This window comes from Pongo pygmaeus, chromosome 5 (genome assembly GCF_028885625.2).
Source record: "Pongo pygmaeus isolate AG05252 chromosome 5, NHGRI_mPonPyg2-v2.0_pri, whole genome shotgun sequence".
In the NCBI taxonomy this organism is placed as follows: Eukaryota; Metazoa; Chordata; class Mammalia; order Primates; family Hominidae; genus Pongo; species Pongo pygmaeus.
The window spans coordinates 41,560,712-41,632,620 of record NC_072378.2 but is presented as its reverse complement, the minus strand read 5'-3'; the positions used below and the strand labels follow the sequence as shown (position 1 = coordinate 41,632,620).

General features: G+C 43.5%; 2 protein-coding genes across 2 annotated transcripts; one reads left to right on the top strand and one right to left on the bottom strand.

Moving 5' to 3' along the window:
- Positions 1-37,185: 37,185 nt before the first annotated feature.
- On the bottom strand, positions 37,186-48,348 carry TREML4 (triggering receptor expressed on myeloid cells like 4). The gene is given in 6 exon segments (XM_054492580.1): positions 37,186-37,283; positions 42,625-42,681; positions 44,223-44,273; positions 44,748-45,092; positions 47,868-47,964; positions 48,334-48,348. Coding segments are annotated over 6 exon segments (663 nt in total).
- An 11,787-nt stretch (positions 48,349-60,135) lies between these two features.
- On the top strand, positions 60,136-71,640 carry TREML2 (triggering receptor expressed on myeloid cells like 2). The gene is made up of 5 exons (XM_054493242.2): positions 60,136-60,349; positions 62,881-63,201; positions 66,475-66,883; positions 68,395-68,501; positions 68,796-71,640. Exons 1-5 carry the CDS (start codon positions 60,295-60,297, stop codon positions 68,873-68,875), a joined length of 972 nt encoding a protein of 323 aa, XP_054349217.1. The 5' UTR covers positions 60,136-60,294; the 3' UTR covers positions 68,876-71,640.
- Positions 71,641-71,909: the final 269 nt, after the last annotated feature.

Genomic DNA, 71,909 nt, shown 5'->3' with positions numbered 1-71,909 from the left:
CTCCATCACATAAGGACTTCCCCATTCCCCCAAACGCTGCTCTGTCAAAACCTGCCCAGGTAATGGTAATGACCCTAGAGAGATGATTTCTGTACCCCAATTTTGAGCCCATTAGAAGATGTGTGGTGGGCATTTGTTTCATCCTGATGCTCTGGTGAGAATCTTCGCAGATGCACTAGATCCAGAAGCTGTTAATCTCAGTGCATTTATTTTCCTACCTAAAAGAACCAAGCAGTTCAGAGGCATTGACTGTACAGGATGCAGTGTTTATATGCTGAGCTTGCTGGTCTGGAACCCGCACTTTAGCAATCCCAGCGTTGCTCCTGTTTATGAAGTTGACAAAGTGACCAGGGCAAGGGGGTATTATCATTAAATACACTCTAGGATAGGCAGAACACACGAGAGCCTTGTTTCTCAGAGGTCTTTAGGCCACCTGCATCAGATTCTCCTGGAGCATAAAGCAAATGCTTTATGAGTCCGAGGCCCCTGCGGACCTACTGTATACTAGTATACAGCTCCCTCTTAGTGGATCTCAAGCTTGTTTCCAAGAAGTCATTACACTCCTTACCAAAGCCCATGACACATTCATAGAGATTCATCCAGACATAACCCACTGCATGGTCCAGTGCATGCTTGTGTGCTTAACTTATTATAGATCAAGTGTTATTTAAGTCCAACATATTAAACGTGCCTGAAATATTGTATGCACTAAATCGGAAGACAAATGGCCATGCTGGATACTCTCCCATTTGCACTTACAGGCCACGCCACGCTCCATCCTCCCCATCCTGCCTGGGAACCTGACCAATGTGGCTAAAGCAGCAGGCTCCCTGGCTGCCAGTTTCTGGCTGGTTGAGCCAATGGGAAGCATGAGAGGAGAGCCGAGGGTAGGGAGACAGTCAGATCAGGGTTTCTGTCCTCAGGGCTCCTTCCCTGGGAGGTGGTGGCAGGAGTGGCTGCATTCCCCTCTGAAGGCTCCTTCAAGCCCCTCACCAAACAGCTCCCATCTCCAAGTCCAGCCACCTGTTCCATCCTCTCCTCTGTAGGCCCAGCAGTGGGAATGACCCACCACTATTGCCAGCCTCAGCATACTGAAGCACCCCTTACTGGATTCCCTAAATTCTATGCACGTGTTTATTAAATGCTCCTCAATTACCCAGTTTCAATGAGCCACCGGTGTCTTGCTGTTATCTTGACTGATACAATTGTGTTGTGTGGTTAATGACACAGGTCTTGGAGGAAAACCATGTATGGGTTCGAATCCCAGCTCTGCATCCTTGCAGGGTGTCTGATCCTGGGTGACTCAGTTAACCTTCTGGGCCTCAATATTCCTCCTTGCCTTAATGGGCATGATAGTGCCTAACCATGCCAGTGATGATTTTGGATGCTAACAACAGAATCCAACTCTGGCTATCTAAAACAGCAAGGGAATTCTAGGGGGATATCAGTAACTCAGAGTTGATGAGAGGCTGGGGGATCGGGTTTAGAAAATGGGCAGAAGCCAAGAGAGAACGGACAGCAGAGGCCACATGAGAGAGTCTGGACATGTTGCCATCAATGCCACTGCCCTGGATACTGGAGGCCACCATGTTATTCCTAGACTCTGAATCCTTAAATTGCCTCTGAGTAAGTCATCTGCAACTGGCCCTGCATTTGTGCCTCATCTGCAGATCTGGGGTCCTGGGCAGAATCCTGCATGTGGCCAGGCTTAGGTCAAGTCACGTGCCTGCGGCATAGCTGCCGGGAAAAGGGTGGGAGGAATAGCTGCCTCCATCCTCAATAGAAGGGGAAGCAGAGCTCTGCATCTGGGTGAAACTCACACATTGGGGCCTGTCCCCCCAAAAGAAAAAGGTGTTTGGTGCTGGAGAGTCAAAAGATGAAACACCTCCATTATACCATCTCCCAATGTTGACAGGATCCAAGGAGATGCCTGAGTAAAGCACCTGGCACACAGTAGGACTTCAATCCATGGTGGTGGTTACTGCTATTACTGTTATAACTGTGGTCTCCATGCCTGTGCCTGGACAGGGTAGCTCAGGGAAGCCCATATCTGGTACTCAGGCAAAGCCCCTGAGCCACCGAGACATGCTGCAGGGCCCATCTTACCTATATGCAGCTCTTGCAGACATGGTCAACTCAGACTCCTTGCTTCAGAACCACCTAAGCTGTTGCTAAAATACAGATTCCTGGGTCCCTTCCCAGATCTGCCAAGTCAGAATGTCTGGGGGTGGAGCCTGGGTGTGTTTGTGTGCCACACTTCCTGAGTGAAGCCACGTGCCTGTCCTTGGGAACCATGGTGCAGGGTGATATTAAAGAACCTCAGCAGAAAGGCTTGAACCCAGCCTTGGGGGATGAACAATATTTGTTTGCGCAGCACCATTTCACAGGGAGACTGGGGTGCAGGCTTGTGGGTTGTAGGGGTCAGTGGTCAGTGATGAGGAGGTTGGTGGCCTTAAGGGGTGAGTGATGCAGTGGGGACCTCAGGTGGGTGGGTCTAGACTCACCATTGTGCAGAAAGGGAAGCAACTGAGTGTTCCCATCAGGACTGTGACATCATGATGGCAGGAAGGGAGCTGTCACAAGGGTGGCCAGCCTGCCTCTCTTCTTCTGCATCTTCCTGAGCTGTTCCCCCAGTCACATTTCCCCCAAGATTTCTCAATTGTAAAGTAACCGCCCAGCCTCATGGGGAGATGGTGACCGTGTATGTGTGGCAACATCCTGCAGCAACTACAAGAGGCCCTGGGCCAGCCGGCAGACAGCACATCTGGGTGGCAGATAGAGTGGAGGGGGCAGGGCTCTGGGGGTGGCACTGGCTGCTGCTGCTGCTGCTCCTGCTGCTGCAGGTAAGGAGAGTGGGTAAGCAGGCTGGGGAAGAGGGGACCAGGGAGAGGGATGTAGACAGCCCAGCAGAAGTGCCCACTAATGGGAGTTTCCTCTCATATCTTTGGGATGGACTGGAATGGGATCCGGTAATGTGGTACAAATGGGAAAGGGAAAGGAAGGCAATGCATGCAGACTGTGCTTGTCCAACCTGACCCAGGAGGGACTGGGCGATGAAACAGAAGCTGGAGGTTCCTCTACTGCATCTTGAAGTTGAGAGAATTAGGTGGATTCAGCAAAGCAATCCCCCAGAACTGTGCTGATATCCTGGGAGACGTAAAGAAAAGCGAGACAAAGTCTCCCCTTAAAAAAAGCATTCACTCACTGTGCAGAGGAGGCATTAGTAGAGCAAAAGGCAAATAACAGCAAAAAGACAGGCAGTAACATGAAAACAAAACTTCTGTGGAAGTCAGTCTAGCAGGGCACAGAAGGGAATGTGGAGAAGAGGACAAGAGTTCTGGAATCAGACAGGGCTGGGGCAAATCCCATCTCAGCCACATTCTATGAATGTGACCTTGAGTAAGGTTTCTAACCTCTATTAGGCTCAGTTCCCTCATTGTAAATGGAACTGACTCACAGGTATCAGAGGGTTGTCTTAAGAATTAAACAGTGGATGTATGGAAAGCCCTTGGCTCAGTATTTAGGGCCTAATAAGTGCTTAATAAATGTTATGATGGGAGATGATGATGATGGAACCAGGTGTAGGGTGATCCGTGATATTGAGGGTGAAGAGGAGATAGAGACTAGTGCCAGCTGCAACTGTTCAGGTTGACTCCCCTCTGGGACCAAATGGGAATATCCATCCCATGTGGGAGAAGAGAGAGAAGAATGGGAAGAGCATCTGTCTTGGGGACACCAGGAGCTAATACAAAGAACTGGGTGAGGCCAAGTGCTATGGCTCGCACCTATAATCCCCACACTTTGGGAGGCTGAGGTGAGAGGATGGATTGAGCCCAGGAGTTCGAGACCAGTCTTGGAAACATAGTGAGATCCCTGTCTCTATAAAGAACAAAAAGTTAGCTGGGCATGGTGGCACACACCTGTAGTCTCAGCTACTTGGTGGGGGCTGAGATGGGAGGATCACTTGAACCCAGAAGGTCAAGACTGCAGTGATTGCACCACTGCACTCCAGCCTGTGCGACAGCAAGACTCTGTCTCAAAAAACAAAGACAAAAACAAAAGAACTGTGTACCAGAAAGCAAAAGGCATGCCTGGGCCACCATATGTGGAATAGAAAATCGGTGGTAAATCTGGTGAAGTTCTTTTGTACCTTTTTATGATGGACATTTTCCAGTCTACGAAATGTAGAAAGAGTAGTCACCGTCAACTCATCACCTAGATTCAAACTTCAACCATGATGGATATTTGCCTTATTTGCTCTATATGGGTAGGAATCTTGCTAAGATATATATATATGATATATATATCATATATATCATATGTAATATGATATATATGTGCAAACAGACACATATATGATTGCAGAACCATTTAAAAATAATCACAGAAATACTTAATCACTCCTACATGCTTGACAGAAGAGCTAGGAATACTCTTCGTCTGTGGTGCTGTGTCTGTGTTGTGGTCTGAGGCTGGGGATGCAGAGGTGAGAGAAGAAATCATGTTTGCTCAGCGAAGTGCTTGACTCGTCATTCCCAGGTTTCAAGCTGTAGGTGACATGGAGGAGCAAATGTGCCCGCTAGAAGGACAGAATCTGACCATGGCCTGTTCTTACAACATCATGAAATATGCCTCCAGCCTGAAGGTCTGGCAGTGGGGTTGGAGCCAGGGTCCCCCGGATACTCTGGTGCTCATGGAGACTAGAAACAAAGACCTAAACTGGGCTCAGGCTGGGAAGTACCTGCTGGAGGATTATCCCACAGAAGCTATAATCAGGGTCATGGTGATAGGGCTCTGGAGGCAGGACTTGAGGTGTATTAGTACAGGACCCATCTGTCTCCTCAGGTCCCCTTTGTCCTGCACCATCGGATTTGGCTGGTATTGGTGCAAAGGTGAGCAGCTGGAGGACCCAGGTCATGGAAGGGTCTCCTTAGGCACAGCCAATGAGCTGGACCCCATCTGCCCATTCATGAGGGGCTGTTTGGAGGACAGCACAGAGCAATGAGAAAAGTTCCAGGCCTGAAACCAGGGGACCTGGGTCTTCCATTCTCTTGCTTTGTGACTTTTTTGAGAAAGTCAATAGCTTCTCTCTGGACCTCCATTTTCTCACCTGTAAGACAAGGATGTTGGACTAGGTGATATAAAAAATTATCTTACGCTGTGGCAGAGGGCCGCTAGAGAAACTGGTTAATTGAACATGGGCTATGAGCCAAGCATGTACCTTTTTAATCTCTTTACTCTGAAATAAGTGCTGCTGTCTTCACTGCAGAAGAGAAGACTCAAAGAGGTTAAGTTATTCACTATGTCATTCTGCAGATAAGTGGTACAGCTGGGACTTACAGGGACCCATCTGATTTCATCATACCTGGTGAATCAATGAAATGGGCCCCGTTTGGCCAATGAAAAGATGTTCCTCTTCTCAGGGATTTCAATAGCAGTAGATGAGGCACAGTTATTAGCGAGGAAAATGAAGGACATTTTGGTGACCTTTGGTTGCTTCTCATTGGTGGAAACACTGCCAATTCCCCCTCCTCCTTTGTTAGCAAGCCTTCCTGCCTACATGGGGAAGTGGAACTGGGATGGTGGAGCTCAGTGCTTTTGCCTCAAGTTTTTCTATAAAACTCTTTTCAAGCTAGTGAATTTGAGAGGCTTCCATTAGCACAGGACATTGCTCTTCTGCTATTTGAATATATGCTAATCTGAATATGTGAATATCAGGACAGGCTGGGGCTGAAGTCAGACTTCATAGCATCTGCAAATGAACAGTTGATCAAACAAAGGGACAGAGCCATGGGCAGGATGGTTGGAATCTATTGAACCCATGTAATAGAATAAAATAATTTCCCAGTTCTTGAGAAACATCCAAGGATACCCGGTCACTGACAGGCTGATTACAAATCAATGATGCAATTGGTCAAGCAGGTCCATCACCCACTGCTCCTGACTCAGGAGCATTTTATTAATTTGGTCTTGTTGTCTCTTTGTTACATAAATACTAAAACTTCCGTCCTTTGCAAAGGTAAGGGCAGCCATCACAGGGCAATAGAAGATTCTGGATTCTTGGTCCCTCTCTGCCTTGATCATACTTAGTGACCTTGGGGAAGTGCCTCACCCTTTTCTAGGCCTCAGTAAACCCCTGGCAGTGGGGCTTCCCCTCTGTGACATTCAGTGGCTCCAACCTTTTGGGTTTGTGGATCTTTATTGAGTTCAGGGAAATAAAGGCCTATATTTCACATGTAGCAAAGTTGGTCCAGTTCAGGCGCCAGTGGATGGCTTGGTCCTTCTGGTCTGAATCCTCATTGGAGTTCTGGCCAGTTCTTTAACTTAAGCCTTAAAAAAGACAAGAGAAATGGTTGAGAAAGACTGAGCTCATACTATTAAATGAGAACTGTATCAAGTTTAATAAGGATACACTTAAACATAATTATCTTCATTGAACCACAAATAACAAGCAGTGCCGTTTTGATAGCAGCTTCGTATTCCTTCTCTCCAGGAACTGGAGAAAACTTGAGGCTAATCTAGCCAGAGAAGCAGCATCCCATACAGATTGTTCTTGTCTAAGGGAATTTCTGATGTTGCAGGGGGACCATAAAGGATGCCAAGTGAAACGTCCTTACCTGTCTCCTGTATGTGCTCCCTGACCCAATCATTTCCCCTGCTTGAATTTGCAGGGAAAAGAGCATGACATTTGGCATCAGAAGGCTGGATGTGGAATCCCATCCTCCCCCACCACTGCACACTGGGCGCTTTCGGATAAGTCAGTTCCTCTCCCAGGCTGGAACTCAATCCTTGCATTCATGTTACAAAGGAAAATCTATGCCCTGAAAGATGGCAAGGTCAACTGTAAACAAACAAAAATGCAAACATGCTGTGTTTCTGTTTTAGCTTTAGCTTTTGTCTAATTTTTTTCACAAAAGATCTTCACGTAACAAAACTGAGTTGACAGACTCCTTATTTCATGGCCCACAGTCATCAAAGGAAACACTTTACTACTCATTTGGTTTCATGTGTTTTTTTAATGTGTATTTTTATGTATAGAGATGGAGTCTTGCTATGTTACCCAGGCTGGTCTTGAACTGGGCTCAAGTGATCCTCCCTCCTTGGCCTCCCAAAGTGCTAAGATTATAGCCATGAACTACCACTCCTAGCTTAATGTGTGTGTTTTTTTTAATCTTTACTACCTTCATCCTGAGCTGCACTCCCTACCCTTCCCTCATAGGCATCTTCTTAATAATTATATTTCGTGTCTTCCATGTTTATTTGCATGCATGTAGATTCTTGAAAATATATAGAATTGATTTTATGTGCTTTTGTTTTTTACACATTTCACTCTGTTGTGGAAAAAAATCTGCAATTAAACTGAAACTTCTGCATTATCTATTGCACTCTCTTCTTTATGTTATCTGGTAATCATTTTGTGACAGGAGTCTAACTTTCACAAATGCAGGTTATTGATGGACAAGCAAACTCTGCCCTGTCTTCCTTCCCCTGCTGAGAGGGAAAAGCAAACCCTAAACTGATATGCTTCCACATATAATTCATTTCAACATTCCTTTACTTCATATACATTTGTGCCTTTTGACTTCCATTTTTAAACTGGTATAACATCTTCTCAAATAAACTATGTATTGAGTATGAGTTAAATAAAATTTTTAACATGTGTTTATTTTTGTCTCTCATGGTTTAAGCTTTATTTTTTTGAAAGTTATAACTCTAGTTATATGTTTTCAGATAGCATTGTGCTTCTGAGACTATCCCTTGTTGCTATACGTAAACTTAAATCTTCAATTTTTTGGCTGCTAGGTAGGATTTCATATAATGTGGGGCAGTATTGGATTTCATTTTTCTGTTCCCCCTAGTGATGGGAACCTAAGTTGCTTCAACTCTACTACCACAAAACAACACAAGCATACAAACAGAAAAACAAGCAAACAAAACACCTCAAAATAAACACTTCCATTCATGCTCTTGAAGGAGCCTTATAAGAATTTTTTAGAGTACATGTTAAGGTGGCATTAAGCCAAATAGAAAATAGGAACAAAATAGAGGGTTTAGGAACATACCCACACATGGACAGTCACTTGACTACCACTAAAGGGCCTCTGCAATTTAGTGTGGAAAAGATGTTGTTTCTATCAAAGGGTAACGATCAGTTGGATACCAACCCAGAAAAAAAAATAGATTTTTAACTCTTTCACACTGCATATGAAGTTAATTGAAAATGCATCATAGACCTAAATATAAAAGGTGAAAACAATATAGTTTCTGGAAGAAAATGTAGAAAAAATGGCCTTGGAGAAGTCAAATATTTTCTAAACAGGACATAAAAAATAGTATGCATAACAGAGCATAAGTCAGGGATGGAACATTGAGCATGGGATATCCACATATTTATGCCACATAGAGGCTCCAGATTGTTCTCCAGAATGTTGGGTCATGTCGCATTCCCCCCAGCAGGGCTCAAGGATCCCCCTTTCCTCCACTCTCACCAACTCCTAGTGTCATCCACCTTCCACGTGCTCACCATTCGGATGAGTTCAAAGTGACAGTTCCATGTTTTAAATTTGTATTTCTCTAACTAACAGGCTCAAACATCTATCTATGAGTTTCTTGGGCATATGGTTTTTTACTGCAATGCATAACCTATTTCTAACCATTTTCTATTAGACTTCCTTCCTACCACTTGTTGATTTTTAATCAGCCCTTGGTTAGTTTAGATGTTGAAATTATTTGTATAAATTCACAGGATAGAAATGCAATTTTATTACATGCATGAATTACAAAGTGTCCAAGTAAGGGTTTTTAGGGTATTCATCACCTGAATGATGTACATTATACCATTAAGCAATTTATCATCATCCATCCCACCCCCATACCCTCACTCTTCTGAGTCTCTATTGTCTATTATTCTACTCTCTATGTTCATGTGTACACATATTTTAGCTTCAGCTTATGAGTGAAAGTATGCACTATTTGTCTTTCTGTGTCTGACTTATTCCACTTAAGCTAATGGCTTCCAGTTCCATCCTTGTTGCTGCAAAAGACATGATTTCATTATTTTTATGGCTGAATGGTATTCCGTTGTGTATATATATCATATTTTATTTATCCAGCCATCTGTTGTTGGACACTTTGGTTGATTCCATATCTTTGCTATTGTGAAGTGTGCAGATAAACACACAAGTGCAGGTATCCTTCTGATATATTGATTTATTTTTCTTTTGTTAGGTATACAGTTGGGATTGCTGGATCGAATGATAGTTCTATTTTTAATTCTTTGAGAAGTTTATTTTTTCTTAGTAGCTGTTCTAACTTACATTCCCACCTACAGTGTATAAGAGTTCCATTTTCTCTGCATACTTGCCAACATCTGTTCTTTTTTGACTTTTTAACAATGGCCATTCTGATTGGTATAAAATGTCTGTTGATGTCCTTTGCCCACGTTTTAATGAGATTATTTGGGTTTCATGGGTTTTTTTTTGTTGTTGTTGAATTGCTTGAGTTCCTTGTATATTCTGGAATTAGTCCCTTGTTGGGGGTACAGTTTGCAAATATTTTCTCTCATTCTAAAGTGTTGTTCACCTTTGTGTTTTTTTTTTTGCTGTGCAGAAACTTTTAAGTCTCATTTGTCTATTTTTGTTTTTGTTGTCTCTGTTTTTGAGGTCTTAGTCATAAATTCTTTGCCTAAACTAATGTCCAGAAGAGTTTTCCCTAGGTTTTCTTCTGTTATTTTTATAATGTTAGGTCTTACTTTTAAGTTTTTAATCCATCTTGAGTTATTTTTGTATGTGGTGAAAGATGGGGGGCCAGTTTCATTCTTTTGCATAAGGACATTCAATTTTCCCAGCACCATTTATTTAGAAGGGTGTCCTTTCCCCAATGTATGTTCATGTCAACTTTGTCAAAAATGAATTAGCCACAGATATGTGGCTTTATTTCCAAGTTCTCTATTCTGTTCCACTGATCTACATGTCTATTTTTATACCAGTGCCAAACTGTTTTGGTTACTATCGTTGTATTAGTGTTGTAATATAATTGGAAGTCAGGTAACACCATGCCTCCAGCTTTGTTCTTTTTGCATAGAATTGTTTTGGCTATTTGAGTTCTTTTTGGTTTCCATGTGAATTTTAGGATTATGTTTTTCTAATTCTGTGAAAAATAATATTGATATTTTGATAAGGATTGCACTGAATCTGTAGATTGCTTTGGGCAGTATGATCATTTTATTTATTGATTGATTGATTGATTTATTTATTTAGAGATGGAGTCTCACTCTGTCACCCAAATTGGAGTGCAGTGGTGCGATCTCGGCTCACTGCAACCTCTGCCTCCCAGGTTCAAGCAATTCCCCTGTCTCAGCCTCCCAAGTAGCTGGGATTACAGGCACACGCCACCATGCCTGGCTAATTTTTGTATTTTTAGTAGAGACAGGGTTTCACCATATCGGTCAGGCTGGTCTCAAACTCATGACCTCAGGTGATCCACCCACCTCGGCCTCCAAAAATACTGGGATTAAAGGCATGAGCCACCACACCCAGCCTATTTATTTTTATTTTTAATAGTAATCCTATTAACTGAAGTATGGTCATGTAATGATATTAATTTTTTTGATCCATGAGCATGAAATGTTTTTCCATTTGTTTTTTTCATCTATAATTTCTTTCATCAGTGTTTTGTAGATCTTTCACCTCCTTGGTTAAATATATTCCTACGTATTTAAATTTGTTTGAAACTATTGTATATGGGATTGCCTTCTTTATTTTATTCTCAGCTATATCATTATTGGTGTATAGAAACACTACTGATTTTTGTACATTTATTTTGCATCCTGCAACTTTACTGAACTCATTTATCAAATCTGAGAGTTTTGTGGTGAAGTCTTTAGGTTTTTCCAGATATAAGATCATGTGATCAGCTAAGAGTAGTAATTTGACTCCCTCCTTTCATTTGACTCCCTCCTTTCCAGTTTGGATGTCTTTTATTTCTTTATCTTACCCAATTGCTCTGGTCAGGACTTCCAGTACTACGTTGAATAGGATTGGTGAAAGTAGGCATCCTTGTCTTGTTCCAGGTCTTAGAGGAAATTCTTTCAACTTTTCCCCATTCAGTCTGTTGGCTGTGAGTTTGTCATATATGGCTCTTGTTATTTTGAGGTATGTTCCTTTGATGCCTAGTTTGTTGAGGATTTTTAATTATGAAGGGATGCTGAATTTTTTAATGCTTTTTCTGTGTCTATTGAGATGATAATACATTTTTTGTCCTTAATTCTGTTTATGTGCTATATCACATTTATTGCTTTGCATTGTGGAACCATCCTTGCATTCCTAGTATAAAACACATTTAATCGTCGTGTACTATTTTTTGATGTACTGTTGGTTTTTGTTTGCTAGTGTTTTGTTGAGAAATTTTGTGTCTATGTTTATCAGGAATGTTAGTATGTAGACTTCTTTTCTTTGTTGTGTCCTTGTCTGATTTTGGTATTGGGGTTCTATTGGCCTCATAGAATGAGTTATGAAGAATTCTCTCCTCATTGATTTTTTTGGAAGATGTCTTTTTGAGGAGGATTAGTAGAATTTAGCTATGAATCTATCTGGTTCTGAGCTTTTCTCTTTTTTTCTTTTATTCTTTTTTTTTTTTTCTGAGATGGAGTTTCGCTCTTTTTGCCCAGGCTGGAGTGCAATGGCAAGATCTCTGTTAGGTAGAAACCTAACAGGTTTCACTTGTTTCTAAAATTTTTTAAATTTCTAACTTAATTTCTTCATTGGTCCAATGATTTTTTTCAGGAGTATGTTGTTTAATTTCCATGTATTTGTATAGTTTCCAAAGTTTATCTTGGTATTGATTTCTAGTTTTATTCCACTGTGATCCTAGAAGATACTTTATATAATTTCTATTTTAAAAAACTTATTCCACTGTGATATGGAATAAATTTTGATGATCATAGAAGATACTTGATATGATTTCTATTTTTAAAAATTTGTTGAGATTTATTTTGTAGCCTACTATATGGTCTATCTTGGAGAAGTTTCCAAGGGCTGCTGAAAGAATGTATATTCTGCAGTTGTTGGGTAGAATGTTCTCTAGATGTCTGTTGATTTGTTCTAATGTCCAATTATGTCCAATGTTTCTTTGTTGATTTTAGATCATTTTGTAGATAATCTGTCTAATACTGTGAGTGGGGTGTTGAAGGCCTTCATTATTATTGTATTGCTGTCTATCTCTTTAGGTCTAATATTATTTGTTTTATGAATTTAGGTGCTCCAGTGTTGGGCACATATATATTCAGAATTGTTTTATCCTTTTGCTGAATCAATCCTTTTATCAGTATATAATAACCTTATTTGTCTTTTTATGTTGTTTTTCATTTAAAGTCTGTTTTATATTACGTAAGTATAGCTACTCCTGATCACTTTTGGTTTCCATTTGCATGGAATATCTTTTTCCACACTTTGCTTTCAGTCTGTATGTGTCTTTATAGGTAATGTGAGTTTCTTGTAAGCAGCATATAGTCGAATCATGTTTAAAAAAATTAATTCAGCCAATCTATATCATTTAAGTGGAGCATGTAATGCATTTACATTTAAAGTTAATATTGATATGTGGGGTTTTGTTTCTGTCATATTGCTAATTATTTTCTAGTTGTTCTATCAAGTCTTTTTTTCTTTTTCTCTCATTGTTTGTCTTTGTGGTTTGGTGAAATTCTGTAGTAGTGTCATTTGATTCTTTCTCTACCTTCTTTGTGTAATTGCTTTACTAGTGAGTTTTATACTTTCATGTGTTTTTGTGATGGTTAATATCAGCTTTTCACTTCCAAGTTTAGGACTCCTTTCAGTATTTCATGTAGGACTGGTCTAGTGGTGATGAAGTCCCTCAGCATTTGCTTGGTGGGAAAGACTTTATTTCCCCTTCATTTACAAAGATTAATCTAGCTGGATGTAGAATTCTTGGCTACCAGTTTTTTTAAAATTTCTATCAACACTTTGAATATGTCATCCCATTTTCTTTTGGCCAGGAAGGTTTCTGCTGAGAAGTCCACTGTTAGACTGATGGGGGTTCTTCTATAAGTGATTAGACATCTTTTCTCTTACTGATTTTAGATTTTTTTCTTTCACTTTGACTTCAGACAGTTTGATTTTAATATGCTGTGGCAAACTTTTTACATTGTATTTGCCTGGGGATTGTTAAGCCTCCTCTAAATAGATGTCTAAATCTTTTGCTAGACTTGAAAAGTTTTCATCTATTATTTCATTAGATAGTTTTATTAAGCTTTTGGATCTCTCTTCATCCCTGGGAATACTGATAATTTGTAAGTTTGGTCACCTTATGTAGTCCCAAATGTCTCAAAGGCTTTATTCATTTTGTTTCTTTATTTGTGTCTGACTGGATTATTTCAAAATACCTGCCTTCAAGTTCAGAAATTCTTTCTTCTGCCTGGCATAGTCTATTATTGAAGATTTTGAGTGTATTTTATATTCCCTTCAATGAATTTTTTAGTTTTAGACTTTCTGGTTTTTTTTAAGGTAGATATTTATGCTTTGGTAAATTTCTCATTCATATCCTGAATTAATTTTCTGAGTGCTTTGCATTTATTTTGATTTCTTTTGCATCTCTTGCATCTTGAGTTTTCTTTAAATCAATATTTTGTTTTGTGTTTTAAAATTAAATAAAATTTCAGTAGTTTTGGGGGAACAGGTGATTTTTGGTTACATGGATAAGTTCTTTAGTGGTAATTTCTGAGATTTTGGTGCACCTGTCATCAGAGCAGTGTATACTGTATCCAGTGTATAGTCTTACCCTTCACACCCTTTCATCCTTCCCCCTGAGCCCCCAAAGTCCATTATATCATCCTTATGCCTTTGTGTCCTAATAGCTTAGCTCCCACTTATAAGTGAGAATATACAATATTTGGTTTTTCATTCCTGAGTTACTTCACTTAGAATAACGGTCTCCAAATTCCTCCAGGTGAGTCTGCAAATGACATTATTTCATTTCTTTTTATGGCTGAATAGTATTCCATTGTGTATATATACCACATTTTCTTTATCCATTTGTTGGTTGACAGGCAATTAGGCTGGTTCCATATTTTTGCAATTGCAAATTGTGCTGCTATAAACCTGCAGTGTATGTAACATTGGTATATTTTGAGGTTTTGTTTCAAGACTTAGAACTCCTTTTGGCAGTTCTTGTAGTGCTACTTAGTAGTGGCAAATTCTCTCAGCATTTGTTTGTCTGAAAAAGGCTTTATCTCTCCTTCATTTATGAAGCTAGTTTTGCTGAATACAAAATTTTTCACTGATAATTATTTTGTTTCAGGAGGCTAAAGATTGAACCCCAACCTCTTCTGGCTTGCAAGGTTTCTGCTGAGAAATCTGCTATTAATCTGATGGGTTTTTCTTTATAGGTTACCTGATGCTTTTGTCTTACAGCTCTTAAGATTCTTCCTTCATCTTGACTTTAGATAATCCGATGACTATGTGGCTAGTTGATGATCTTTTGGAGATGAATTTCCCAGGTGTCTTTTGAGCTTCTTGTATTTGGATGTCTAGATCTCTAGCAAGGCCAGGGAAATTTTCTTCAATTATTGCCTTAAGTAAGTTTTCCCAACTTTTAGATTTCTCTTCTTCCTCAGGAACACAAATTATTCTTAGGTTTGACTATTTAACTTAATCCCAAATTTATTGGAGGATTTGTTCATTTTTTTAAAAATTCATTTTTCTATGTCTTTATCTGGATTAATTCAAAAGCCTTGTCTTCAAGCTCTGAAGTTCTTTCTTCTACTTGTTCTAGTCTATTGTTGAAATTTTCCATTGCATTTTGTATTTCTCTAAGTGTGTATGTCATTTCCAGAAGTTGTGATTGTTTTTACTTTATGATAACTATTTCTCTGGAGAATTTTTCATCCATATCCTATATTTTAAAAAAAGATTATTTAAGTTGTTTTTCACCTTTCTGTGGTATCTCCCTTAGGAGCTTAATAATCAACCTTCTGAATTCTTCATCTGGCAATTCAGAGATTTCTTCTTGATTTGGATCCATTGCTGGGTAGCTGGTGTGGTCTTTTGAGATGTTATAGAACCCTGTTTTGTCATATTACTAGAATTGTTTTTCTGGTTCCTTCTCATTTGGGTAGACTATTTCAAAGGAAAGATCTGGGACTCAAGGCCTGCTGTTCAGCTGTTCAGATTCTCTTGTTTCACAGGGTGATCCCTTGGTGTGGTGCTCTCTCCCTTCCCCTAAGGATGAGGCTTCCTTAGAACCAGACTGCAGTGATTGTTATTGCTCTTCTGGTTGTAGCCATCCAGTGGGACTACCAGACTCTGGGTTGGTGCTGGAGAATGTCTGCAAAGAGTCCTGTGATGTGACCCATCTTCAGGTCTCCCAACACCTGCTCTGGTGGAGGTGAAACGGGAGTGAAGTATACTCTGTGAGAGCCTTTGGTTGTAGATATGTTTAGTGTGCTGGCTTTGCCAAATGCTGGTTATGCTAGCAGTGAAGTTATCATGTGGTGTATTAGCCCATTTTCATACTGCTGATAAAGATATACCTGAGACTGGGAAGAAAAAGAGGTTTAATGGATTCACAGTTCCATGTGGCTGAGGAGGGGTCACAATCATGGCAGAAGGAAGGGAGGAGCAAGTCATGTCTTACATGGATTGTGGCAGGCAAAGAGAGAGAACTTGGGCAGGGAAACTCCCCCTTATAAAACCATCAGATCTCATGAGAGTTATTCACTATCATGAGAACAGCATGGGAAAGACCTGCCACCATAATTCAATTACCTGCCACTGAGTCCCTCCCATGACACATGGGAGTTATGAGAGCTACAATTCAAGATGAGATTTGTGTGGGGACACCGCAAAACCATATCACGTGGACACACTCAGGACCTTTGGCTAGCCAGGATATTGCAAGCAGTGGAATTGCTGTTGTCTTCTCTTTCTTGGGGTCAGGGTTGTTCTGTCATGAGTTGCTGTGATGGCTTGTGTTGGTTGGCCTCCAAACAAGAGGTAGGGGGATCCAAGTATGTCCTGAGTTGGATGAGATAAGTATTTTGGTTTCTCAGGTGTTGGGTGGGGCCATAAAGCTCCCAAGAGTTTTTTTTTGTCAGCTACCAGAGCACATAGAGAAATACCATCAGGTGGTGGCAGAGTTAAGTGGGTCTGGGTTCAGACTCTCCTTGGACAGAGCTTGCCATAGCCACTGTGAAGGATGGTGGGGTGATTCTCAGGCCAATGGGGTTATGTTCCAGAGGGGATTTTGGCTATTTCTGCCGTGTCTTATAGTTCATCAGGCAAGTAGGGGATAGCTGGTAGCGAGAGGCCTCATCCAGCTCCCATGCAGTTGGCGAGGCCAGTCTTGCCCCCTCAGTGCCCCATTCAGACCTTGCCCCAAGCCATGAGCTTCCCCACTGAGAAAGCAAGCATGGCTTTCAGGCTTCAACCCTCCCCATCTGCCCACACTGTTGGCAGCAGCTCCTGTGCTCATATCTGCAGCAGTTCCCATTCATCCCCTGGATTCTGCTCAAGAAAATTTGTGCCCAGTTGAAATTACTACTAATTTCAATTGGGAGCTTCTTTCACCCTGTGACCCCTCCCTAATTCTGCTGTATGCCTTCCCTGAGGGCGTGTGTGAGATATAGTCAGGGGTGGCTTCCCTGGGCTTGAGCTGGAGACTGGGAGTGTCTGCAAGGAAGGCACTTTCTGCTGCTTCTTCTAGTTTTATATGTCATGCAACTTCCTAAATCCATTTTAGCTCCAGGTAAGGTTAAATCCTTCTCCCATGATATGGATTTTCAGATTCCCTGGTGAAATGTGTGTTTGGAGGCAGGTTTCTCCCCCCTCACACTTTGGGAACTCACAGTTTATTTGCCTGTCTCATGGAATTTGCAGTGGCATGCCACTTCTTTCAAAGAATCTGTGGATTCTTTTGGTTTTCCTGATATGTTTCTACAGTGGTTCTTGGAGCAAAAGATCATGGTGTGAGTCTCCACACACTATTTTGTTCATCCAAGTGGGAGCTGCACATTAGCCCTGTCTCCTATCCATCATCTTGTCTCTGAATCAAAATCAATATTTTGAATTCTTTATCTGAGATTTGAAGGATTTCTTTTTGGTTAGGATTTATTGCTGGAGAATTATTGTGTTCCTTTCAGGGTGTCATATTACCTTGCTTTTTAATGTTTCCTGTTTCTGTTCCTGGAACCAGGCCAGGTCCGGCTGCTTTTTCTCAAGGCGCAATAATGAGAAGCAGGCAAACTAGGAAAGAAAGGAATTTATTGCTGTAACTGGATACAGGGAGAAGGCCAGAGATAATTCCACTAGACCAACTCAACATTTTACAATTTTCTTAGTGCTTACATAGGTTGGGTTATGTGCCTATGTGTAGTATAGCATTCACCTGTCTATTGGTAACTAATTTTGTTTCAACTAGAAGGTCAGAGGCAAAAAAAAAAAAAAAAAAAAAAAAAGGCTTGTTAAGTCCGATTAAGCTTTGAGAGCCCCAGGACCTTCAAGGCCTGTCTACTGCAGTATTGGAGTGATTATTTCTATCTTATCTCCTTTATAGCTTGGTCCAGAGATTTTCCTTAGACTCTCCAATGAATCTATTCAAACGGCTGCCCCTGTTACCTTGGGTCATCTCAGATTTTGTCAACCCAAATTGGGCCCTGGCACTAGGAATGTAAGACTGCCTCTACTATTTGGCTTGCTCCAGGTTAAGGAGAAGCCCAGATAAGGTCCTACTGACCATATGTTTCATTCCTAGCTTTGATATCTGGGCACTGATTTCCTTAGGTTTAACTATTTGCTTAATGTTAAGGCAGTGCTGTGGAAATCTGTCTGTGTAACTGGAGTGCTATGCAGGTCTGTCTGTGTGATTGTCAGGGAGAATTGGCCTGCCACATTTCTTCACATTAATTTCTGCACATCTGGTGTAATAGTCATTTCTTCTGTGTTTGAATTTACTCTCATGAGGGTAGGGGGAGGCTTTTTTCTTGAAGATGTGACTATAATCTTGTTTTGGTAGTACCCTTAAGCTTTGCTTCTGGATGTGTGCAGTGGTGAAGACTCTGTACGAGTTATTTGGCTATAAATAGTGTTAGTAGTATCTGTGGTTTCCTTGGTGTGTTTGGATGTAGTTATTGGTGGAGACTGTGGTGAAGTTGTGCTGGGGACTGAAATGCCAGACGGGCCTTTAGGTTTCAGTAGTAGCAGTGGTGGGCTAAGCATGTCTATTCTTGTGATCTAGGGCTGCGTACGCTGGCACTTGTATTGATGGGCCCAGGCAGGCTGATTCTTGGGCATCTGGGGTGGCTTTCTCTAAGGTCAGTTGCAGTAGTGGTGTACTTGGCAGGTGAGTGGGCTCTCAACTCCTGGACAGCCAAAGTGGCATGGGTGATGGCAATAGCAGTAGTGGTGAGTTCTTCTTCTGGGTCCTGAGTGCCGTGTTTTTGTGTTGGCAGTGGTTGCAATGGGCTGTGTGGATCGGCCTTCAGGTCAGTAGGTGGAGCTTGAAGGTAGAAGCCAGCTGAGGTGGGAGTGGTAGGATGTTTTTGCCTGACTTCTGTCCTGCATAGGGAGAAGTGTGTGGGTGTCCCAGGTGGTGGATTGGGTTGTGAAACCCCTCGGAGCCTAGATTGCACTCTGTCTTGGGGTGGGAGGTAGGATGAAGCTGGGCACAACTGGTCCAGGAAAGCCTATACTCAGACCCTCCAATGGTGAGTGCATGCACCAGCTACTACAGGGGGATGGAGCAGTACTCAGGCCCCTGGCAAAATGCTTGAGTGAGGGGCAACCATTGTTGCACTGAGGTCCTGCTACAGGGAGTGTGGGGGTGCTCCCAGTAGCCACAGATTTGGCAACTGGTTGAGGATTTGCATTCCTCTTATGCCCCAGTCCTGGTGGGGCTCCCTCCCATATCCTGGCTGTCATAGTAAACCCAGTGTTCAGTCAGGCCAGGCAGTTTGCACCTGGCCTGTAACTTAGCCCTGGGCTATAGGAGCCCCTGCCCAGCTCAATCAAGTCACTGAGGCACATCTCATTCTGCTCAGGTTTTGGGGAGGAGGTGTACCCTGTTCCAGCATTGAAGCTGAAGTACACACTATGCTTACTTCTTAGTCCTGGTTGTGGGAACCTATTCCTCACTCAAGCCCTAGTTCTGAAAGTTGCAGCCTGAGTTTCCCTAATGCCTAAGACTGCCATCACTGGTTCCTAGGACCACACACAATTATTTAAGAGCAAGGATCAGGAATGGCAGTTTCTTAGGTCTCAGGAAGAGTGTGAAACCCAGGGCATGCTACCTCCATGGGGAAGTTTCTTCTCACAGTCTCCCAGCTGCTCCGTAAGTTAGATTCAGGGATTGGAGAGTCAAGTTGCACTCCCAGGTCCTGGATTGTGTGATTCCCCAGTGGGAAAGTGGATCACAGGAAGACTCTCACTCACTCTCTCTCATATGGGAGGGTCTCTTCTGGTTCCCAGCTGGTCCCAACTACACAAGCTTCCTGTTTTCTTTCTATTTCCTTGATTTTGGACTTTTCTTTTGCTTTTCTGTTGAACTCTCAAGTTCCCTCTTGGATAATGTATTCAAAGTGTGATTGTCTACACACTATTTGGTTCTTCTAAGTGGATGAGGTGTGGTTAAAATGCTTCCAGGCAGCCATCCTGGAAAAAAACCTAGATATTATTTTATGTTAGAAATTGCAAATATCTTGTCTCAGTCTGTCATTTGTCACTTGTCAAGCTCATATGAGACACGGCTGCGCCAAAGCCAAGTCCTGACTGATTTGACTGCTAATAATAATGCAATTAGCCACTTTTTTTTTTTTCAAGGAGTCTTGCTCTGTCGCCAGGCTGGAGTGCAGTGGTGCAATGTCAGCAATGAGCCATTTTACTTTCAGTCAATTTATTATATACACAGACAACAAGGTAAAGATTAGGCAAAGGTGCCAGCTCCTCATGGCTCTTGTCCCACACCCCAAAACAAAAGGGGCCAGACAACTGCAATATGAGTTGTGGGACATTCCACTGCTGAGGAATCCACTCTAGAGGCAGATAAGTGGTTTCATAACCTGCAGTCCTATTCTGAGGTATGGGACAGAGCCTCTGGCCTCATCAGAACTCAGGAGAGCATGAGGAACTGTCTTTCAGGGGAGACAGAGAAGTTACTGGGCCATGGTTCCCACAAGCCTCCATCCTTTTATGTTCTAGAAGGGACGCAGGCATTCTGCCATGCTTCAAATTAGCCGTAGTTCATGTGTCTGCCAGTGTGACCTATGCGGCATATGCAAGGTTGTCAAGGCAGTATCATGGAGCTGTTCCCCTATGTTGCTTTTGTCCACAAAATATTTTGTTAGAAAAATACTTGTTTTACTGGGAATAGAAACTGTCCATACCCACATTCAGTCTTGACACTGAGAACTGAAATCACACCTTGCTGTCTACATCAACATGACTTTGCTATTCCTCTGTCTTTTTGAATACTACTTTACCGGGAGTTTTCTTGTCTGGGAAAATGGTTTGCTTGTTCATTATAGGAAATTCCTGAAAGATTCATCAACTCTTTCATGGAAAGCGTTAAGAGGTAGTTGGCAACATAAGATTCTTTGAATCCCCCACTTCAAAATCCTCATCTTATTTTTTCTACCAATCCAGGACTGTTTGATCATGATCCTTACTTAATCATAGCCCAGCCCCTGCTTTGAAAGACCTACCTTAAATCAAACTTCTCAATAAGTCCTAATTTTGCCTTAAAACACTCCCAAAATTTTGTCAAGGTGGCTATTTACATTTAAATTAACAAAAATCAAATGATAAATAGAAACTCAGTCCTTCACTCTCATTTGTCTCAGGTCAGATGCTCAATTACCACGCATGGTTAGTGGCTACCCAAGTTGGACAGGGAGAGAGAACACTCCACCATCGTAGGAAATGCTGCTTTATAGACTTTTGCCTCAATATAAATAGTCAACTAAAAAGCATTCAGCTGCTTGTTATAAATTTAGCTTCTTATTAATACAGATTAAACATTTTATAGTACAATGTGCTTTTACACTTAAGTAGCTTGGATCATAGTTTCCATTTAATTAAAGCAGATTTTCCTCTTAAAGGGAAAAAATCGCATTAAATTTTTTTTATTTCAAAAGAAAGAGTTTTTATTCTTTCTCATTCCTCAACCTGTTTGTCCTTTCCTCTCTGAGTTTCTTTCTGAAGTGTTTATAAAAAAATACTGAGGTGGGCTTCATTTCCAGAAATTCTGATCCTATTGGTGTGTGTATGAGAACACACACATCAGTATTTTTTTTTTTTAAACTAACCAAACAAGGCAAAAACCAATACCGCATTTAGCCCTAACATGTGGCTCCTGCTGAGAGCTGTTAGGTGAACAATGTCTTCCAGCTCTGGGTTTCTAGCATGCCTACTGAATTGACAAGGAAGCTAAAGCCAGAGAGGGTTCCTGACTCACCCAAAGTCACAGTCAGTTAGTCAGGTAGACACTAGATCCAGGGCCCTTCACTCAGAGTGCTTTCCCACTACTCATCAGGCCCCTGGGGTTGGATGAGCTCCATTGGAATTTGGGGGAGATGCCATTTCCCTCTCCTTAATACTCAGGTTGCAAGAAAACAAGGAAGGTGAACTAAGGAGAATGACAGCCTGGCTGAGAGCCTCCCCTATTCTCCATCACCACCTCCTTCTTCCCCTGGACATTTCTACCCAGACTAATGTGACTCAAGTCTGCTCCTGCCCCGCCCTCCCCTTTCCCTCACTCCCACATCCTCTCAGCACATGGACTGGGGAACAAAGAGCTTGGTGTCCAAACCTGGGGCTCAGAGGCTGGGAAATCATAGTTGATGACATTTGTCACATTTTTATTGTTGACTGTGGGCCAGGAGTGGAGACATCAGCAATTGACTTGGGTGGAGGCTGGGTCACGGTTCTTGGGCTGGTATACAGTGGGCTCAGGGCCTTAGTGGTGGTAGGAAGAACTGTGGGAATCTGAGGCATGTTCTGGGTAGGATTAACATTGGAGGCAGGGGTACCTAAGAGACCTGTGAAAAGAACATTGGATGAATGGATGGATGGATAAGTGGGTGATTTAATGGATAAACTATTTGGAAGTGAGTAGATGGGTAGGTGGATAAATAGATGGATGAGTGGAGGAAAGGATAGGATGTAGGAAGAATAAGTAGATGAAAAGATGGATGAGTGGGTGAATGGGTAGGTGTTATAGGGTAAATGGAGCTAAGGAAGGAAATGGACATGGCCAAGGAGCAGGGTTTTCTTTGGCTATAACCTAAGAATAGTGTGTGATCAGCCTAGGTTAGAGTCAGGAAGAAGGAAAGGAGGAAAGGAGGGAGGGAGGAAAGGCAGAAAGAAGGAAGAAAAAAGAAATATTCAGGCTATTCACTTTATTGGAACTGCGCTTGCCTGCTATTCTTCACCAATCCATATGCCCCCAACTTCAAGAATAAATCCTTGATTATTTTACCTTAGATCATTCATTTTACCTTGCATTCACCTATGCCTGTGGCATATTGCCTTATAAGTTATCTTTTATTAAAGTATTCTATATGTACCTTGTTTTCCTCAGGCTTAGAATTCCCCTGGTGCTAGGAATTTAAACCTTCTCCCTCCTTTCTGTCTTTCATTATTCTTCCATCCACCATATTTCTCTAATGCCACCTACCACCTTGCGTCATAACCCTTCATCACATGCTGTTTCTCTGGCCCAACTGTGGGCTCCTCCAGCTCAGGTTGGGATCTCAAGGCTTTTGAGTCCCCATCCAGGGCCTAGCCTAGCCCTGTGCCCTCTAGAGAATGGGCAGTGAGCCAAAGCTTGGGCAGTGAAGAAAGAGAAGCTTATTGGGGTCCTCCAGATGCCGATTTGACCAAGTGGCTGGGCACACTCAGCAGCAGGGAAAAAGCACCACTGTTTCTGACCATCACAGAAAAAGGCAGGAGAGCTTGGCAACTCTAATTTCAGGAGGAATGCTCAGGGGCCTTAGGATTAGTGGTGACCCCTAGCTTCTCATTTTGAAGCTTAATGACTCTCAACTGATAAGGGCAGGTCCAGGGAGAGGACACTGGTCCCCTGAGCCCCTGGCTACTACACCTCCCAGCCTCACCCCCTAAGTCTCATGTCAGCCTCATTGTTTAGCTGTCTCCTGTGTCACATTTATCCCCCCTACCCCATTACTCAGTGATCTTTCTTGACTACAGCCCTTTGAGAGGACACTGGCAGTTAGAGTCAAGGGTAGGGATGTCTGGAATGGACCATTAAGCCCTTTGTGCTCAAGCATGGGAAAGCTTTAAACTCATTCCAAATAAATGGAGGAGTCCTGTTAGTAGCAGCAAAAATGTTAAGGGTGATACCTACGATGTGGAAGGAAGAACCAAAAGCCAGCAGGCCTGCATTCTGGGGCTGGCTCTGCCCTTCAGCAGCAGGTGACCTTAGGCCAGGGGCTTTTCTTCTCCATGTCCCCAGTTTTCAGCGATGAGAAGGTGGAAGGAGAAGATTTCTAGGATCCTCTCCAGCTCTAACACCTTGTGATTCAGGAAGTCTGAGACCCACGAATAAGAAGGGACGGAACTCACCTTGAGATACCACCAGGGAGATGATTCTGACAATAGAGATCTCAGGGGATTTAGAGATTCCACACCTATAGGATCCCAAGGCCTCTACTCTGAGCTCGGTCATGGTGACGGTGAAGACGCCATAGAAGCGATCGTCTTGGATGAAGTATCGAGGCTCCCAGGCCGCTGTCCTGGGACTGTCCCCTACTATGACACATGTATTGGCTGATATTTTCCCGCACCAGCTTTCCACCTGTAAATGTTGGGAGGGCTGGTACTGGCGTTTTACAGAGGTTGCCTCGCCCTCCAGGCTGGGAAGCAACTCTGTCCACTGTGCTCACAATGGCCTCCCTGCCCATGCTCATACCCTCCCTAGTCCATCCTCGACAAGTGGTCACTACATACTTAAAAATAAGCTGTGACACACCTCTCTTAGCTCTCCAGTAGCTTCCTCTTGTACTTAGAATCACCCAAACTTCATCTCATAGGCTTCAGGGCTGCTTGACTCCCCAGCCTCATCAATCACTGTCCTGCACTCAATGTGGAGTTACTAAATAAGCCTTTTTCTCTTTGCTTTTTTTTTTTTTTTTTTGAGACAGGGTCTCACTCTGCTGCCCAGGTTGGAGTGCAATGGCGCGATCTTGGCTCACTGCAACCTCTGCCTCCCAGGTTCAAGCAATCCTCCTGCCTCAGCCTCCCAAGTATCTGGGATTACAAGTACACGCTACCACACTCGGCTAATTTTTGTATTTTTAGTAGAGACAGGGTTTCAACCATGTTGGCCAGGCTGGTCTCAAACTTCAGACCTCAGGTGATCCACCCACCTCAGCCTCCCAAAATGCTGGGATTACAGGCGTGAGCCACTGCACCTAGCCAAATAAGTCTTTCTTATACAAGCCAAGCTCCTTCTGACCTCAGGACCTTTGCACATGCAGCCCTTGCCACAAAGTACCCTCAAAGCACCCAGATTTCAACAGAGCTGGAGAATGGTCACCATTCAGGGGTCTGCTTGGTGTCATCTGCTCAGGGAGGCGTTTTCTGATCCTCAGTAATTCCACAGCTCCCGCATTACTGAGTTAACTTTCCTGTTTACCGGTGTTTTTTTCTCACAAAAATTTGTTATTTGCAATTATAGAGCAAGACTGTGCCTGTTTTTGCTCACTACTGTCTCCTTAGAGCCTAGAATAGTGCCTGCCACATAATAGGGGATCAGTGAATTATGTTGAAGCAATGAGTTAATAAAACACAGCACAGACAGTGCCAAGTTTGAGCCTTATCTCAGCCACCTGCTAGCTCTGGGACCCCGGACAAGCTCAGAGTCACACTGAAAAAATGATTAATATTTATTTCACAAATAGATTCACTGTAGTCCTCTTTAAATAATAACCTACCTTAGTTTATTCTAGCTGGGGTTTAGTTTTAAAAATATTCTAGTTACATAAGACCCATAGATCAAGCCTGTCCAAATGTACATGTAAACAAACTCCCAATGGAGTATGAACCACAGGATTCTACAATTATTCACTTTCCACCTGCAATATCTTTCTCTCTATACAGAGGAGTAAGATGTGGTCCAAGCCTTCATAATCCACAGTCTGGTAGAGAGCAGAACTGGGGTGTGCAGGGTGGCTCAGGGGACAGAGAGAGGGAGAAAGCTGCCGTGGGCTCCCTCCACCCCTCTGCCTGCCCTAAGCTCAGCTGACTCTTCTGATAATTTCGCCCCAGAGCCTCCCACAAAACCACACATAAAAAGACTCTTCCCCATAGTACAGAATAGAAAGCACACATTTTGGAGTCAAAATAAACACGGGTCAAAACCTTGTTTCTACCACTTAACGGTGTGATCAGGGCACCTAAAATCTCTGTTTCTGTATCAGTCAAGTGAGAATAGCAGCACATCCCTCACAGGTTGCTGTGAGAATTCTGCCCCAGGTCAGAGATTTGCACACAGTGCATGCTCAATGCATGCTTCCTTTTCCCACATGCTGGGGGCTCCCAGTTCCTCCAATGGAACGCAGAGCTGTGACAGTCAAGGGCCCAGAACCCAGGACATCTGTCTGGTTGCCAGCAGCCACTAGAGCTGAGGCTCTGCATGAGGCAGCACCCTCTCTGAGCATCACTCTGTTCTTTGCAAACTAAGCAGAATGATCCAACTCCATTGCATGGTGGATGAGCCCAGAATTTCTTAGCACAGGAGAGACCCCTTTTTGCTGTGGCAGAGGGAGGAACCTCTCTACCCCTGGGAGATGCAGAGTTGGGTGACTTTGGGATGGGTCTCCAGGGCGCTGTGTTCATGTGTGCCTACACCTCCCACCCCTTTCACAGGCAGTAGGGAGTGAGTTTTGCCAAGCCCCACCATGCCCAGTGGTCTCTGGTAAAGAGCTATGAAGTCAGCCCCAACCTCCTCCTCACCAAACTCACAAAAAACTAAACAAGACAATTGGGCCAGAAAAGCAAGAAGGGTGGTGTCTGATAAAGATCTAGAGCTCCTGCTTGTGTACCCACTCCCTCCTCCGCAAGGCAGCCCCTTCTCCCCTCACCTGAGATTCGGCCCTGTGGCCACAGCAGCAGCAGCAGGAACGCAGCGGCCATGGCTCCATCCAGCTGGGCAGTCACAGGCCCAGCAAGGGGCCAGGGCACCTGGGGTATTCAAGGTCAGGGCCCACCCCACACAGGACGTGCCACCTGGGCCTGCCAGGGAAGGACCCAGGGTTCTAAAAGTGAAGCTACCCAATTAGGGAAGTTAGGTAGTATGGGACCCACTATCCCCAACTGACTGCAGGGGTTCATTAAGCCTATCGCAAGGGCGGCACTGGCAGCTGTTTCTGCCCCTTTCCTTGGAACTTCAGGCAGGTGTGGCTGCTCTACCCAGTCTGGACCCCCAGCCCAGGGAGGGCTCACAGTCAGAGGGCTCCCCATCGTCCCCAACCTGCCCCAGAAACTGATCCCTAGGATCCAGGAAGGTGAGGCTTCTGGAACCTCAGGTATAGACTTTCCTGGAATCTTCTGGGCTCAGAGTCCCAGGGGTGCAGGCTCTCAGAATGAGGTGGGAATCGGTGGGAATCTTGAACTCTAGTTTCTTTCTTTCTTTCTTTTTATTATTATACTGTAAGTTCTAGGGTACATGTGCACAACGTGCAGGTTTGTTATATATGTATACATGTGCCATGTTGGTGTGCTGCACCCGCTAACTCATCATTTACATTAGTTATATCTCCTAATGCCATCCCTCCCCCCTCCTCCCCACCCCATCACAGGCCCCGGTGTGTGATGTTTCCCACCCTGTGTCCAAGTGTTTTCATTGTTCAATTCCCACCTGTGAGTAAGAACATGCGGTGTTTGGTTTTCTGTCCTTGCAATAGTTTGCTCAGAATAATGGTTTCCAGCTTCATCCATGTCCCTACAGAGGACATGAACTCATCCTTTTTAATGGTTGCATAGTATTCCATAGTGTATATGTGCCACATTTTCTTAATCCAGTTTATCATTGATGGACATTTGGGTTGGTTCCCAGTCTTTGCTATTGTGAATAGTGCCGCAGTAAACATACTTGTGCATGTGTCTTTATAGCAGCATGATTTACAATCCTTTGGGTATATGCTCAGTAATGGGATGGCTGGGTCAAACTGTATTTCTAGTTCTAGATCCTTGAGGAATCACCACACTGTCTTCCACAATGGTTGAACTAGTTTACAGTCCCACCAACAGTGTAAAAGCATTCCTATTTCTCCACATCCTCTCCAGCACCTACTGTTTCCTGACTTTTTAATGATCGCCATTCTAACTGGTGTGAGATGGTATCTCATTGTGGTTTTGATTTGCATTTCTCTGGTGGCCAGTGATGATGAGCATTTTTTCATGTGTCCGTTGGCTGCATAAATGTCTTCTTTTGAGAAATGTCTGTTCATATCCTTTGCCTACTTTTTGATGGGGTTGTTCGATTTTTTCTTGTAAATTTGTTTAAGTTCTTGTAGATTCTGGATATTAGCCCTTTGTCAAATGGATAGATTGTAAACATTTTCTCCCATTCTGTAGGTTGCCTGTTCACTCTGATGGTAGTTTCTTTTGCTGTGCAGAAGCTCTTTAGTTTAATTAGATCCCATTTGTCAATTTTGGCTTTTGTTGCCATTGCTTTTGGTGTTTTAGTCATGAAGTCCTTGCCCATGCCTATGTCCTGAATGGTATTGTCTAGGTTTTCTTCTAGGGTTTTTATGGTTTTAGGTCTAACATGTAAGTCTTTAATCCATCTTGAATTAATTTTTGTATGAGGTGTAAGAAAGGGATCCAGTTTCAGCTTTCTACATATGGCTAGCCAGTTTTCCCAGCACCATTTATTAAATAGGGAATCATTTCCCCATTTCTTGTTTTTGTCAGGTTTGTCAAAGATCAAGTGGTTGTAGATGTGTGGTATTATTTCAGAACAGAGGGCTCTATTCTGTTCCATTGGTCTGTATCTCTGTTTTGGTACTGGTACCATGCTGTTTTCGTTACCGTAGCCTTATAGTATAGTTTGAAGTCAGGTAGCATGATGCCTCCAGCTTTGTTCTTTTTGGCTTAGGATTGTCTTGGCAATGCGGGCTCTTTTTTGGTTCCATATGAACTTTAAAGTAGTTTTTTCCAATTCTGTGAAGAAACTCATTGGTAGCTTGATGGGGATGGTATTGAATCTATAAATTACCTTGGGCAGTATGACCATTTTCACAGTATTGATCCTTCCTATCCATGAGCATGGAATGTTCTTCCATTTGTTTGTGTCTTCTTTTATTTCGTTGAGCAGTGGTTTGTAGTTCTCCTTGAAGAGGTCCTTCACATCCCTTGTGAGTTGGATTCCTAGGTATTTTATTCTCTTTGAAGCAATTGTGAATGGGAGTTCACTCATGATTTGGCTCTCTGTTTGTCTGTTATTGGTGTGTAGGAATGCTTGTGATTTTTGCACATTGATTTTGTATCCTGACACTTTGCTGAAGTTGCTTATCAGCTTAAGGTGATTTTGGGCTGAGACGATGGGGTTTTCTAAATATACACTCATGTCATCTGCAAACAGAGACAATTTGACTTCCTCTTTTCCTAATTGAATACCCTTTATTTCCTTCTCCTGCCTGATTGCCCTGGCCAGAACTTCCAACACTATCTTGAATAGGAGTGGTGAGAGAGGGCATCCCTCTCTTGTGCCAGTTTTCAAAGGGAATGCTTCCAGTTTTTGCCCATTCAGTATGATATTGGCTGTGGGTTTGTCATAAATAGCTCTTATTATTTTGAGATATGTCCGATCAATACCTAGTTTATTGAGAGTTTTTAGCATGAAGGGCTGTTGAATTTTGTCAAAGGCCTTTTCTGCATCTATTGAGATAATCATGTGGTTTTTGTCTTTGGTTCTGTTTATATGATGGATCATGTTTATTGATTTGTGTATGTTGAATCAGCCTTGCATCCCAGGGATGAAGCCAACTTGATCATGGTGGATAAGCTTTTTGATGTGCTGCTGGATTCGGTTTGCCAGTATTTTATTGAGGATTTTTGCATCGATGTTCATCAGGGATATTGGTCTAAAATTTTCTTTTTCCTTTGTGTCTCTGCCAGGCTTTGGTATCAGGATGATATTGGCCTCATAAAATGAATTAGGGAGGATTCCCTCTTTTTACATTGATTGGAATAGTTTCAGAAGGAATGGTACCAGCTCCTCTTTGTAACTCTGGTAGAATTCGGCTGTGTATCTATCTGGTCCTGGACTTATTTTGGTTGGTAGGCTATTAATTATTGCCTCAATTTCAGAATCTGTTATTGGTCTATTCAGGGATTCAACTTCTTCCTGGTTTAGTCTTGGGGGGGGTGTATGTGTCCGGGAATTTATCAATTTCTTCTAGATTTTCTGGTTTATTTGCCTAGAGGTGTTTATAGTGTTCTCTGATGGTAGTTTGTATTTCTGTGGGATCGGTGGTGATATCCCTTTTATCATTTTTATTGTGTCTATTTGATTCTTCTGTCTTTTCTTCTTTATTAGTCTTGCTAGCAGTCTATCAATTTTGTTGATCTTTTCAAAAAACAGCTCCTGGATTCATTGATTTTTTGAAGGGTTTTTTGTGTCTCTATCTCCTTCAGTTCTCCTCTGATCTTAGTTATTTCTTGCCTTCTGCTAGCTTTTAAATGTGTTTGCTCTTGTTTCTCTAGTTCTTTTAATTGTGATGTTAGGGTGTCAATTTTAGATCTTCCCTGCTTTCTCTTGTGGGCATTTAGTGCTATAAATTTCCCTCTACGCACTGCTTTGAATGTGTCCCAGAGATTCTGGTATGTTGTGTCTTTGTTCTCATTGGTTTCAAAGAACATCTTTATTTCTGCCTTCATTTCATTATGTACCCAGTAGTCATTCAGGAGCAGGTTGTTCAGTTTCCATGTAGTTGAGCAGTTTTGAGTGAGTTTCTTAATCCTGAGTTCTAGTTTGATTGCACTGTGGTCTGAGAGACAGTTTGTTATAATTTCTGTTCTTTTACATTTGCTGAGGTGTGCTTAACGTCCAACTATGTGGTCAATTTTGGAATAAGTGCGATGTGGTGCTGAGAAGAATGTATATTCTGTTGATTTGGGGTGGAGTTGAACTCTAGTTTCTTACATACACACATTCGTACAGAAATTCTTATAAACTCTAATTCTTTCATTTATTGCAGATGGATTCTTTCTGTTCCTGCCTCTCTTTCTCTCCCAGGCTTCTGTCTGCTCAGAACAGTCACTTGTGTTCACTCTTGTAAATAACCTCTTACAGGCTTACTTGAAATCTTTTTGGTTTCCCATAAAGTTTGGGTTGTGGGAAGGGTTCCTGTACTCTCACACATGGGCGTGAGTGCACATACACTCACACTCACACACATAGTCTTGCTTTCTCTCTCTCTCTTTCTCATTCACACACACACACATGCTTATGCACACAGTCTCACTCACCCTCCAGCTACCTCTCCTTTTCCCTATCCATGTGTCTCCTCTATCCCTCTCCCTGCCTCTCCTTCTGTTGTCTCCACTCATCACCATCTCCCTCTAGACTCCTAGTCCCTCGTGCAGGCTTCCTAAAGCCACCACAGTGCTTTCCCTCACCCACCTCATCTCAAGAGCCCCTTCCTCCCCTGCCTCCAGCCTCCGTCAGCATGCAGGCAAGCCCCCTCAACTTCCCCCTGCTCAACCCTGTCTCGCCTGTGCTGCTTCCAGCTCCAGTGGAAATGACCCAGCACTTGGCCCAAGACTACATCCTTCACTTACCCCAAGGCCTAGAATCAGAAGCGTTGATTTCTGATGTCCAGTACCTGTGTCATCTGCTCCTTCAGTGTGTGGGGACCCAGCTGGACCCCCGTGGTTATGTGTGCTCCCCCTACTCACCAGTGCCATGTTTCTACTCCTTAGATAGGACTGTCAAAAAGTAAACTGAGGCACAATAAAATTTTAAACTGATTATTTGAGCAAACAACAATTCATGAATCAGGCAGCTCCAAACAGAAGAGGTTGAGGAGCTCCACTGGGGGAATGCAAGGGGAAGACTCCTACAGGACAAGTAAAGTGAAGAAAATATTTAATTGGTTACAGTTATATAGTTTCCTTATTTGGCCTATCCTGTTGGAAAGACCCTAGTTATCTACGCAAGTTTGTTGGCTTCTTCTGACTGGTTGAGCTTAAGTTCTGTTCTTTAATATACACATTTACAAGAAATAGCTCAAGTTAAGTTTCACTGATGTTTGCAAATCAAGCAAAGTTGAGGTCACTTATGAGGCCTAACTGGTTTTGTCTGCTCAGGGACTCTTCAGGCCTGGTCTCCATTTTCATTAATTTTAACAGGACTCAGAGCAAAAAGTCCTCAAGCTTGCATGGCCACAATCTTAAACTGACCTTGAACCCCCAAGCTCCAAGCAAAGAAGTCTATCTCGGCTCACCCTAAGCTTTTATAGTCTCTCAACTCATTCACTCACTCAATCATTCATTCATTTGTTCATTCTCACAACCTCATTGCTATGCATGGGGCTAGGTAGGCACTGGGGGCATAGGAATGAGACACGATTGTCACTTGAGACCTCTCAGCTCACGGATGTGTTTTGTTTTCCTTATTCACCCTTCCTTTTTCAATGTTTCCCCCCCAGTCCTTAGAACTTCCTGAGCTCCCTGAGTTCAGAGGCCATCTCCCCTCCGCAACACACACAGTTTGTTCCTTCATCCCTTCCCCCATTAGAACAGTAAGTTGCTTCGGGGGCTTCGTGTGCTTGCAATCCATGATTCTATGAAACCAATACAGTGTGCCCAGCACTGTGCCGGGGATCGTTAAAACTGTGACCCTTGGGATCACTGTGCTGATAAGGCTAGAAGGAATCAAACACTCATTCCTTCTATGAGTGTTTGTATATATACAAACACTTATATATATATATATATATATAAAAGGAAGTATGTACTGGATTCAACCTTTTTTAAGAGAAATTTGGAAGCATTGGTCAAAGTCATTAAAAATATGTATATATTAGACTTTTATGTCCAAAATGACTTAATACAACAGTGTATTTTGTCTTTACATTTATTTTTCCCATTAGAAAATTAAGGTCTAATTTACATATAGTACTATTCACCCTTTTAAATGAACAGTTCTGAGAGTTCCGGAGACTTGTATCCAATGCCATAATCAAGAGAGAAGGGTACCATCATCCTCAAAATCTTTCTTGGATCAGTAACTTCATGTCTTTGACCAAATTTGAGGAGCTTAGACATTTCTTTGAATAATTTTTTAGTCCCACACTTTTTCTCCTTTGCTTCTGGGACACCGATGATGCAAAAGTTAGCTCTTGTGGTAATGTACCACAGATAGCTGAGGTTTTGTTCATTTATTTTGAGTCTGTTTTCTCTCTGTTCAGTCTGAGTAAATTTATTGATCTGTCTTCTAGTTCACTAATTATATCCTCTCATTTCTACTACCCTATGATGTCCATCTAGTGGGCTTTTAATTTTGGTTATTGTAGTTTTTAGTTCCCAAATATCCTTTTGTTATTCTGCTACTGATTTCTAGTTTATTCCAAAAAACTCTTTTGAGTTTGTTCTTTTCTTGTTCGTTTTCTTTATGACTTACTTTGGACACAGATTAGTTTTAAAATTTTAATTTTGGAAAATCTCTCAGCCTTTTTTCTCTATGATTTCTGTCTCACTTATATTGGTTGCTTATGCCTGTCCTTACTAGAATTGAATCCTTATAGAGTTATTTCTTTTAGTTCTTTAAAATTTTCTCATTTAACACTTAATTCTTTGATCTATTTAAAATTTATTTTAGATCATAGTATGAAAAGAGGGTAACATTTAATTTTTTCCAAATAGTTAAACATATGCTGTTTTCTTTTTTCTTCTTTTTCTTTTTTTTTTTTTTTGAGATGGAGTCTTGCTCTGTCACCCAGGCTGGAGTGCAGTGGCGCGATCTTGGCTCACTGCAACTTCCGCCTCCCGGGTTCACGCCATTCTCTTGCCTCAGCCTCCCAAGTAGCTGGGACTACAGGCACCCGCCACCACGCCTGGCTAATTTTTTTTGCATTTTTAGTAGAGACGGGGTTTCACCGTGTTAGCCAGGATGGTCTCAATCTCCTGACCTCGTGATCCGCCTACCTCAGCCTCCCAAAGTGCTGGGATTACAGGCATGAGCCACCGCGCCCGGCCACATATGCTGTTTTCATTGTTAAATAAACTCACTGATGTGAATGGCTATCTTTGTGATATAGTAAGTGTATCTATATATTTGGACGGTTTATGGCAAACTCATCAACTCTATTTACCTCTGGGGCTTCCTTAGGCAGCGAAATCTGTAGTAATTCACTGATCCTTAAAAAAAGGGGTGAGAAGGGAATAAAAGATGAGAACACAAGAAAAATTACCAAATGCTATAAAAAGATAACAAATAGAACAAATTTCTTATAAAGAAATAAAATGAATAATCTATTACAGAGAAAGCAGAACCAGTGGGAAAACAATGATTTAAATAAGCATAGCAGATATTCTCAGAGCAATAAGGGACAATATTAGAAGCATAAAACAGAAGCAAGCAATAATGAAGAAGAAAAAATTAGAAATATTGATTAAGAAAATGATCATTGTTGAAAGAAAACTCTGAATGCAATGACTAGCAGAAGAATGAGTAGGTAAGGGAAAGAGTCAAGGAGCACTCCCTAAAGGCATTAGGAAGGAATAAAGTGATAGAAAGTGTAAGAGAAACATTAAGAGGTATGGAGGATAGAAACAGAAATGTCAATATCTCCTCAAAGAAGTCCTCAAAGGAGAAAAAGGAGTAAATAGAGTAGAAGAACTTCTTGAAAAAATAATACCAAGGATTTTTCCGAATTAAACAAATATGTAAGACATCAGATTGAATGTGTTCAGAGAGTTCCAGATAGAATGGATAATCAAGCTTTTGGCTTCCTGCTCCCTCCCTCTTTACTCATTTTGTCGCCGGGCTTCCCAACCACCTCTTGACTCTTCTCCCCCTTTTCCGCTCGCCTGTGTCCCCGCGGGAGCCCGGCACCTCTTCGTGGAGGTCTGCCGCTGCAGCACCGCGGGCTGTTGGGGCAGCCAGGCGCCACTGCTGGCCTCTAGGCTCATACCACCCTGAACGTGCCCGAGGCACGACCCAGGCAGGGTCGGCCTGGTTAGTACTTGGATGGGATTCCGCCTGGGAATACCGGGTGATGCAGGCTTTTGGCTTCCTGCTCCCTCCCTCTTTCGTCGCTGGGCTTCCCAACCACCCCCTGACTCTTCTCCCCCTTTTTCGCCCAAAAAGAAAAAAAAAAGAAAAAGAAAAAAATGGATAATTACCCCACATTACACATATTATAATAAAAATTTCCAAAAGAAAATTATAAAATGTTCCAGAGATAAAATTGGTCAGTAGAGATGAATAACTATCAGATTATTATCAAACATTTCCACAGCAACACTGTGAAGGTAAGAAAACAATAAAAAATGTTCAAAATTTTAAAGAAAGATACGTTTTTTAGATGTTAACTTATGACGCAGAATTTACCACCTGCTTGAAAATTGTGGTTAAGGGAATTATGACAATTTTGAGGCCAAGGATGTTAAGATAAAATATTTAAAAGTTATAGCTAAATGCTAGCTCTTAGCATCTGATTAAGGAAGACATATTTTTATTTAGTCCATTTTTATCCCACTATCAATGTTAAGTGAAGCTCAATATTTCCATACAAGTGAACTTTTCCCAACCTACTGCAGTTGTAAAAGTTCAATAAATCAAGAAAGAATTGGGTTCAGCCACATATGACTGAAAACCAAATAGCAGTGGCTTCAAGACACAAGCGTTTAATTTTAGGTACCACTTTAATTATGAAAATTTCCAAGCATACACAAAAGTAGAGATAATCGTATATCTAGCCCCATGTAGCATCACTCAGCTACGTTTATTCTTGCCTTCCATTTTTTTTTATTGGCAATACCATTCCATAGGTTGTGCTGTGTACTTCACATAGACTCAAAGAAAACACATAATCGCTAGTGTCTAGATTCTTGGTTCAGGGAACACAAGCTGGCAGTATTAATTAGATGTCTGAGATCCTACAACCCAGCTGATGCCACCTGTGTATAAGTCCTAAAGGAAGTCTCACATGATTCCACAAGAGAACGTGAAGGAGGGTATTCATTACAGCATCATTTATGATATAGAAAAGTGAAGGCAAAAAAGCATATGCACCCTGGGTTGGGAAAGATGCTCTGTGGGATATGTATGCAATGGAATAAGCACTGAAAAGAAGTGGGCTGTGTATATGCGCCTAGCAAGGAGTAAGACAAGCATATGAAAAGGGTCTATCACAATTTCTTTTATGTAAGTGAAAACATAGTCATGGAAAAAAAAATACTGCATGTTTTACAAGAATACATTCGAATTTAAAGTTACATACCAAATGCATTAGAGTGGTTGTCTCGGAGAGGAAGGCAAGTGGAAATAGGGAATGAGGATTAAAAAAATAAATAAACAAAGCAAAAGTGATGCCTCTCACAGATAGGTGATGATCATGTGGCAGGAGCTGAGATATACATGAAGAGACTTTTGTTTGATGCCCCATCCCCAAAAGAGCAAAAGAAAATGATGCTCTCTTTATGGTGGTCTTTTTCAGGGCTGGCATTCAGCTGCTATGCACTGGTACCTCAAATTGGTTGCTCATGGTGGACCCCCATTCTGAGTGGTCAATCCCAGTCTCACTAGATGTTAGTTGGAAAATGACTGTATCTCTTCTTGCTTCATAAATATGTGCTCCTCTTCTGTTCCCTAAAACATTTATCTTTCACCCCCCATCAATTATTGTTAGTTCAACTTGATTTTCTCTTTTAGGCTGTAAATCTTCTCACATGTTAAGCAAACAGAATTTGGGCCCCAGATTGTCAGATTCCATTTACGGATGAATGTTCTGGGTCCTGTTTTAGGCTACCGAGTCGCCTGCTCATGTCATTTTAATGCATCTAGTTTTTTCTTTTACTTCTAGATCTTCCTTAGCTTCCAGGCTGCTGATTACAGCCTTTCTTAGTTTCAATTTTATCATTTATTTTAAGTCATTTCTCTCTCATTTAGGATATCTGGGGTGGGACGGGAGGAAGGTGAGGGGATACAACTGCTCTCTTGCTCAGCTGCCCCTGACACATTTCAGTTCAGAGGCTGAATTTAATTAAGCACAGGAGGAAATTCACAGGACTCCTGGGCAGACCACAGGCAACAAACAGGGGAAATGTGAGGGATCCTGGAGACCTGCTGAGGTGGGGCTGAGAGAACCACAGAGTGCTGGAGAGGAGCCCGGGCACAGCTGAAGATGCTGAGCTGGGCGTTGACCCGGATGCAGAAACCCCTGCCCCAGGTCTTCCCAATGGCGAAAGTCAGGGCAGGGGAAGTAGATCTAAGGGGGCTCAGTGCAGTGGTGAGGGGTCACCACTGGGGAGTTCCGGGGCTGAAAGTTCTCTCCAATAGGCTTAGCGCTGGCCTTCCCTCACAAGGAGGTGGGGAGCAATGCTTAGGCCGGCTTCCAACAGCTGGGCAGGGGAAGAACTGGGATTCATCCTGGATCCATGGCTGTGGCTCATGCACCCAAGGGTCCTGGGACAAGGCTGTGCTGGGACAATCAGAAACCTCATCACTGCTGTCCTGAGATGGGGCAAGAGGTGGAAAGTCATGAATGGAAGTCGTGCTTTTCTGATCCTTTGTCTCACCCTGTCCCTGTTACTTGTTACTCCTCTTCCCGCCCCTCCCCCACCTTCTCTCTGTCACCTGCTTCCTTCCCTGCCCCTTCCTGTCTCCTAAACCTTCTACCCAGGCACTCTCAGCTTTGTCCTCCTGGTCTTTTTCCTCTCAGGACAGAGACAGAGGCAGAGCCCTGGGATGGGACTCCCAGAAAGCCTCTGTCTCTTTCTAAGGTCTGTGTCTGCAGGAAGGCAGAGATTGCAAGGAAACACATATTTAAATTGTTACCAGCTGTCATTTTTCCTGCCTCTGTGACCTGGCTGCTTCTTCCTAGCCATCTTTCTAGGAACAGAATCTGGCCCCAGCTCCATTGCCCCACAGGCCATATCCAGGCCCCTCTCACCTGTGGCACCTTCAGGTCAGGAGCACAAACAGGACTCACAGCATCAGGCCCTTGGCCAGGAGGAGTCCACACAGCATGGAGACCAGGAATCTGGGGCCACCTGAGCCAAGGCAGGCAGGGGCTCTTGATTTCCTGCAGGGAAGAAGGAGAAAGGAGGATGGACTTGGGCCAGGATGTCACCTGCTGCTGCTGTGTCCCTTAGCCAGGCCCCTTGTAGCTGGAGCTGTTTGTATAGAGGCCCACCCTGAACTGACTATGACACAGGGGTATGGGTCAGGAGCCACAGAGGTCTCTGGGACTGAGAGGGGACCTAGTCAGAAGGAACCTCAAAGTCTTGAATGGAGGAAAAAGCTGGCCAGGGGAAGAACAAGGGATTGGAGTTCCGGGAAGGGGAGGGATAGAGCTGGGGGAGCAGGAATTCTCCCTAACCAGGTCAGGTAGGACGGGACCATCAGGAGCCTCTTAGGAATCAGAGCCAAGTGCATCTTCAAGACCAGCCAAGATATCACATCTGAGGAAATGAGGCCTAGAGACTGCACAGGACCTGACCAGACCCTTAGGAGCAGTGACAGCACACACCTAGACCTCCTGTCTGTTGGTCCCAGGGGTCCTCCCTCGTCCCCTCTGTGTAGCCCCCACTCCTGGCCTGCCTAGCTCTGATCTAGGACTACCCTGTCCCAGCAAATCTGCTTTCTCTTGTGGCCTCGGTAACTTTCTGCCTCGGTATTACTTAATATATGATAAAGTCAGTGAGCTCTTTTTATTTTCACTTTTTCATGGTTGACTTAGCTAGTCATGTATCTTCCTTTTTCATATAATTTTAGAGTAAATTTTTCAAGTTCTTTACAAAAGTAAACAAGTTGTGTTTGGGATTACATTTAAAGACTTTTTAATTTGGGAGAAATTGACATATTTACAATGTTATTGCCTCTTCCAAAGTCATGGATTGTTTCTATTTATTCAGATCACCTGTCATTTTTTAGCATTTTATACTTTTCTCCAAATAGGTCTTGGTTAAATTAATTCTTTCTAGAAACTTTATAGACTTTGTGACTGTAATGAAAACAATCTTATTTTTCTAAATGATTATTCCTCATAGAAATCTATTTGTAATGTATGTCAGTTGATTTTGTATCTGGCAGCCTTGCTAAGCTCTTGTGAGATCTAATAGTTTGTTGTTTCTCATTCTTTTTCTGGGTAGATGATCCCATCATCTGCAAGTCATGACAGTTTTTCCTCTTCTTGTCTAATCTTCTTTCTTGTAACCTGTTTTCCTTTCCTTCAAACATTTATCAGAATCTCTAATATTTTAGAAGACATTTATGGTAGCTATGAAAATGCTTAATTTGAGTTTATACCTCCAATAACTAATCTTTATGGTAATCATTGGTGTACAATCTTTACCAAGTTATCTGTTCTTACTTCCATTTTATTAAGAGCTTTTTCATATAACATAAATGTGCTCAAGGTTCCCAAATGCTTTTTGTGCAGCAGTTGACTTTTTTCCTGTAGTTTATCAATTTGGTTTACTTATATTAATAGATTTTCTAAAGTTGAACAATCCTTTTTGTTTTGTGTTAAAACTCTCCTCAATTATAATCAGTCTTCTTTTCAATGCACTCTTGAATTCAGTTAGCTAATGGTAATTCGGGAATTGACCCAATGTGCATCAGAGAAATGAACCTATAATTTAATTTTTTTGTATCCCCTTTAATTAGTTCTGAGATTTTGATGACACTAACCTGTTCAAATGACCTGGGCCATTTTTGTTTCTTTTCTATTTTCTGCAACATCTAGTATGAAATATAAATCAAATGTTTGTTTAAAAATTGGGTTACCTGAAAACCATGTGAGTCTTGAATTTTCTGTGAGGATGGGTCTTATCAACCGTTTCAGTTTTCCTATTTATTAATCTATTGAAATTTGTTTCTTCTTGTGTTAATCTTGGCAGTTCATATTGTTATGAAATTGTGTGCTTCTAGGATTTAAAACAACAAGATTTTATTCAGGATTTATTTATTTTAAAATCTGTAGAATGAGTGTGTGGCTATTTTCTTCTTTTTCTTTGATTTGTTGTTTATTTATTATCTTCTTTTGTCTTGACAAGAACATATCTATCTTCGTAAACTTTTAAAGAATGAATTATGAATTTCTTTGATCTCCTTTTTCAATCATTCAATTATATGATTCTTTGGGCTTGCTCTGATGCTCACGTTCCATCTTCTTGAGATGCTTCCTTAGCTCATTAATTTGAAATCTTTCATGTTTTCCAACAAATATATTCAAAGGTACTAATTACTCCCTAATATTTTATGCCTCATACTTTTTAATATATAGTGGTCATATTATCAAAATATATTTTATTGCATACTTAAACATTCATATATGAATGTATTAGTAAATAGTTTGAAAAGTGCTATTTTATTTCTCTTATGCATTCCTAATGGCATTGTGTTAGGTTTGGAGAATATATTCTGTGTCGTACTGATTCTTTAGAATTTCTTCACGCTTCTTATATGTCCTCATACAAGGTGTCCTTTTGTAAATACATTCCGTGTATTTGAAATAATGTATGCTATCTGTTTTTATTACGTAGAGGGTTATAAACATATATATGTGTACTTATACACTATTTATATTTATGAATACTGTATTTTATAAAACATACATAATATATGTATGTTTTATATTTATATAGTTTAGAACTATATTTATATAGTTTAGAACATTTTTCAATCTGTAACTACATATTTTATATATTTGAAAATATTATATATTTAAAAGTATAGTTTATATGTGTCCTATATTATTATAAATATCTCATAAAATATGTAACATATTGATAAATATATGATGGTATTATACTGGAATTTATTAGTTATTTGGCTTAAAACTTAAATCCCTCTATTTAGTTTTGTCTCATTTGTCTTTGATCCCCTGAGAGGTATGTGAACCTCCAACTACAATGGCTAATAATTTACTTCTCCTTGCATTTCTGATAGTGTTGCTTGATATATTTCATGGCCAAAATTTAAGCACATATACGTTTATGATGGGTCTATTTTCATATTCAAGTGCATCTTTCATCAGTATATTTTACATATCTTTGTCTTTTTTATAAACAAATGTTATAGACATAACATTTTACCTTAAATTCTATTTTGTTCAATATTAAGAGTGCCAGAAGAATTTATTTTGTTTCCTAATAGTCAAATATATTTTTCTAACTTTTAACCTTTTAAAATCTTTTTGTATGTGTATCTCTTATAGATAGTATAACATTGCACTTTTTAAAACTCAGAGTGTCCCTGTCCTTATTTTGTGAGTTTAATCCACTTAAATTTATTGGAATTGCATTTATTTTAGGACTTAATTCTACCTTTTTATTTCATTTTTTCCATTTATTGTGCTTTATTTTTTAAAAATTCCAGTCCAACTTTCCTTTGGCTAGAGTTTTATTTTGCTGGATGAAAGGGTATACATTCTCTTGACTTAACCTGAAGACTCTTATCTACATTGATTTAGTACAATTGCTACATTGAGCTTATTAATATCTACATATTGCCTCTCATGAGACAAGTACCCAACCATCCTTTCATGGGCTTCTGGTCTCTCCTTCTCACCCTATGTTGATATTGTCTAGAACAGGGGTCCCCAACCCCTGAGTCACAGACCAGTACCAGTTCCTGGCCTGTTAGGAATCTGGCTGCACAGGAGGAGGGGAGTGGCTGGTGAGCAAGGGAAGCTTCATAGTATTTACAGCCACTCCCCATCGCACCCATCACTGCCTGAGCTTCGCCTCCTGTTAGATGAGTGGTGGCTTTAGATTCTCGTAGTAGCATGAACCCTATTATGAACGGGGCATGCGAGGGTTCTAGGTTGCACATTCCTTAGGAAAATCAAATGCCTGATCATCTGCCACTGTCTCCCATCACCCCCAGATAAGACTGTCTAGTTGCAGGAAAACAAGCTCAGAGCTCCCACAGACTCTACATTATGGTGAGTTGCATAATTATTTCATTATATATTAAAATGTAATAATAACATAAATAAAGTGCACAATAAATGTTATGTGCTTGAGTCATCCTGAAACCATCCCCCACCTCCAAGTCCATGGAAAAATTGTCTTCTGCGAAGCCAGTCTCTGGTGCCATAAAGGTTGGGGACTGCTGGTCTAGAATGTTATTTTTCAATGACCATGAATGTATTTTCTCTTGTTCTTCATTTTGCTCTTAGCTGCCATTTCTATAAATCAAAAAAGATAAAAACAAACTTTCCCAAGATGCTGGGCGCACTTATTCCCTCACTTCTAGCAGCATGTCCAGGGTTTACTTTTCATCCTAGCTGAGTCCTTCCTCCAGGAGTGTTTTCAGTGGGGATATTTGCATGTGGCAGACCTTCTGAGGCCTTGAGAATCCAGAGGTTTTATGATTTCACATTGGAGTGACAATTTGGCTGAATACAAAACACTGGATACAAAGTTTTTCTTTAGTCCTCTAGAAATATTACTCAATTGTCTTCTTTTCTCTAGTGTTCCTCTTAAGAAGTCTAATTCTTATCACTTTGTAGGTGATCTGAAAGCATTCAGACATTTCCCTCTGCTTTTTAAGTTCTTCCCTTTTACATAATGGGTCTAGAGGTATTTTTGTGTGTGTGTTGGCTGTTTTCCCCTATTTGGCAATGTATTAATCTTTTCCATTTGAGGTCTTTTCTTCTATAATTTTGAAAAAATTTCCTGGATTCTTTCTCCAAATATTTCTTTCTTTCATCCTTTATCTCCCATAGGGGTTCTTGATACCCATATATTAGTACATCTACTCTTCTCCTTCGTGTCTCCTAACTTCTCTTTGATTTTTAAATCTCCAGTTCTTTCCAGGACCTTCCATGAGAACTCCTCACTCTTCTTACAGCTCACTGGCCAGCCACAGCCATCCTTCAACACATATATTGTGGTCTATAATATTTTTCACAACTATGATTAGCATTTGGCTCTTTTTTCCAATGGATCATCCTCATGATCCACATAGTTGACGTCTCCCCTCACCCCTTTAGCCAGACTGATCATAGGTACCTAGAGTTCCTGGGGAATGGGCACTTCCCATAGTTCTGCTTCACAGGTTTCTGTTGTTGGGTGTGTTGCCATTCTTTTAAGGTAGTGCTTCTACTAAGAGCCTAGGCATTTTGGCTTGTAAATTCAGATTCCACTGGGCATATTCAATACGGATCTGGTAATGGGAAAGAACGGAAGACTAAATCCTCTAGCCGTTGAGGGTTAAAAATGAGAGGAAAAAGCCCTAAAGCAACAGTCCCCCACCTTTTTGGCACCTGGGAACTGTTTTGTGGAAGACAAATTTTCCACGGACCTGAGAGTCGGGGATGGTTTCAGGATGATTAAAGCACATTATATTTATTGTGCACTTTATTTCTATTATTATCATGTTGTAATATATAATGAAATAATTATACAACTCAACATAATGTAGAATCTGTGGGAGCCCTGAACTTGATTTCCTACAACTGGGCGGTCCCATCTGGGAGTGATGGGAGATAGTGACAGATCATTAGCCATTCAATTATAAGGAGCATGCAACCCAGAACCCTCGCACGCACAGTTCACAACAGGGTTCATGCTACTATGAGAATCTAATGTTGCCACTGATTTGACAGGAGGCAGAGCTCAGGCAGTAACGCAAGCAATGGAAAGAGGCTGTAATTCAGATGGTGGTAATGCAAGCTATGGAAAGAGGCTGTAATTCAGATGAACTTCAGTGGCTCGCCACTCACTCCCTACTTTATGGCCCAATTTCTAACAGGCTTGGGGACACTGCCCTAGAGCACAAGACCCCAGGGACCCCCATTAGCTGCCATGCTTGTTCTCTGATTAGGGTTTTACCTTCAAACTCCCTGAGAGATAGTCTGTTTGTAATCTACCCGTGCTGGAGTTTGCAGGGGGAGAGGGTTAGGGAGCAAATGCTCTGGCAGTTGGTTGTCTATTTCCATCAATAGCTCATGGCTTTTGCTGTGCTCCATGGTCCCCTAGAGCACCTATGACCTAGTCTATTGCAGCCTATTCCTCCAGTGAAGGGGAGGCTGTGATGGCCTCAAAACCCATGACTACAAGAATAGAAGCAGAATTTAACAGTATGCCTCTCATCTTTCTCTGGCTGACATCTCCAGCCACCATCTGCCCCAGGCTGCAGTGACTCTATTCATACTCATCCTTCAACACACCAACATGGCCTCCTGTTTCCACATTTTCTGGGTTCCATTTTGTCTCATTTCAGAAACCCATATTGAACTGTCTTTTCCATGGTTCCTCCACAATTAACGACCTGCATCCTATGCCCCTTTCCTCACTACCAAACTTTGAGTCGTAGCCTGGGGGCTCCACGGCTGTAACCTATGCCCCAACCCACCAGAGAAGGATCCTTGGGTGCCCTGGACCTGATTCCAAGGTTCAGGAGTTAATCAGGCCCTCCCTTCCCAAGACCTCCCTCCCAGTGTTAAAACCTCTGACTTATCTGGTCTCAGAGCCATTGACGGAGGGATGGCCAGAGGTCCCCTCTGGAGAAGTGATCAGAACCAAGGAGGACACAAAGAAGACAGTGGCTGCCCAGGGGACCAGAATAGAGAATGGGATTGGGTCCCAAAAGTGTGAGAGGAAGGGGAGAGGGGCCAGAGGCAGCCCCTAAGGGTCCCTCAGGCTAAGGGTAACTGAGGCCTGAGATCTCCATACCCAGCTAAAGTTAAGTCTGGCACTATCCTCTCCATGCTGGTGGGAGGCCAGGGGCAGGAGGGCTGGGACACACGTGTGCAAGGTGTTCCATATGGACTTCCCTCTGGGGACACCCTCCCATCATCGTGAGAACATGGCGATCTTCTGATCACATCAGATAGTGCATGTTTCTCTCCCCAGGAGACAGTGGGCCCTGAAGGTAGCTTCCCACCAGCCCAGGCCCCAAGAGATCAGTCCTCAGAGGCAGGCCTCCCTGGTTTCCCCTTCCCTGAATCTGAGGCTCCCAAGCTGCCTGGTGACTCCTCTAATCTCCCCCCACCGAAGCCTCCAACCTACCTGTGCTTGTTGGGAGCCAGGGGAGGGTCCACATAGGAGACGTGGTTGGGGCTAAAGAGAAAAGACAGCAGACAATGACTCTTCAGGGGCCCAGAAGACAGTGGGGTCTACCCCATACATGAGAGGAGGTAGGGCCCCAGAGCCAAACCCTCAGGATGTCTTAGGCCAGGAGTGGCCTGTGTATAAGATCTGCATGACAGAGCTCTTGGTATGTGTGTGTTAGTGTGTGTGTGAAAAGAAGAGTGGTGGGTGTGCCTGTGTAAGACAAAGAGAGACGCAGAGTGACAGAGACTGTGTCTCTGTCCAGGGTCCTCTGGGGGTATCTTCCCAACAGTTGAGGCTAGGATGTACCGGGTGAAGAAGAGGTGAGAGTCCCTGTCTGGGGACAGGATCTTTGCTCCCCTCGGACCAGAGCAGAAGACCTGGCAGGATGGGGGATGATAGAGGCATGGGAGGGGGTAAGTGACATTTCCTTCAGGTCCCTGGGGGGTGGCACAGAGGCATTTCCTCAAGAAAAGAGCTCACCTGGAGACACCACCAGGCTGATATTTCTAAGAACAGTGATGACGTTTTCGGAAGTGTTGTAGATTCCACACCAGTAGAATCCCGAGTCGTTCTGTGTCAGCTGAATCATGGTGATGTTGAAGAAGCCAGCATTGGGCTCGTCCCAGATTGTGTAACGAGACTTCTGAACTGCTGTCCAGGGCTTGGAGCTGGTGACAAGTAAGGTACACCGACTTGGAGATATCTGCTGACACCAGGATTTGGGCTGATAGGGTCCTCTCTTGAGTGAGTACTGGCATTGCAGGAGGAGGGTCTGTCCTGGGTGTTTGTGAAGTTCTTCAGGCACAGCACCCTTTACCCAGGAACCTGCAGAAAGAGACCCAGGTCAGAGCTCTGAAGGTACCCAACCTCCCCCATCACAGGCTGGGGAAGGGGAGAGGGAATTACTTCTGATGCCCACACATGGAAGAGGGCCCCTAAATTCTGTCCTGTGGTCACAGAGCCACGCTGCTTCCCCACTCCACTCATTCTTCATCCCACTCCTTACACCCCCTGCCCTCTTTCCCTCCATGTCACCTGAGACCAGTAGCAGCAGCAGCACAGGTGGAAGCAGCAGGTGTGGACCCCCCCAGGCCATTCCAGCCCAAATCTGTTTCTGACAGCGGAGGAGAGGAGAAAAAGGGGAGCCCTCTTAGGAGAGGGAGTCAGACACTGGGCCTGATTCTGCTCCAGGTTCCCAGTGTCTCTCAGCTGGGAAAATTGAGGAAGGTCAATGCCTTGCTAGGGAAATGGTCAGCCTGGGAGGGCGGGCTCTGCAGACCAGGGGAGGAGGGGCAGCCAGGCCTGGACAGCAGCCATCTGCTACAAGGTCTGTCTCTGGGCCTGGGCACCTCAGCCCTCCTGTGTTGCTCTGCAGCCTTTCACTGGACTTCTCCCCATGTCTGCTGCTTTACGCCTTCCAGCCCATTATACTGCTCCTCTATTGCTAGGGGCAGCTCTCAACACATAGCCAAGAATAAAGCTGGTGAACAAAGCTGGAGTCATCCCTCTTTCCTTCTCTCTATGCACTTCCTATAGGTGGTCAGAGCCCTTGGAGGCATGACCAGACCCCTGAGTCCTTCTGGTTTCAGCCATCGTGGGTCGATGATGAGTTTTGACCCTGGGACATTTTGTAGAGGGCAGATTTTAATCCCAGGAATTATAAGGTGTTCCCTGGAAATGGTGGGGCCAGGAGAGCAGGGAGGAAAGAGAGTGCTGGTCAGGGATATTTGGAGGGGAAGGCAGGCAGGAGTGGATCAGTTATGGTAGCTCAGTATCATCTCAATCAGTGCTTGTTGGATGAATACATGAGTGGATGAAAGAACAACGTGTGTGTAAAATGTACAGAAGAAGAAAATGGCCAATATCTAGCAACAAAATCAAGTGGTACTGGATTACTACCCAATGTATATATTAAATCTCTAGGAGTCTGTGCTGATGTAAGTAAATGATTGAATACAGAACTGGGAGAGAATAGATAAATATCCCATGGATAAGGATTCTGCTGTGTTCAGAATGTTGGTGTTTCCCCATCTCGCATATTCAAACTTAATTTCCATGTGATAGAGTTAAGAGGTGGGATCTTGTGGGAAAATCTTAAGTCATGAGAGCGTCACCCTCAAGAATGCAATTAATGCCCTTATACCAGAGATTGCAGGAAGCAGATTTGCCCTGTCTGCCACGTGAGGACAGTGTTCATGCCTTCAGTCAACTGAGGTTACTGCAAGAAAGTGCCACCTTGGAAGCAGAGAGCAGCCCTCAGCAGATACCAAATCCACTGACACCTTGATCTTTGACTTCCCAGACTCCAGAACTTTGAGAAAGAGATTTCTATTATTTAGAAAGTCCCCAGTCTAAGGCATCTTCTCATAGCAGCCTGAAGAGACTGAGAGAGATTGCAAACAACTCTTACAGGTATTCTGCCCTCAAAGCAGAAGCATAAATTCCCACTGCTTAAGCATGGGCTGTGCAGGTGACTTTCCTCCAGAGGATAGCATGGGAAGGAGGAGAAGAGTAACTGTACAGTGGAGAAAACTGACACTTACTGTGGCAGCCAGGCGACCAAAGTGCAGACCCACAGGGATAACTCTGGTTGTTAGAATGTGTCATTGACTTGATGTGATGACAGGGCAATTAGCTGTGCAGTCTCCTTCCCCAAAGCCACTAGCCCCAGGAGAAAAACATCAAACAAATTCCACATGAGGGACATTCTACAAACTACCTGAGCAGCATTCCTCAAAACTGTCAAGGCCATCAAAGCTAAGAAATAATTCTCAGAAACTGCCATGGATAAGAGGAGCCTAAGTAGACATGAAGACTAAAAGCAATGTGGCTTCCTAGGTGGGATCCTGGAGCACAGAAAGTATACGAGGTAAAAGCCAGGGTAATCTGAATGAAGTAGGGACTTCAATTAATAAAATCTACCACAGAAACAGAGTAGAATGGCATTACCAGAGGCTGGGAATTGGACAGACTGGGTAGGTATTGTTGAAGAAACACAATTTAAGTTAGACAGAAAAAATAAGTTCAAGAGATCTATTGCACAGTATGGTGAGTGCAGTTCATAACTATGAATTGTACACTTGAAAATGACAGAGAATAGATTTTAAATGTTCTCACCAGAAAAAAATTAAGTATATGTGGTATTGCTTGATTTAGTAATTTCACAGTTAATACACACATCAAACTATCCTGCCACGCATTATAAATATATGAGTTCTACTCAACAATTTTGTAAAATTATAGTAATGTATCAATATCAACTCATTAATTGTGAGAAATGTAGCATACTATTGGACTATATTAATAATAGAAGACATTGAACATAGCACATGAAGGAAGTATGCAATACCTACACAACTCTTCTGTGAATCTGAAAGCATTCTAAGTGTAAAAGATTAATTTTAATATGTATAGAAATGATTTACACAAAGCATATGAATAATCACTTGATACATAACAAACAGCAAAGTTTTAAGAAATCTTAGTATGGCTAGGTGTAAAGCAGAGTGACTGCAGCCATTCAAGGGACTCGTTCATCCCAGGTCTGCTTGCCACTCTGCACAGTGGCTATGGATATGTCCCTGTAGGTGTGGAACTCACAGGGCTGGTTTTTCCTTAGTGTTACATCAGCGAGCTCTCCCTCAGTGCGTTCAGTCTTCACGGTGTCTTGTTGAGACAACGGGATCACTTCAACACCCTAAAATGGGCAGGAATTCCGGTCTTCTGAAGACCCACTTGTCCCTGGTCCTGCTGTGGAATGGATACCCCAGGAGCCCTAGGAAGAAGGACAAGAGGCAGGAGGAGGTGAGAACCTGGAGTTTCTGAGGAAGAGGACCAGGAGGGCTGGAGCCCAACCTGTCATTAGGCATGAGGAGGATAGTTAAGTAAGAGAGAAAAAAAGGAGCAGGGGTCTCCAGCTACTTCCTGCACGTGACCTTGTGCTCTCAACACTATCTGACCTAGCAGCTCAGCTACTTTGTCTAACTGGACTTCTCGGCTCAGGAAAAGGCCTCTGCCTGCATTAAGGTCTTATAATCGATGTTTACCACCATCTCTAGCTTCCTACATGTCTAGACGCCATGGCCCTAGCACTGCCTGCCATGCAGGTCCTGCCTCAGACTGTGCTGGTGCTTGGCCCCCTTCCCAGTAAACTAATCTCACTTGAGTGGGGTCACATGGCAGCTCATGACTCCATGCCCCTGAGTACTTAGTGGCTGGCTGCACACTATGGCTCCTGATCCTGTGCCATGTTCTGCTGCTACTCTACTGTGCACACTCTTCCTTTCCAGCCACACTGTCAGTTCCCTGTGGGCCAGGACTGCTTCTCTCACTTCCGGAGCCCTGCCTTGCTCATCCCTGTGGTGTTGTCCCTGTGTGTTTGTTGGTCTGATATGGAAGGGGCCACAGAGCACATCTCCAGCCTCCTTCCTTTTTCACTGTGGAGTTTGAGCTGGAGAGTGCGGCAGGGACATGCCCAAGATTTCACAGAGAATGTCACAGCTGTGCTGAGCATTTGAACCTGGTCCTCAAACACATACCCAATGCATACCCACTGCTGAGCTGCCCCATCCAGCCTGACTTCAGGCAGTGTGTCCTTAAGGCTTCTGGAATATACTATCCCAAAATATGCCACTTCAGCATAAGGATGATTTTGAGCTGAAGACAAGTGTGAACCAGAAGGTCCAAGCAAAATTCTCTGTCCTCTCCATATCTGCCTATAAACAGAGCATAAAATTCCCTTTTTGGATCTGTCCCCCACTTCTGGAGTAGAACAGCACTCATAAAAGATGGAGAGTCAACACTGAGAGGAGTTTGCATAAACATCTTGCTAAATTAGCCCTTGTCTGTCATTAGTTCCCCCCATAGATTTCCTAGTCGCTTCCAAAGATATATTGCCCCTTGAAGCCCAAACCCCCTTTTCAATTGTAAAATGGTCTGTGAACCCCTGGTTCTGTTTATTTGAGTTTCATTTCTTTCCTGTGAACTGCCATGCACATAAATCTTAATAAAAATTATATGCTTTTCCTTGTATTCATCTGCCTTTTGTTAGTTTAATTCACAGGCTCTCAGATGAAGATCCTAAGAAGGTAGAGGATGTTTTAGGATGTTTTGCCTCCCTGACAGTGCCTATCATCCATCCAAATGGCCTGCGCTGGTAAGCACAAAGACATGACCCTTGTGGAGGAGACTCAGGGGATAAAGGGCAAAGAGACTGAGGCACACAAACACACACACCAAAGAGAAAAAAAAAAAAAGAAGAAGAAAAATAGCAAGTCTTTCCTTGAGACAAAAGATCAGAAATATAATTTTTTTTCCCTTTCAGAGGAAAAACTACTTTAAAGAAATAAAAACTATCAACCAAAGCACTCAGGAGGTGTCAAAACATGTTGTGCTATAAGATGTTTAATCTGTATTAATAAGAAGATAAATTTATAGTAAGGAGCTGAATGCTTTGTTAGCTGGCCAGTTATACTGAGGCAGAAGTCTGTGCCTCAGTGAAGCATGCCATTCTATATGTAGCAGTAACATCCTGTATAATTTTCTGTGATGGTGAAAATGTTCTCTCTCCCTGTCCATCATTGTAGCCAGTAGCCATGCGTAGTTGTTGAGTACCTGTCATGTGGCAAGTGTAACTGAGGGACTGAATGTTTATTTTTTATTAATTTTCATTAATTTACTCTTTACTTTTTATTTGTTTTTGTTATTGACACCTAATAATTGTACATATTTGTGGGAGTACATAGTGTTATGATACACATAATATAGAGTTTTCAGATCAGGATAATTAGCATATCCATCATCTCAAACATTTATCATTTCTCTGTGTTGAGAATATTCAATATCCTCTCTCTATTTGAGAATATATACTATATTACTGTAACTATCGTCATGCAACAGTGGTATAGAACACCTAGACCATACTCTTCCTCTCTAGCTGTAATTTTGTATCCTTTAACAAATCTCTGCCTATCCCCTTTAACCTTTTCCCTACCACTGTCAGCCTCTAGTAACCTCTGTTCTACTCTTTACTCCATGAGATCAGTAGTTTTAGCTTTCACATGTGAGTAAGAACATGCTGCGTTTTACTTTCTGTTCCTCCTTATTTCATTTAACATAATGCCCTCCAGGGTCATCCATATTGCTGCAAATTACAGGATTTTATTCTTCTATGGCTGAATAGTATTCTCTTGTGCATTTATGTCACATTTTCTTTATCCATTCATTTTTCATTTGGGTTGATTCCCCATCTTGGCTATTGTGACTAGTCCTGCAATAAACATGGTGGTGTAGATATTGCTTCAGTATACTGATTTTCCTTCCTTTGAATACATACCCAGTAGTGGGATTGCTATATCATATGGTAGTTCCATTTGAAGATTTTTGTGGTACCTTTATACTGTTATCCATAGAGTCCATACTAGTTTATATTCCTGCCAGCAGTGTATAAAGATTTCCCTTTCCTCCACATCCTTGTCAGCATTTGTCATTTTTTTTGTCTTTTTGATAACAGCCATTCTAACCTTGGTGAGATGATATCATATTATGATTTTGATTTGCTATTTTCTAATGATTAGTGATACCAAGACAAAACATATATTTATTGGCCATTTGTATATATTCTTTTAAGTAATGTCTGTTCAGATCATTTGCACCCTTTTAAATTGGATTGTTTGTTTTTTTTTTCTGTTGAGATGTTTGAGTTTCTTGTATATTCTGGATAATACACATATATTCTGTCAGATGTATAGTTTGCAAATATTTTATCCCATTTTATAGGTTGTCTTTTCCTTTTGTCGATTATTTACTTTGCTATACAGAAGCTTTATAGTTTCTTATAATCCCATTTGTTTACTTTTGTATTTGTTGCTGTGCTTTTGAAGTCTTGCTCATAAAATCTTTCCTCAGGCCAATATACAGAAGAATTTCTCCTGTTTTCTTTTAGTAGTTGTATAGTTTTAAGACTTACATTTAGTTCTTTAATCCATTTTGGGTTGATTTTGTATAGGCTAAGAGATAGGGATCTAGGTTTATTCTTCTGTATATGGATAGCCATTTTTGTCAGTACCATCTACTGAAGAGACTGTCCTTTTTCCAATGTATGCTATTGGTGCCTTTGTCAAATGTCAGTTGGTTGTAGGTAGGTAGATTAATTTCTGGGTTCTCCATACTGCTTATTAATCTATATACTGGTTTTTGTGCCAGTATCATGCTCTTTTGGTTACTATACTATAAAGTATTCTGAAATCAAGTAGTATGATGCCTCCAGTTTTGTTATTTTTGCTCCACATTGTTTTGGCTATTTGAGTTCTTTTGTGGCTCCATATGAATTTTGAAGTTTTTCTCCTATTGCTGTGAAGAATGTCATTGGTGTTTTGATAGGGATTTCATTGAATCCACAGATTGCTTTGGGTAATATGATCATTCTAACATTATTCTTCCAATCTGTGAACATGGGATATCTTCCCATTATTTTGTGTCTTTTCTGTTTTTTAAAAAATCAGTGTTCTATTGTTTCCTTGTAGAGATCTTTTACCATTTTGGTTAAATTTATTCCTAGGTATTTTTTTGGTAGCTATTGTAAATTGGATTGTTTTCTTGATATTTTTTACCTAGTTTATTGTTCATGCATAAAAGCACTACTGATTTTAATGTTGATTTTACATTCTGCAACTTTACTGAATTCATTTATCAGTCCCAAGAGTTTTTTGGAAGAGTCTTAAGGTTTTTCTGTATATACAATCATGTCATGTGCAAAGACGGACAATTCGACTTTCTCTTTTCCAATTTGAATGCCCTTTATTTCCTTCTCTTGCCTAATTACCCTGCCTGTGACTTTCAGTATTATGTTGAATAAGAGTGGTGAGAATGGGCATTCTTTCCTTGTTCCAGATCTTAAAGGAAGCCCTTCAACTTTCCCCTGTTCAGTATTATGTTAGCTATGTATTGTCTCATAGGGCCTTCATTGTGTTGAAGTACTTTCCTTCTATACCTAATTTACTGAGAATTTTAATCACGATGGCATGTTTTACCTTATCAAATGCTTTTTCTGCATCTATTGATAAGTTCATATGGTTTCTGTCTGAAGGACCACTGATGGTTGATGAGAGGTATGGTGTTTATTGGTTTGCATATGTTGAACCATTTTTGCATCCCTGGGATGAATCTCACTTGATCATGGTGTATGATCTTTTTGATTTCCTGTTGGATTTGGATTACTAGTATTTTGCTGAGGATTTTTGCATCTGGCTTATCAGGAATATTGTCCTGTAGTTTTCTTTTATTGTTGTGTCCTTATCTGGCTTTGATTTCAGGGTTATGCTGGCCTCATAGAATTAGTTTGGAAGAATTACTTCCCCCTCAATATTTCGGAGTAATTTGAGGAGATTTTTGTATTAGTTTTTCTTTAAAACCTCAACAGAATTCAGCAGTGAAACCATTTGAGCCTGGGCTTTTTTTAAAATTGTTATTGAGAGACTTGTTATTACTGATACAATCTTGTTACTAATTATTGGTGTATTCAGGTGTTGTTTGTTTTGTTTTTTGGTTCAATATTCAGAGGTTGTATGTGTCCAGGAATTTATCCATTTCCTCTAGGTTTTTAAATTTATTGGTATATTGTTTTCTATAATAATCTGTAAGAGTCCTTTGTATTCCTGTTGTATCAGTTGTGATGTCTCTATTTTTGTATCTGATGTTATGTATTTGAATCTTTTCTCTTATTTCTTATTTAGTCCAGCTAAAAATTTGTTGGTTTTTTCATTTTTTGAAAAACCATCTTTTTGTATTATTGATATTATCTGTTATTTCTTTAGTCTCAATTTTATTTCTGCTTTGATCATTATCAACCTACGAGAATATCTTTGCATATAGTCTAAAAGACAATATTCAAAATATAATTGGGCTACATATTGGAAATAACATCTTAAATAAGATGCCCACATTACAAATCATAAGGGGAAAATGTATGGATTTAATTATACTGTCTAATTCTTGCTCCCCAAATGTTACCAACACAACCTGTTGATTATGCACAGCTTATGGCCCTAAAGGAGAACATACCCTTGGCAAGGCTTTGAGAGTGTCTTAGAGGGAGAAGGCAAGATAAGGAATTATTGAAAACTTTGCTTTAAGGTAGGTCTTTCAAAGCAAGGGCCAAGTTAGGATTGAGTAAGGGTCATGACACAACAATTCAAGATTGGCAGAAATAACAAGATAAGGATTTTGAAGTGGGGGGATTCAAAGAATCCTAGGTTGCCAACTATCTCTGACTGCTTTCCATTGAACAGTCAGGTGGGTCTTTTAGGAAGTCCCCATAATGGACAAGCAAACCATTTGCCTGGACAAGAAAACTCCTAGAAAATTAAAATACTCACAAGGACAGTGGAATAGCAAAGCCATGTTAATGTAGACACTAAAGTGTGATTTCAGTTCTCAGTGTCAAGACTGAATGTGAGTATAGACGGTTTCAATTCCCAACAAAAAATTTTATTTTTCTACAAAAGCTATTGTGAGTAAAAGCAACATAGGGCAGTAGCTCTATGATGTCGCCCTGATGACCTTGAATGTGCCACATAGGCCCCACTGGCAGACACTTGAATTATAGCTAATCTGAGGCATGGTAGAAGGTTCTGTGGCTTTCCTGGAACATAAGAAGATGGAGGCCTGTGACAAGATCTCTGAGTGACCTCCGTTTCTCCTCTGAAAGATAATTTCCCATCCTCTCCTGGGTTCAGAGACTCTCTCCTGCCCCTCAGAATAGAGCCACAGGCTGTGAAACCACTTAGCTGCCTCTAGAATTGATTCCTTAGCAATGGGTATCCCACAACTCATATTGCAATTGTTTGGCCCCTTTCGTTTTGGGGTGTGAGACAAGGAACACAAGGAGCTGGCACCTTTGGCTAATCTTCCTTACATAATCTTCCTTGTTTATGTAAGCAGTAAACTCATTGAATCCAATAGTGGCTCATTGTTTTTATCAGACAAATCTGTCAGGCCTTGACCTCGGCCAAGTCTTGCCTTGTGTGAGCTTGACAAATGACGAAACACAGACTAAGACAAGATATTTTCAATGTCTAACACTTTCTACAAATTACTACTTAAACTCACCAACTGGCCATTAAAAATCAAGAAATAGAAGCAAGGAAATCCTATAGAAAATGGTCAAAAATAGGTGATACATTGCAGTAAAAATCCATATGCCTGAGAAGCCCATAAAGAGATGTTTGACATTGTTAATTATCAGAGAAATACTAAGTTAAAAACATAGAGCTGTCACTTTGAACTCATCTGACTGGCAAGCACAGGGAAGGTGGATGACACCTGTTGTTGTGTTGATGAGAATCAGAGAAAGGGGGAAGCCTCGAGCACTGCTGGGAGGAATGCAACATGACTCCGCATTCTGGAGAACAATCTAGAGCTTCTGTGAGTCGTAAACACATGGATATCCCACACCCAATATCCCATCCCTGACATATGCTCTATTTTGCTTACTATTTGTTATGTCCTGTTTAGGAAATGCTTTCCTGCTCCAAGATCATGTTGTCTATATTTTCTTTTAGAAGCTATATTGTTTTCACCTTTATATTTAGGTTTATGACTCAAATTGAATTAATTTTGTGTATGGTTTGAGAGAGAGGTAAAAGCCCATTTTGTATGTGTGTGGGTGGGTATCCAGTTGATTAGTACCTTTTGATGGAAACACCATCCTTTCCTGACAAAGTCTCAGAGGCCCCTTTGTGGCAGTCAAGTGATTGTCAATGTGTGGGTATGTCCCTGAACTTTCTATTCTGTTCTTTTCATTTATTTTACTTTATGCCAACTGGGCAATTCTTATATGGTCTCTTCGAGAACATAAATTAAGATATTTATTTCAAACTTATGGTTTTTGTATTTCTGTTCATGTATGTGTGTGTGTGTTGTTTGTTTGGTTGGACATAGTAAAGAGTTGAAACAACTTCCGGGTCCATCACTGGGGGAATGGAAAAAGCAAAATCCAATACTGTTCTTACATTGTAGGAGAGCTTACATAGTAGCAAAAAAAATCAAAGAATTAGATTTACATGTAGCAACAAAAAATAGTCACAGAAGAACGATATTGTGTGAAAACTTATAAAATAGAATTATAATTTTCAAAGATTTAATTTATACCTCTCATACAGACGAAATAAACACATCTTAAAATTTTATTCAATTTATACTCCATAACTCATACTCATTCAGAGGTTATAACTGGTTAAAAAAAATGTCAAGATTCACAAATGTATATGGAGTAAAGGAATGCTGAAATAAATTGCATGTGGAAAAGCACCAGTTTGGGTTCTTTCCCCCAAGAGCAGGGGAAGAAAGATAGGAAAGAATTTGCTTGTCTATCCACAATCCGCAGTTGTGAGAGTTGTAAAATCGCTCTCGTAGAATCGCATTCATATAACTTAGGGAAGAGAATGCAATAAACAATGCAGAGGTTTCAATTTAATTGCAGATTTTCCTTACAACAGAGTAAAATGTGTAAAAAAAAAAGCACACAAAATCGATTCTATATATTTTCAAGGATCTACATACTTGCAAGTAAACATATGGAAAATGGATTGAAAAGGCATATATGAAACACAACTAAGAAGATGCTGGCTGGGCGCGGTGGCTCACGCCTGTAATCCCAGCACTTTTAGAGGCTGAGGCAGGCGGATCACGAGGTCAGGAGATCGAGACCATCCTGACTAACATGGTGAAACCCCGTCTCTACTAAAAATACACAAAAAAATTAGCCAGGCATGGTGGCAGGCGCCTGTAGTCCCAGCTACTCGGGAGGCTGAGGTAGGAGAATGGCATCAACCTGGGAGGCAAATCTTTCAGTGAGCCGTGATCGCGCCACTGCACTCCAGCCTGTGCAACAGAGCGAGACTCTGTCTCCAAAAAAAAAAAAAAAAAAAAAAAAGATGCTTATGGGTAAGGAGGGGAGTTCAGGATGAAAGTGGGAAAGATTAAAAAAAACACATTAGGCCAGGCGTGTAGCCCATGTCTGTAATTTCAGCACTTTAGGAGGCCAAGGTGGGAGGATCGCTTGAGCCCAGGAGTTCAAGACCAGCCTAGGTAAAATAGCAAGACTCCATCTCTCTATATAAAAATACACATTAAAAAAAACACATGAAACCAAATGAGTGGTAAAGTGTTTCCTTTGATGACTGTGGGCTGTGAAATAAGGAGTCTGTCAACTCAGTTTGGTTACATTAAAATCTTTTGTGAAAAAACAAAACAAAAGCTAAAGCTATAACAGAATCACAGCATGTTTGCATTTTTGTTTGTTTACAGTTGACCTTGCCATCTTTCAGGGCATAGGTCTTCCTTTATAACACGAATGCAAGGATTGAGTTCCAGCCTGGGAGAGGAACTGGCTTATCCGAAAGTGGCCAGTGAGCAGGGGGTAGGATGGGATTCCACATCCGGCCTTCTGATGCCAAATGTCATGCTTTTTCCATGCAAATTCAAGAGGGGGAAATGATTGAGTCAGGGAGCCCATACAGGAGACAGGCAAGGACGTTTGACTCTAACTGAGATGAACTCAGTAAGACGGCAGGCATGCGCTGGTGAGGGTCTCTAACAACCATGCCGGCAAAGGAAGTGGAAGCAAATGACTGCTTCCCTTCAAGCACCAAAGAGTACTCTGGTCCTTGAAGAGCATCCCCTACCCAGAAAAGCCTGCCTTTGGTTCCCAAAGTAATCACTTCGGATTTTACAAGGTTTTGAAAACTCTCAGTTTACAGGATGCCAAAATGGACCTGTGTTCACTTATGTGACTGCTGTTTAGGCTGAATATTTCAAGTGTTACTGAACTATTTGTAACAATGCAGATTTCTCAGGAATCGATAAAGAAGATTGATAGTAATAAGAGTCATTTTCTTGGCCGGGCTTGGTGGCTCATGCCTGTAATCCCAGCACTTTGGGAGGCCGAGATGGGCGGATTACGAGGTCAGGAGATTGAGACCATCCTGGCTAACACGGTGAAACCCCGTCTCTACTAAAAATACAAAAAATTAGCCAGCCTGGTGGCGGGCGCCTGTAGTCCCAGCTACTCGGGAGGCTGAGGCAGGAGAATGGCGTGAACCCAGGAGGCGGAGCTTGCAGTGAGCCGAGATTGCGCCACTGCACTTCAGCCTGGGCAACAGAGCAAGACTCTGTCTCAAAAAAAAAAAAAAAAAAAAAAGAGTCATTTTCTTAAACACACTGAAGTTTCTAAGAAAAGTATGATAAATTCTGGAAGAGGAAAATAGGAATTTATTCTCTGCATCTGTATCATTTGATGCCTTTAGTGTGATATGTCGCACATAGTGTCCGGTGTACTGATTGCTGTAAATGAAAATTTGTTGCCATAAGGTTTATACTACAGAATAGGGTTTATTTGGTGTAACAAGGCAAATGCTATATTTTTACAAATAGCATTTATTTGACATAACAAAGCAAATACTATATGTTTATTTTTCACTTAATCATATTTGACTTTCATTGACAGCAAAAGAAACAAAAAAACTTGTAAATTTTAACTACTGTGATCTTGGTTTTGGCTGACAGTGTTCAGGTAGACACTGTGAACTCACTATACATTCATTGCCACCTCTTTCTTTCTTCCCTTCTTTTCCTTTTGTTCCTTCCCTTCCCTTCCTTCCTTCCTTCTCTCTCTTTTTCTTTCCCCTTCCTTCCTTCCTTTCTTTCTTTCTTTCTTTCTTTCTTTCTTTCTTTCTTTTCTTTCTTTTTCTTTCTTTCTTTCTTTTTCTTTTTCTTTCTTTCTTTTTTCTTTCTTTCTTTCCTTTCTTTCTTTCTTTCTTTCCTTCTTTCTTTCTTTCTTTCTTTCTTTCTCTTTCTTTTCTTTCTTCTCTCTCTCTCTTTCTTTCTTTTTTTGAGATGGAGTTTTACACTTTTGCCCAGGTTGGAGTGCAGTGGTGTGATCATGGCTTACTGCAGCCTTGACCTCCCAGGGCTCAGGTGATCCTCCCACCTCAGCCTCCTGAGTAGCTGGGACTATGGGCACACAAAAATGCACCTGGTTATTATTATTATTAATGCTTAGAGATGTCAACCTGGTGGTGTTTGCAGGTGAGCTCTTTTCTTGAGGAAATACCACTGTGCCACCCCCCAGGGACCTGAAGGAAATGTCATTTACCTCCTCCCATGCCTCTATCATCCCCCATCCTGCCAGGTCTTCTGCTCTGGTCCGAGGGGAGCAAAGATCCTGTCCCCAGACATGGACTCTCACCTCTCCTTCACCCGGTACATCCTAGCCTCAACTGTTGGGAAGGCTTGAGGATTTTTTGCTCTGAGTCCTGTTAAAATTAATGAAAATGGAGACCAGGCCTGAAGAGTCCCTGAGCAAAAAATAAAAAAACAGGTCTCATAAATGACCTCAACTTTGCTTGATTTGCAAATATCAGTGAAACTTAACATGAGCTATTTCTTGTAAATGTGTATATTAAGGAAAAACAGAACTTAAGCTCAACCAATCAGAAGAAACATATAAATAACTTATATAAATAACTAGGGTCTTTCCAACAGGATAGGCCAAACAGGGGAACTATATAACTGTAACCAATTAGATATTTTCTTCACTTTACTTGTCCTCTTCCCCTGGCATTCCCCCAGTGGAGCTCCTCAACCTCTTCTGTTTGGAGCTGCCTGATTCATGAATTGTTGTTTGCTCAAATAATCTGTTTAAAATTTTATTGTGCCTCAGTTTACCTTTTGACAGTCCAATCTAACGAGTAGAAACATGGCACTAGTGAGTAGGGGGAGCATACATAACCACAGGGGTCCAGCTGGGTCCCCACACACTGAAGGAGCAGATGACACAGGTGCTGGACATCAAAAATTGATGCTTCTGATTCTAGACCTTGGGGTAAGTGAAGGGTGTGGTCTTGGGCCAAGTGCTGGGTCATTTCCACTGGAGCTGGTGGCTGTACAGGCGAGATAGCATTGAGCAGGAGGAAGTGGAGGGCGCTTGCCTGCATGCTGACGTAGGCTGGAGGCAGGGGAGGAAGGGGGTCTTGAGATGAGGTGGGTGAGGGGAAGTACTGCGGTGGCTATAGGAAGCCTGCACGAGGGACTAGGAGTCTAGAGGGAGCTGATGGTGAGTAGAGACGACAGGAGGAGAGGCAGAGAGAGGGATAGAGAGAGGAGACATATGGATAGGGAAAAGGAGAGGCCCTGGGGTGTGTGTGAGACTGTGTGCATGGGCGTGTGTGTGTGTGTGTGTGTGTGTGAAAGTGAATAAAAGACAATGTGAGACTGTGTGAGTGTGAGTGCATGTGCACGCACACCTGTGTGTGAGAGTACAGGAACCCCTCCCTCGACCCAAATTTTATGCCCTGAGTCTTACAATTTGCATTTTTCCTGCTTGACAAAAGTAAGATTTCAAGTGAGCCTGTAAGAGGTTATTTGCAACAGTGAACACAAGTGACTGTTCTGAGCAGCCAGGAGCCTGGGAAAGAGAGAGAGAGAGGAAGGAACAGAAAGAATCTGCAATGAATGAATGAATGAGAGTTTATAAGAACTTCCCTGTGAATGTGTATATGTAAGAAATAGGGTCTGAGATGCTCCATCTCAGCCTGAGAGCCTGCACCCCTGGGTCTCTGAGGCCAGAAGATTCCAGGAAAGTCTATACTTGAGGTTCCAGAAGCCTCACCCCAGCCCCCTTGCTGGATCCTAGGGACCAGTTTCTGGGGAAGGTTGGGGAGGGCAGGGAGCCCTCTGACTGTGAGTCCTCCCTGGCCCGGGGGCCCCAGACTGGGTGGAGCAGCCACACCTGCCTGAAGTTCCGAGGAAAAGGGCGGAAACAGCTGCCAGCACCGCCCTCATAATAGGTTCAATGAATCCCTGCGGTTGGCTGGGGGCAGTGGGTCCCACACTGCCTCACTTCCCTAAATGGGCAGCTTCACTTTTAGAACCCCAGGTCCTTCCCTGGCAGGCCCAGGTGGCACATCCTGTGTTGGGTGGGCCCTCATCTTGGATCTCCAGGCCTGACACTGCCCAGCTGGATGGAACCATGGCCCCAGCCTTCCTGCTGCTGCTGCTGCTGTGGCCACAGGGTTGCGTCTCAGGTGAGGGGAGAAGGGGCTGCCTTGTGGAGGAGGGAGTGGGTACAGAGGCAGGAGCTCAGGGTCTTTTTCTTACCCTCCTTACCAGCAGTTTTCTTGTTTAGTGTTTTGTGGGTTGGGGAAGGAGGAGATTAGGGCTGACTTAGTAGCTCTTTACCCTAATATCAGGCCCCAGGCGAAGCTAACCCAGGCCTCCCAAGCCAAGATAAAGCTCTGGACCCTCTCTGCATTGGCTCCTTTATCTGCTAGGCTTCCTCAGGCTTTAAAGCAGAGCCCTCAATTTCCTCACACAAATAGCTTTCTCTGCTTGGCCTCTGTCAGGAAGCCCTGTTTAGTTATGACAGCAATCATTGCATCATGTGTGCTTTGAACTGAATTTGAACATTTTTCTTGAAATGCTGATGCCACATCCTGTCCCTGCCTCTGTCCTGAAGGGACCAGTGTGTGAATGCCTTTCCCACCTCACAGATACCAATGCTCCTTGAGGGACCTCACCCATTCCTGCCCCTCTTGCTGCCATGGCAACCAAGTTACCACTTCCTGTTCAGTTCTGGGCACGGTGGGGGTTGGCAAAACTCACCACTGCCTGTGAGAGGGGTGGGAGGTGTAGGCACACATGAAGACAGTGCCTTGGAGACCCATCCCAAGGTCACCCAACTCTGCACCTCCCAGAGGGTAGAGAAACAGCTTCCCACTGCCAGGGCAGAAAGGGGTCTCTCTTGTGCTAAGAAATCCTGGGCTCATCCACCAAATAATGAAGTTGGATCATTCTGTTTAGTTTGCAGGGGACAGAGGGATGCTTAGAGAGGGTGCTGCCTCACACAGAGCCTCACCTCTAGTGGCTGCTGGGTGGGACTTGGGACGGATATCCTGGGTTCTGGTGGGACAGATGTCCTGGATTCTGGGCCCTTGACTGTCACAGCTCTGGGTTCCATTGGGGGAACTGGGAGCCCCCGGCATGTGGGAAAAGGAAGCATGAGTTGAGCATGCACTGTGTGCAAAGCACTGACCTGGGGCAGAATTCTCACAGCAACCTGTGAGGGGTGTGGTGCTATTCTCACTTGACTGATAAAGAAACAGAGATATTTCTGTATCAGTCAAGTGTCTGTTTTGATATTTCTGTATCAAACAGGTGACCTGATCACACTGGTAAGTGGTAGAAACAGGGTTTCAACCCTTGTTTATTTTGACTCCAAAATGTGTGCTCTCTGTTCTCTACTATGGGAGTGAGTCTTTTTATGTGTGTTTTTTTGGAAGACTCTGGGGTGAAATTATCAGAAGAGTCAGTGCTGAGCTTAGGGCAGGCAGAGGGGTGGAGGGAGCCCACAGCAGCTTTCTCCCTCTCTCTGTCCCCTGAGTCACCTTGCACACCCCAGTTCTGCTCTCTCTTTACCAGACTGTCGATTATGAAGGCTTGGACCACATCTTACTCCTCAGCATAGAGACAAAGATATTGCAGGTGGAAAGTGAATAATTGTGGAATCCTGTGGTTCACACTCCTTTGGGAGTTTGTTTACATGTATATTTAGACAGGCTTGATCTATGGGTTTTATGTAACTAGAATACTTTAAAACTAAACACCAGCTGGAATGAACTAAGGAGACTTATTATTTAAAGAGGACTACAGTGAACCTATTTGTGAAATAAATAACTATTAATCATTTTTTCAAATACTAGATTGTCTTGTCTACCTAGTTAGTTTGGCACTGAAATTTCACAACTTAATGACCTGTGTTTGTGTCTCTGCATCTGTCTCACTGAGGGCATGACCTGGGTTTTTCCCACAAGAATTCCCTGGGAGGCCGGGTGCAGTGGCTCACGCCTGTAATCCCAGCACTTTGGGAGGCCGAGGCGGGTGGATCACCATGAAGTCAGGAGATTGAGACCATCCTGGCTAACATGGTGAAACCCTGTCTCTACTGAAAATACAAAAAATTAGCCGGACATGGTGGCGGGCACCTGTAGTCCCAGCTACTCGGGAGGCTGAGGCAGGAGAATCGTTTGAACCCAGGAGGCGGAGGTTACAGTGAGCTGAGATGGTGCCACTGCACTCCAGCCTGGGCAACAGAGCGAGACTCCGTCTCAAAAACAAAACAAAACAAAGCAAAACAAAAAAAAATGAATTCCCTGGGAATCCCTGAAGACAGAGCTTGTCACTTTCCCATAAGACTAGAAAATACCATGATGAAAGGGGCTGTGTCTGATAGAGCTCCGAGTGTAAATGCTGCGTTTCCTCCATTAGACTGGGGGCTCACTGAAGGATATACCTGCCTCCTCCATCAGACTGAAAGCTCCCTGAGAGCGGAGGTTGTGTCTCCCCCGTAATACTGGAAGCTAGCTGTTTTCAGGGCCCATTTACCTCCCTTCAGATTGGGGCAAGCTCCCTGAGGGCGGGGCTGTATTTCTCCCTCAATCTGTGGGTGCCGTGACAGCAGGACAATATCCACCCCGCCCTTCACCATGATCTTCAACTTTCATGATGTCTTCTTCCTTTCCTCTTGCCAGACCTTATTCAATAAGTCTTGTCTCCACAGGCCCCTCTGCTGACAGTGTATACACAAAAGTGAGGCTCCTTGAAGGGGGGACCCTGTCTGTGCAGTGCTCCTATAAGGGCTACAAAAACCGCGTGGAGGGCAAGGTTTGGTGCAAAATCAGGAAGAAGAAGTGTGAGCCTGGCTTTGCCCGAGTCTGGGTGAAGGGGCCCCGCTACTTGCTGCAGGACGATGCCCAGGCCAAGGTGGTCAACATCACCATGGTAGCCCTCAAGCTCCAGGACTCAGGCAAATACTGGTGCATGCGCAACACCTCTGGGATCCTGTACCCCTTGATGGGCATCCAGCTGGATGTGTCTCCAGGTGAGCGGGCTGCAGGGGCACTGGGACGGGTGGAGGGAGTCCTCCCTGCCTCACACTCCACTAACATCAGAGATAATAAGGATGATAATCCATCAATGGTCATGTTGCACTGTAGTGTTTTCAAAGTGCCTTTATGGCACTATTCATGACACTATTGTCACCATTTTACAGATGAAGATAATGAGACCTGAAAACCCAGTGTGACTTTGAGCTTGTCCGGGGTCCCAGAGCTAGCAGGTGGCTGAGATGAAGTTCAAACTTGGCACTGTCTGTGCTGTGTTTTATTCACTCATTGCTTCAACATAATTCATTGAGCCCCTATTATGGGGCAGGCACTATTCTAGGCTCTAAGGAGACAGTGAGCAAAAACACTCACAATCCTGCACTATGGGAGGTGACAGGCACACATTATCCAGACAAATAATTGCAGAAAACAAGAGGTGTTCATAAGAAACTAGGAACTGTTTCAAATAATTGCAAATAACTAGAGGTGTTCATGAACTAGTAAGTGACTCAGTGGTGGGGGAGCTACTGAAGTACTGGGGGTCAGAGAACACCTCCCTTAGCAGACAACACCAAGCAGAGCCCTGAATGGTGAGCATTCTCCAGCCCTGTTGAAATCTGGGTGCTTTGAAGGGCACTTTGTCGCAAGAGCTGAATGTGCAAAGGTCCTGAGGTCAGAAGGAGCTTGGCTTGTATAAGGCTTATTTAGTCACTCTATATGGAGTATGAGGCAATGAATGAGGAGGTTGGAGAGTCAAGCAGCCCTGAAGACCATAAGTTGGAATTTGGGTATAACAGGAAGCTACTAGAGAGCTGAGAGAGCTGTGTCATGACTTGTTTTTAAGAATGTAGTGGTCACTTGTTGAGGATGGATTGTGAATGGTATGAAAAGGGGTAGAGAGGCCATTGTGGGCATCTGGCTGGAAATAACAGTGGCCTGGAGTACAATGTAGGCACTTGTGGCAGAGAGACATGAATGGGCTCAAATCTATGTTTTTCAGACTTTCTGTTCAGCTCGTATGTTTTGAAGGTAGGATAGGATTTGCTCAGTTGAGAGGTGAGTCAAAAGGAGGAATCGTGGATGATCCAAGGTTTTCTATTTGATCAGCACGTGGATGATGGTACCATTGATAGCGTAGGGTAAATCTGAAAAAGGAGCTAATTTGGAGGAGAAAAATCAAGAGCTCTCTTTTGTCATGTTAAGTTTAAGATACTTCCTAGAACCCCAAGTGGGGAAACGCAGCCAGCAGTGATATACCTGCCTGGAGCTAGGGTGAGAGGTCAGAGCTGGGGTATGTATTTGAAATATCTCTATAAAGATAGTGTTTAAAGTCCAGGGAATTAGAGAAATCTATAGACACAAAAAGTAGATTAGTGGTTGCTTAGGGCTGGGGGAAGGAAAAGGGGATAGAGAGTCATAGATAAACAGTAAGGGGTTTCTTTTGGAGATGATGAAGATGTTCTGAAACTCACTGTGAGATGGTTGCATAACTTTGTAAGCATAATAAAGAACCACTGAGCTTTATACTATAAATGGGATGTGAGTTATATCTCAATAAAGTTGTTAAAAATATCAAGATCTAAAAGCTCTCCCTTGAGTGTAGGCAAAAAAGAGTGGAGCACCAAGCCGTGGGGTCCTTCCACGTTTATTAGATAGAAAAGGGTAAGGAGTCAGCTAAAGAGCCCAAAAAAGGCAGCCAGTTATTATGCAATTTACTATCCACCCTTCCTCATTCGCCTAACCCAGTTGCATCTCCATCTTCCACGGGGTCTGAACTAGGGAAAATGCTGTTGCTAAAATGTGGAGCCAAATCTCATTCCTCCCCTCTCCAGTTCCAAGTGAGACCCAGGGAAGTTGAAACTGGTTCACTGAAGTCTTAATATGTAGGGATAGAAACATTAAACATTATATGCTTTTATTTTTTCTCATCATTTCCTCCGATCATGTTATGTCACATCTCGCTTTCCACCTCTTAAGGACAATTTGTGAAGATTTCAACTTTGCAGACATTTTCTGTTATTAGGAAATAAAAAAAATCCTTATTCCAACTACAAACTCTAGTCATCTAGCAGTATAGGATATTCCACTGTCCCCTGAAGACCAGGTTGTATGGTCCAAGGCACCTAAAGTGGAGAAGGAAGGTTGCTGGCTGCCCAGCTCCCCATCCTGCTTCTTGGGCTGTGAAGAAGGTGGGGTTCCTCTTGGTTACCTCTTCTTGGCCCTCTTAGTGTGTTGATGCAGGAATGAGGGAGGGGGAGATGGTTATGTGGCTTAACTGAGTGTTGTAGGAATGCTCTCTCTGTTGAATGTCATTGCTTGTCTGCCAGTCCTTTGAGATCCTCTTTGAGTGTCCACATACTCTCCCAAGGCACTGATGTGTGAGTTCTTTGAAGAGTTCTTTGGGGGCGTCCCCACTGCTGAGTATGATGATGTGGGAGCTCTGACTCTAGGTGAGCCTCTTGCTCTATCCCCATCCTCACCAATGCTGCTTGTTCTGGGTCCCCTTCCCCAGAAAAATGGCTCAAGCTCAGCCACCTTCCATGATGATTATTTGGCCCTTAGGAAATTGCCCTTTCCATGCATAGTAGTGGGATGTAGCAGCCTCTGTCTCTAATTTTCTCATTCCATGCTGAGATAAAACCAACACTCACTGCTAGGTTGATGCCTCACAGCTCCTCCACCTCCCTCCTCATCCATTATCCAAAACCCAGGCTTCTTCTAGAAAATGGGATGGAAAAGGGCTAAGTTGATGGGTGAGTGTAGCAGGACCAGTTTTATATCTCTTAGTGAGCCCCCAAGGAAAGTGTCTAACCCCAACTGACTGCAGCTTTCTTTGGAATTTGAGGCCCTTGATGCCTCCTTGTCCTCATCTCTGGACCCTACTTGTCAATTATGGAATAGCTGGAGAAGTTCCTGTTCGACATTATTTTATGGAAATCTTCTTGGCCCGTAAGAACAAAGAGGGCCTTGAAAGTGAAAAGAGAGAGATGGGGATGGAGAGAGAACAGGTGGCCTGACATGGGAGGGAAAAAGAAATTGTGGTAGTCTCTCCCTTCTTCAGTATGCCTACTTCCTTCCTCCTGATATCACTTTCTGAACAAATACACATCTGATCACTCAGCAGCCAGAATCCTAGGCCCAAGGTCAAGGAGAAGAGAAGAGGACAGGCCCCCATCCAGGCTTCCGGGCAACTGTGTGGGTTGCCAGGATCTGCTCCCAGCACTGAGGCCCCCAAGTCAGTCTAACGTTCCTCCCTCTCTGTCTTTCAGCTCCCCAAACTGAGAGGACCACTCCTTTCACACATCTGGCCAACATCCTCAAGAGTGGAACTGTCGCAACTGGCCAAGCCCCTACCTCAGGCCCTGATGCCCCTTTTACCACTGGTGTGACGGTGTTCACCCCAGGACTCATCACCTTGCCTGGACTCTTGGCCTCCACCAGACCTGCCTCCAAGACAGGCTACAGCTTCACTGCTACCAGCACCACCAGCCAGGGACCCAGGAGGACCACGGGGTCCCAGACAGTGACCGCGTCTCCCAGCAATGCCAGGGACTCCTCTGCTGGCCCAACATCCATCTCCACTAAGTCTGGGCACCTCAGCACCAGATCGCCCACCACAGGGCTCTGCCTCACCAGCAGATCTCTCCTCAACAGACTACCCTCCATACCCTCCATCAGGTACCTGTGGGGCCTGGGGTTGAGTGGCACCAGCACTTAGTGCCCAAACAGACCTGGAGGTGCAAGTCTCATATCTGACCTTCCCCTTTTGCTCCCCAGGAACACAATGTGGCCTGCTTCTGAATGGGAGGTTGGGGACTGGAAGTGACATAAAGGATGGCAATGGAGAGGAGGAGCAGGAAAGACGAGGGACAGGGGAAAGGAGGGTGGGGACAGGAGGGACAGGGGAAAGAAGGGTGGGGACAGGAGGGACAGGGGAAAGGAGGGTGGGGACAGGAGGGATGGGGAAAGGAGGGTGGGGGGAAGAGGATCAGGGAGGAGGAAGGTCGGGGAAAGGAGGATCAGGGAGGAGGAGGGTCAGTGGGGAGCAGAGTTGGGGGGAGGAAGGTGGGGGAAGTGTCAGCAGAGAGGAGGGTCTGGGGATAATGGTGGGAGGAGATGAGGGTTGCAGGGATGAGGGCAGGGGACCATGAGAGTCGGGGGCATTAGGGTCAAGGGGATGAGGATGGGGGGAAGTGAAGGTTGTGGGGGAGGAGAGTCAGAGAAGGTCAGTGGGAGGAGTATCAGGGGAGAGGGGGGCTGCAGAGATGAGGGTAGGGGGTGATGAGAGTTGATAGAATTAGGGCCGGGGGGATGAGAGTCAGAGATGGGCATGTCAGGGGATGGGTGGCCTGAAGAGTCTGTGGATGGAGAGGAGAGGGTGAGGATGGGGCAGGGATGCGCCTCATGGAGTAGGAAGTGGAAAATGGGGGATGCTTTAATTTGGGTTCCTCTAGAGAGCTGACTCTGAGTCAGGGATTTGCATCTTATATGGAACACTGGATAAAAGGTGGGGGAGTGGGACAGGGCAGGGAAGGCCTCTAATAAAGAGTACTTAACCAAGCAGCTACTGTGCACAACAAGAGCCTAATCCCAACGGGGAGAGTCAGATCTAGTGTCAAACACACATCTGAAGGGCAAAGGAGCCCCCGTAGTTACACACCAACTCCAATTGGTCATCGGTAGAGGGCTGCCTGCTGTGTGTGGCATAGAGGGCTCTAGTGACAAGAGAAAGGCCTCAGCCTCCCACCCACAGAAAAGGAGGTGCTGATGATGTGTGTATGTGGAAATGACACAGGCAAGGGGACACAGGCAGGGGCCCGACAGCATCTGCTACAGAGGATAGAGTGGGGAAGAGGCATCCTCAGGCCCCTTGAGGAGAGCAAGCATCTTGATCTCTTTAGCCACAAATGGGAGTCTTCTAGAATCCTCGGCCTCACTGATGAACAGATTTGGGGGCATAATGGAGGAGAGGTACCAAAGTAGAGAGATGTTCCCCTCTACCTGGGGACGTCCTCCTCTTAACTCCGGATGTCACACTTGCTTCTGTGGCTGGGTCTGTAAGGAAGAGGGTGGCCGTCTACCCTGGGAAGGGCGTGCTCTCAGGGTTTCTGCTGCTGGTCCGATCCCAACGTGGGTTAGGATAGGGGACCTTGGTGCTCACCCGCTTCCGCCCTGTCCCTTCTTCTCAGGCACCAGGGTGTTTACTCCACTGTGCCTGTGGTGGTGGTGCTGACCTTCCTCCTGGTGCTAATGCTGATCATGGTCTATGGGTTTTGGAAGAAGAGACACATGGCAAGTGAGTAGAGTCCACCTCCCAGCCTCCTGAGGGCAGAGCTCTGGGTAACTGCGCTAAGGGTTATAACCTCCAGTCCCCACGTGGTGTGGCCCTTGGCCTGTGTGCAGTCAAAAGGACTGTGAGGCTTCCACCTGGGGAGGAGGGCGGCCAGGCGGAGACCACCCAGCACAACCCTAAGGGGATGACCTGGAAGGAACCAGAGGCAGAGCCAGAAAGGGACTGGGGCTGGTGGAGGAGCATCAGGGCACCGTGGGCAGGGCAGGACACTTCCTCAGCTCTCCCTGTTTTTTGCAGGCTACAGCATGTGCAGCGATCCTTCTAGACGTGACCCACCTGGAAGACCAGAGCCCTATGTGGAAGTCTGCTTGATCTGAGGCCACTTAAGCATGGGGTGGGGAGCTTCTCCCAGAGTGGCCCCAGGGGGTTAGAGGAGGGGTGAAGTTTGGGGCCAGTCTCGATCGTATGAAGCTGGAGGACTTGTGCAGTGCTGGACTCACCCAGGACTTCCCAAAACCAGAGGCTGCCATCCTGAGCAGCCCCACAGCCCAGTGTTCTCCTGGGGGGCAGGAACCTGGGGAGGGGCCCAGAGCAAAGGGCATCAGGCAGAAAGTCCCAAGGAAATGTGACCAGTGGTTTCTGCTCGGAGCTGCAGACCCCAGGGCTCTTGGTGGAGGCAGGGGAACCCTGAGAGTGCTGTTTACAGAGAACCTCAGCTCCCGTCTGCCCTCCCCACCAGGGCCACTGTGTCCTCTGCTTCCCTCCGCTCTGCTTCAGCTTCCCCTAAGGTTAGGGAAGAAAGAGTCAGGCTCACGAGTGCCAGAGGCGGTGATGTCCCATTCTGGAGGGGAGGAAACAGTGACTAAGAGCTGGGGACCCACAGAGGGGTTGGCAGCTTCTCTTGTCGGGCCAGGTGTCCTTTGCTGGGCCTCTGGATATCCCTGCCCTGACTGGGGCTGCTCCTCCCTCCTGTCCTGGGACCCCACAGAGCCCACGCTCTCACTGCTGCCACCTGCTGGCCACTGCCTCCTTAGAACGCTGTGACCAGGCTGCTAAGACCCTCCGGGCTGCAGGGTCAGCCTCTCCCAAGACTGAAGTGCAGAGGCTGGACTTGGGGCTGTCTCCCCCAGCTTCTACACCTGGGCTCCAAGTCTGAGTTCCCACAGGGGACCCAGTGGCCTCCAACAAGTCCATACCCTGGGGTGGCTGAGACCTTGGCTCTGTATGGAGGGTGCTCACCCCACAGACACTGGTGGGGAGACCATGGCTCAGAGGAAAGGTGGAGCACCCCTGCTCCTACCCATCAGGATAGAGAGAGAAGAAACACTTGGGACACAGTGAAGACAGCAACTTGGAACTGACCACGGCCTGGAGGACTGGCCCAGGCAGGGGGACAGGGAAAATGGAGCCCAAGTAGCCTCTGGCCTGGGACCCAATGCCCCGAGGAATCTACCTCCCACCCACTGGCTCAGGGCTCAGACTCAGCCTCTATTGTCCAGAGCACTGGCTTGGGGTCCAGCAATGAAGGCTGGAGAATGCAGCCTGGATTCCCCTACACACACACACACACGCACACACACACACTCGGGAGTCTTCTGACCTGGAGTGACTGGAATAGCACCTGGGGATAAATGTGACAACTGTGCATTCAACCCTGGGTCAGGGACATTCCAATGGCCAGGAGAGTGACACAGCCAGGACCTTGGTGGACAGCCAGATGGGCCACTTCAGGGTGGATGTGGGGAGAGTGGAAGAGGCAGGGAGTAATCCTGGGGAACAGCAGGGAGGAGGCACTTCTTCCCTATGTCCAGGAGAGGGCAATAGAGGGAAGACTGAGGCTGAAGAACCGACGGCTCTGGTCCCAGGACAGACAGACAGACAGACAGACAGACAGACAGACACACACACACACACACACACACACACACACACACACACACCCATCTCTGTCTAGCAAGCAGCCTCCTAAGATAGCTGTTCTCCCTATCATGATGGTGTAGCCACCATCCTGTTGTATACTAGGAGAGAGCTTAACCCACCTGGGAGAAAATAGCTCCCCAAGAGCTGGCACCAGCACCACTGATGGCCCTGCTTCCTCTGAGAGTGAGATGCCCAGGAGGAGGAGACCTAGGGAAGAAGTCAGGGACAGGGACCAGGATACCACTCTGTCACTGTGTGACCCTCAGCAAGTCACTAACCCTTGGCCTCATTTTTCCTGTCTTGTGAAAGAGGACAATAATTCCTACTTCTCAAGATTGTTTTCAAGATAGAATAACATTAGCATTGTACAATGATGCAAATGCCTCATTACCATTGTTCCTTAAGTTGTTGTCCAGCTCTAATGTTGTTTCCAACATTACATTTAAGACCTTTGGATTCTATTTCTTGGTTTTGTCATATCTCTTCCCAAGTGTCATCACTATAGGGATGTTGAGGGCCCCCTGATGACAGTCCCTTTGGTGAGGTCCTCTTTTGAGGAGGGGAGGGTACAGGGTGGACTCATCTCAGTGTGAACTCATCTCATTGTGAACTTGGCAAGTCACTGTCCCTCTCTGATCCTGTTCCCTCATCTGGAAAAGGAGTGAGAGAGGAGAAAGGAAGAAACCAGTCAGGCAGGCAATTAGGGTGCGTTCTTGGTTGAATTCTTTTAAACAAAAGAACAGCCTGAAAAATCAAGCAGCAGGCACAGATATGGGAACTTGCACAGGGGGGCTTGCCTAAGACATGCCCACAGTCTCATAGATAAGACAGACTACACAGGTGACTTGCCCAAACATGCCCGCAATGGAAAATTTCATCCCCTGACATGTGCAGTAGGGGAACAAAGCAATATGGAGTAACTCAAGCCTAGGGCCCACATGTGCATTAGAAGGACGGGGGGAGCTACCAGAAATTCATGCCTTATGCAAATGAGTTGCCCAGTCCTCATCGGTTTCTTATAAAAGCCTTTACATTCAACTGTAAAAATGGCAACCCTCTTTCAGGCCCCCTCTCCACAGCAGAGAGCTTTCTTCTCTCACTCATTAAACTTTCACTCCAACCTCATCCTTGGTGTCCACACTCCTTAATTTTCATGGTTGTGAGACAAAGAACTCCAGTGATACCTCAAACAATGAGAGACTGCTACATTGTGGTGCATTGGTGAGACTGTAACAGGAGGGTGGAGAGGAGCTCTGAAGCCTCTTCTCACTTCCTTGGGTATGTGTGTCAGAGGTGTTTAAACCAGAGTGACTCCATCTTGTATAGAGGCTGGGTAAAATAAGGCTGAGACCTACTGGGTTGCCTTCCCAGATGTTAGGCATTCTAAGTCACAGGGTGAGATACGTTGACACAAGATACAGGTTATGAAGATCTTGCTGATAAAACAGTTTGCAGTGAAGAAATCAGCTAAAACCCACCAAAACCAAGATG

Coding starts and splice junctions, on each gene's coding strand:
- TREML2 (XM_054493242.2), top strand. CDS start 60,295: ATGGCCCCAGCCTTCCTGCTGCTGCTGCTGCTGTGGCCACAGGGTTGC. Junction 60,350..62,880: donor GCCACAGGGTTGCGTCTCAG/GTGAGGGGAGAA, acceptor TTGTCTCCACAG/GCCCCTCTGCTGACAGTGTA. Junction 63,202..66,474: donor CCAGCTGGATGTGTCTCCAG/GTGAGCGGGCTG, acceptor TCTGTCTTTCAG/CTCCCCAAACTGAGAGGACC.